The 71,499-nt window shown below is 38.9% G+C and overlaps 4 protein-coding genes across 7 annotated transcripts; all 4 read left to right on the top strand.

The window, feature by feature from the left end:
• Positions 1-3,873: 3,873 nt before the first annotated feature.
• On the top strand, positions 3,874-9,651 carry LOC143884134 (2-alkenal reductase (NADP(+)-dependent)-like). Its single transcript, XM_077387540.1, has 6 exons — positions 3,874-4,171; positions 4,853-5,033; positions 7,306-7,472; positions 8,164-8,246; positions 8,603-8,729; positions 9,231-9,651. Exons 1-6 carry the CDS (start codon positions 3,914-3,916, stop codon positions 9,495-9,497), a joined length of 1,083 nt encoding a protein of 360 aa, XP_077243655.1. The 5' UTR covers positions 3,874-3,913; the 3' UTR covers positions 9,498-9,651.
• A 1,791-nt stretch (positions 9,652-11,442) lies between these two features.
• On the top strand, positions 11,443-21,697 carry LOC143884133 (2-alkenal reductase (NADP(+)-dependent)-like). Its single transcript, XM_077387539.1, has 6 exons — positions 11,443-11,729; positions 12,100-12,307; positions 18,249-18,415; positions 18,994-19,076; positions 20,118-20,244; positions 21,226-21,697. The coding sequence occupies exons 1-6, from the start codon at positions 11,478-11,480 to the stop codon at positions 21,490-21,492; spliced, it is 1,104 nt and encodes a 367-aa protein (XP_077243654.1). The 5' UTR covers positions 11,443-11,477; the 3' UTR covers positions 21,493-21,697.
• Positions 21,698-26,409: 4,712 nt separating this feature from the next.
• On the top strand, positions 26,410-28,717 carry LOC143882622 (uncharacterized). 2 transcript variants are annotated; one of them, XM_077386087.1, is made up of 2 exons: positions 26,410-27,994; positions 28,164-28,717. In XM_077386087.1, exons 1-2 carry the CDS (start codon positions 26,528-26,530, stop codon positions 28,470-28,472), a joined length of 1,776 nt encoding a protein of 591 aa, XP_077242202.1. In that variant the 5' UTR covers positions 26,410-26,527; the 3' UTR covers positions 28,473-28,717. The 2 variants fall into 2 exon arrangements, with proteins under 2 accessions (XP_077242202.1, XP_077242200.1); XM_077386085.1 differs by having other exon boundaries at positions 26,413-28,000.
• Positions 28,718-52,985: 24,268 nt separating this feature from the next.
• LOC143884132 (NADH:ubiquinone oxidoreductase, 17.2kDa subunit) lies at positions 52,986-68,572 on the top strand. Of its 3 annotated transcripts, none has more exons than XM_077387536.1 (8): positions 52,986-53,212; positions 55,688-55,744; positions 56,123-56,175; positions 60,861-60,912; positions 62,493-62,555; positions 62,803-62,857; positions 66,016-66,075; positions 68,082-68,572. In XM_077387536.1, exons 1-8 carry the CDS (start codon positions 53,101-53,103, stop codon positions 68,143-68,145), a joined length of 516 nt encoding a protein of 171 aa, XP_077243651.1. In that variant the 5' UTR covers positions 52,986-53,100; the 3' UTR covers positions 68,146-68,572. The 3 variants fall into 3 exon arrangements, with proteins under 3 accessions (XP_077243651.1, XP_077243652.1, XP_077243653.1); XM_077387537.1 differs by having other exon boundaries at positions 53,081-53,212; positions 55,633-55,744; XM_077387538.1 differs by having other exon boundaries at positions 53,085-53,216.
• The last annotated feature ends 2,927 nt before the right edge of the window (positions 68,573-71,499 follow it).

Raw genomic sequence — 71,499 nt, 5'->3', positions numbered from 1 at the left:
TCAAAACCCTTCCATTGAGTTTTCCACGTTAGAAAAGTCTTGAGGAAGAAGAATGTGGTAGGTGAGAAGGTAATAAGTGCATAGGGATAGGTGCAAAAAGGTGGAGAGAAAAAAGAGGTCGGAGGGGTTTATTTGTCCTAAAAGTCATCTTCTCTCACCTGACAACACATTTTTTATAAATTTCAAATCAATACCCTTTGTTCACAATTTCGCATAAACTTTGCATTTTTTCAATGATTTTCCCTTATTTTTATTAGTGCGCTTTCCTTTATTGCGTTATTGCTTGTGTCATAATTTTGTGCTGTCTTCCTGGCAGCACTCAAAATTGTGGGGTCCTGGTAGCACGAAAATAGGGAAAATGAAATGAAAAGGACATTTTACTGTTGGCCACAATTTTAATAATGACAGATACTCACTTTGTCTTTTATTATTTAACTTAATCAGCTGTCAAAAGCTATTGCAATTCCCAACAAACTTTCAACAACACAAGGTGAGTTTGTGTCATTACCAAAACATGATAGTGGGAATATCTGTAGCTTTTAAAATGGAAAAGACAATGTGAGTTTGTGTCATTATCAAAACATGATAGTGCAAGTATCAATAGCCTTTACTTATGGTGAGTGATACATCCGCCCCGTATGTTTTTTACTTTGGCCAGTTAGCTAGAGTGCATCAATGACTGCAGCCTGCAGGGAAGCTAATTCACTTTAGGTGGGAAGGATTCAAAGGGCCTGATTGCTACGTACACTGGAGATGAGTGTCCCATGTAAAAAAAGGAGCCAATTTATCATTTCCCGTTCTAAATTATTTGGTTGCCATTTAGTATTCACACAATTGTTTTCCAAATGTGACTCCTCTTATATTGTTTGACTTTCTTCTTAAATCGAGAGAAATAGGAAAGTAAAGGGGAGATGAGAAATTCGCACCTCCTGTGGGATAATTCGCACACCATATAACGTGAATTGTGGCAGACTTTAATGAGAGCTGCTAGCAAAACAGGATTTCGTTGGAAAATAAAAGAAGAAATCCTGTCTCAAGGGAAGGCAAGGAAGTGAGCCCTAATCCTCGAGAAAATATAAAAAAAAAAAAATACACCCTTTGGAAATGACCAATTCATTAGTCAATTCCACTTCTGTCTTTGTTTCCAAACGAAGTCCTGCTTTGGAAGTGTTTTCCTATAAAAATTTAACCATAAGGGTTGCTAGCAAAATTGGATCCCATCCTGAAAAAAGCACTCTATCTTCTACCGTGACACCTGCTCATAAATATCGATCCCTTTTGATTACTTGGGACACCCAGCAGTGGCAATCAACCCCATTGAATCCTTCTGACGTGAAGTACATCAGCCTCTCTGCAGCTGTTGATGCACTGCTGCTGGGTATCCCAAGTAATCAAAAGGGGCGGATATATCACTTCCTAGCATAAAAAGTGGGGTGCATATCTCATTATCACGGCTTCACATTAAGATTGCCAAATCAATCAACAATACTTATCTTGTCTTTTTTTTTGAAGGGGTACCCAGGCTTGCTTTTTCGCTTGAAAAACGAGCTTAAAATTTGTTGAAAATGCAGTCTAAGCAGAAAGGCAAACCCATGAAATAATTGTGTGGTATGAAAGAGCTATTTTCAAAATTGTTAGGTGGCATGTCAAATCAGAGGTACTGGTGACTGGTGAATGGGTTGGCTTTAGTTTCCTTCATCCTCTCTACTATGTTTACTTTTTTGTATCTTTCACTTCTAACCACGTGAAGGGTTGGAAAAATATCCAGCCATGCTACCTGGGCCGGGGCTCAACCTGAACCCGACCTCTTCGACCCGATTTTGGCTCGGGTTCAACCCGATTTGGGCTTCGGTTGGGTCGGCATTTCCTCCGCTTGAGTTGGTCTAGGGCTCGAAAAAATCAATACAAATTAATTTTAGGTTTGGTTAGGGCTGAGGACTTGGCAGACATGAACCGACCCCCCACCCACGCCAATTTTTTGTGATTTTATCCCAATTTCAAAGACTTTGAAGAAAGATTGTCTATTTTATGATAGAAACTCTAAAGCAACCACCAAGGCCATGTCTAGCAACCATGATTTTTTTTTTTACACGACAAATTAGTTTCTCAAGTGGTGAGAGAGGGTTTGAGTGGGTGGGAGAAGGAGACACTTAGAGGGTGCGACTGAGCAAAGTGTGGAAACCAAGGAAACATCAATCATATTTTGGATGGAGTTTTTTGTTTCCCGGTTTTTCTTGCTTTTCTTACCCTCTCCTCACCCGCCCCTCTCATGCCTGTCCATCTCCCACCCTCCCTCACCACTGGGTAAGCTAATATTCTAGTAAAAAAAATAAAAAAATTTTCATGGGAACCAAAGGTGTCCTAACTGTGTAATTAAAGTAGATAAATAAATCAACTTGATTGCTTGTGTTGCCGCATTCTCAGGAGCTTTGCCACATGGGAGGTAAATTAAACTTTGTATTTAAGGATGTTTACCTATAATTCAATCGAAAAACTATATATACTAATTATCCATAAAGAGTCACGTGTTCGCCAAAAGATTTAGGGTAATTAATTTTATCCATATGATGGCGTCGGAATCCGGGTCTGCGATCGCGCGGTAGGTAGAGAGCCTCCGCGGGGTCTGCAATCACAAACACAGGGGGTCTGGAGTGGGTCTCGGACGACCACTTCGACACCCAAGTCAGATTCTTCGATCAGTCAATATAAAGAACAGCGAGAAGAGGAGAGGGTTCGATCAGGTTTACCAAGGCCAAAACGCGGGTTCTTTTCTTGGTGTGTGGGTGGATGGGTCGGAGGGGACTAACAGGGAGAGTGGGATTAAGTTCCCGGCCTCTTCTGTTGTTGCCTTGCCTCTTTCTTTTCCGGTTGTCTTGTGGGAGCTGAAAAAAGGATTACCTTCTTCTTCCCTTCTCCCCCCTTTTAAGGGGTGGCGTGCGGACCTTTTCATTATTGTGGAGAGAAAACTTTCCTTTGCAGGATTGGGCCGTTCTCCTGTTTCGACGGCGCGCGTGGCTTTGCTGGATAATCCCTTCCATAATTTGTGATGATGAGGTTTGGACGGCGAGAAAGTGAGACGTGTCGTAATCGTACGGTCTTGCCGTTTCCCAACGCCTTTCTTCATGATGGTTAGGTTCTATTGGTGCATGGACGACACGTGGCGAGATTTGGGAGCAGCGCCGTATTTATGTCTCATCAATCCATACTACCATATTTTCCATAAAGGCACTTCTCACTTTGTTTTACACTTTTCTAATCGGATGTTGATAGCATCTTGTATTAGAGTGCAAGAGATCTTACCATCGGATTGGGTTAAGATCTTACCATTTGATCATCTTGGAGGTAGATTAGGCAAGTTGGTTACTTTGGGTAATCTAGATAGACTAGGCAAGTAGACTGAATTACAATAATTTCTTTCCATTGTTATCTAAATATGATTATATGTTTATCAACTAAGTGCTTTAAATAAGCACAGTTTCAATCTACTTGCCTAATCTATCTAGATTACCCAAACTAACCAACTTGCCCAATCTATCTCCAAGATGTTCCAATTGTAAGATCTTAAACCAAGCCGATAGTACGATCTCTCACACTCCACACTCTAGTATCTTGAGTATTGTAACAGGTGTCGAAAGCTAACTAAGATAGTTAAAACAAAGTGATATCAGCACTAACGTGTTTGATAATTGCACAAACTCCGCTTGTCTTGTATTATTTAAAAAGAAGTCAAAGGTTCCTACAAAAGCTCTAGGCCCGTTAGAAAATCAAAGACCATCTGATTTTGTATGATTATCAAAACTTGGTGTGCCAATATCAGTTGCCTAAAACTTTTGGTCCACGAATCTCCTGTATATATAGTGGGTTACTGGAGAGAGATAGAGAGAGAGAGAGAGAGAGAGAGAGAGAGAGAGAGATGGGGAGCAAGGTGGAGAGTCCGGTGGAGAGTCCGGTGGAGATTAGGCAATGGAAATTATGCTCATACTCGGCTCAAGGTCTCCCAACATCAGATCATCTCAAGATTTTTAAGAGTTATCTAATGATTTCGGACGACATTATCCCAGATCACCATGTGCTCGTAAAGGTTCTTAAGTTGTCTGTCGATCCTTACTTCCGGCAGACGATTACCGGCCTGCAAGACGGACTTTACCTCCCACAAGTCGAGCTTAACCAGGTAATTACTTGTTAATTTCCCTGAGAAATTAGATAGTGTGCAGCCGAAAAATACAGTGAGGCCCACATTATTTGAATAATCCAAACCATTCATTTGTTGGGCCTTGACGTAGATAGGGTGTGCCCAGAAAATCTTCTTCATAGGATGATCCTACCTCTCCTATTTGTGGAGGTTTAAAATAGATGGCACAATATAGAAACCTCCACGGATCCAAGGGTTACTATATGGAGAAATTTTTTTTAGCTCACCCTATCCATGACAGGTACAAACAAATGAATGGTAATGATCACCCTAAATTTGTGGGCCCCAGTTTTTCTTTTTTTGGAGCTGCACGAGCGTGGACGGCCGTTTTACCCTTCACTAAGATTCTCATGTTCTAAGGCAAGCCTCCTCTTTGGATTGCAAGAAAAACATTTCTGATGGAAAAAAAAATTCTTGAGAAATTTAGCGGAAATGATATAATTATGGTTTATTTGGAGGGATATTATCATATAAATTGTAAGTTGAATAGGATTGGTTCCAAACTTCCAATTATATTTTTTTCATGCCTATATAAAAATGTAAGAAATTTTGAGAAATATTTTTCCTTTCTAAACTTTTCCACATAATTCTTGCCATCCAAACAGGTCCTAGTATTATCATTTCCTCTTGTTATGTTGTGACCGGACCTTTGTACGACAGGTTGTAAAGGCGTTTGGTGTGGGCAGAGTTGTGACGTCTAAGGATCCGGGTTACCGGAAAGGGGACATAGTTGTGCATCCATTGTTAGACGTGGCAGATTATTGCGTAATTCCCACAAATTTTCTCCGGAGAGTTGATCCAATGGCCGGAATTTCATTGTCCGACCATCTCAGCGCACTCGGTAACAAAGTTTTTTCTTAGAAAGCTGGTATAGACACCCTTAATATTAGGCTCGATACCGAGTAATAAGACAAAAATATCAAATCAAAGGTGTATGTCTAAATTTATGGGTGTCAATACCAATTATTTTTTCTTAAAGCAAAAATTTAACTTTGGTCCAATTAATGTTGGGCCTCACAATTAGGGCTGCAACTCGGGTCGGGCGGGTCGGGTTTTGGAGAACCCAACCCTACCCGAGAAATATCTCGGGTCGGGTTTTGGAGAACCCAACCCTACCCGAGAAATATCTCGGGTCGGGTTTTTTTTTCGAAAAACCCACGATTCTCAAACCCGGCCCTACCCATGATAAATCTCGGGTCGGGTCGGGTTGGGTCGGGTTTTTTCACGTTGACTCAATTTTTTAAGGAAAATTCTTGTTTGACAAGGAAACTCAACTCATAGAAGTAGAAATTACACTCATAGTACACTTGAATCAAACAATGATGTAATTACACTCACATTACACTTGAATCAAACAATGCTGTAATCAAACAATGTTGTAATTACAATCAAACAATGCTGAATCAAACACTTGAATCAACTCAACTCATAGAAGCAGAAATTACACTCACATACAATAAGAGTGAGTGCGTGGGTTTTCACTTTTAACTTTTAACTAACAATAGAAAAAATGTGCATACTATAACTTATGTAACTTGGGTCGGGTCGGGCCCCTTCAAACCCGGGTCAACCCGAGATTCATGCGGGCTTTTGAATGCTCAACCCGGCTCGACCTGAAACCCATGAAACCTGAACCCAACCCAGGCTATTTTCAGGTCGGGTCGATGCGGGTCAGGTAAAACCCGGCTCGAGTTGCAGCCCTACTCACAATGCTTATCATTTAGTTGGAGGATTTTGAGGAAAAATTGGAAGGGAAATGTTATCAGCACTACTGTATTCTGATGAGGGCACTCCTCACTATTTTAAAAGTATGGGATAGCCCGCACCATAGGATGATCCAAACCGTCCATTAGATGGGCCACAACCTAAATAGGTTGTGCCCCAAAAATCATTTCCATAGGTTGATCCTAACCCTTCGATCTAAAGAGGGTTAGGATCAACCTCTAAAATGCAGATCGGAGGGTTAGGATCAACCTATGGACATGATTTTTGGGGCACAACCTAGTTAGGTTCTGGCCCATCTAATGGACGGTTTGGATCATCCTATTGTGCGGGCCATACGGTACTTTTAATAAAGTGAGGAGTGCCCTCATCAAAATACAGCAGTGCTGATAACATTTCCCAATTGGAAACGGTCTCTTCAAAATGGAAAAATTGACCAATGATCCAGATTCAATAACGGACTAGAGATCTTCGAATTGGACGATTAAGATCATTTCACATATTGGGCAGTCTCCATCAAGTAAACTCACGAGAAGTGAAAAAATGTGCACCACCAACTTAATCGGCTGAGTGGGTTTTCAATGATTTAGTTGATACATTGTCAACAAAACGTCCTCATAAACGACTTTTTTTTTGAAGTGATATTCCAACCCCCACTCTCTTAACAGTATTCGTTTAGTTTTAATGCGAAGAAGAACGTTAAAGGGGTTGAGTTTATCATGAAGCAGTGGACCATTCTCACAGAAACCGACGAGGGGATTTTATCCGTTTAGGGGGGGGGGGGGGGGGGATTTCTCAGATTTTTTCTTTTTTACATTTTTTACACCTATGCAGGACCATCATTTTACAACACATGTTTTCATTTGGGGCAGGCAGTACCGCAGTACATCATTTTCAACCCATGCATAGTATGAGTGGGCCCTACCATTTTGCGCCTCATGTTTTGATATGATAGGGCCCATCATATATACCCATACCCTTGCATTATGGTGGTGCCCACCATATTTAGACTCATGAGCTGGCCCACCAGCTCAGCCCAAATCCAAGCGTACAGTGGGCCCGAAATTTTATACCCTGTTTTGAGAGAGTGGGTCCCACCAACTCCACCCAAATCCATGATTAGGGTCGGGCACCCCATTTTACACCATGTTTTGTGATAGGGTGTATCCCTCCAACTCCACTCAAACCCATGCATTGTGTAGGGCACAATATTTTACCTCATGTTTTGATGGGGTGGGTCCCATCGATATCAACTCAAGACCACGCATAGGGTGCGACCCACCATTTTACACCTCATCTTTTGATGGGTGGAGCCACTTATTTTACAGCCATGCATAGCATGGGCTAAGAATGCTAGTGATTATCTGATTGATATGTTTGCTTGATGACAGGACTTCCAGGGTTTACAGCTTGGGTTGGAATGGAACATATTGGGAACCCAAAGGCAGGAGAGAACGTATTCATTTCGGCAGCTGCTGGAGCAGTAGGAATGTATGCTGGGCAATTGGCCAAACTCAAAGGCTGCAGAGTTGTAGGAAGCACAGGAACAGATGACAAAGTATTTCTTTCGAATTAGGAGATGTTTCTTTTGTCGTCATAAAATGGGCGTAAAACAAAATTTATGCCCCCTATCTAAGGCTAAAAGAAACTGTCCTTAGAACATGTGAATAATCTAAAATAAACAATCCTAATTGAATGCCTAAGTCTGTTCAACTTCAGTGTATTTCATGAGACCTCCATGGTAGTCCCGGTGACAATGGATCCGAATCATTCAAATATCATGTGGGCCGGGCCGACTCCGGCTCCGGCTCCTGATGCACTTCCCATTATATCCTTCTCCAGAATTAACTGAAACACATCAGAAGAATGATGGCAATTTGATACTTGCCTGTTCAAAAGTAGGGACGTAACTTGGGCCAAGTTTGGTTGAGCTTTTGATAAAAAACTGAATTGAATCAGCTCGAACCCGAACCAATTTTATGGTAAAAGGTCAGCCTGAATTCATAAAAATTGGCCCCAAGTTGCACCCCTATAATAAAAGAAAAAGGTAGGCCAAATAGGCTGCCTTCTCTCTTAAAGGGAATTGCTGATGATTTTCTGAAAGTGGGTTCAAATGACTTAATTGCAATTGGTTTGGTAAATGCCGTAATACATGTCGTAATAAATATGCTTCTATCCAAAAATGGGATGTAATATCACCTCCTCTATGTTTAAGGTTGAAAAATGAAGTTGAAATGTTTGTTTTGAAGGTGAAATTTCTGAAAGAGGATCTTGGATTTGATGATGCCTTCAATTACAAGAAGGAAACGGATTTTGACGTTGCCCTAAGCAAGTAAGTTGTCCTACTTTATGCCTTTTCTTAATTATTTTCAGTAGTAGAAGGCCATTTCAAGAGTGCCCAATTATTCTCAGGTCACATTGTCCATTACTCCATTCCCATTGGTGCAACTTGTGGGACCCATATCAAAACATGAGACCCATCTGCTTCAAACCTTTTTCTCACTGTTATTGCCTAAGTTAGCAAATGAAGTAAACATAAACTACCAAATTACCAATTTGTAATGACCATAGCACCCTTAGGAAGTGTCTGAATCTACATATTCATTGGGAATAAGATAGGAAGGATTCCAACCATTGATTTATGAATAATTTACCAATACAGTGTTTCTAAATATTTGGATTTTTCAGGTATTTTCCTAATGGTATTGATATTTACTTCGACAACGTGGGAGGGAGGATGCTCGAAGCTGTCCTTAACCATGTCAACCAACACGCTCGAATTCCGCTCTGTGGAATGATCTCTCAATACAACCAGGTGCACTGTATTTTTTGTTTATTTTATTATAGAAATGTCATAATCTGGTTGCAAAATTGTGATCTAACTTTGTAGTTTGGGTGTCAATGGGCCGGACCCAGTTATTAAGTAGGCCAAAAATGGGGCCTGTTGTTTTGTGCCATCGGTGCCCCTAATGAAAATTATGGTATAAATAGGGTTGCATATTTTGTGAAATAGTGATGGGATGCTGTTCTTATGAACTATGGCCTGGTTTGGATTGCTGGAATTTTTTGGAAAGGAAAATATTTTCCAAAGTTCAATGCTTTTCCATCGTTTGATTACATATGAAAAAAGTGAATTGAGCCACCACAGTTCAAGTTCTATTTACAGGGACCCAAAAATTTATCATTTTCCTCAAAATTGTTGAAACAAAAAAAAAATCCAAGAAAAAAAAAAATTCCTGCAATCCAAACAGGGCCTTAATACATCATGCTTTTCATTGATCAGCACTTTCAATTACACCTTTTGCATTTTTACCAGGTCTGGACTGATAGAGGAGGAGTTAGAAATTTACTCAACGCAATAGGGAAAGAGGTGAGAATGGAAGGCTTTTTAGTAGGTTCTCATCGTCATCGTTCCCAGGACTTCAATGCAGAAATGGAGGGGTACATAAAGCAGGGGAAGGTGAAATCCAAGTATCAGATGTACAATGGCATTGAGAGCTTCTTGGAAAGCTTGACTTCCCTTTTCTCTAGCTCTAATGTTGGGAAAGTTATTATTCAAGTTAGCAATGACGAGGAGCCCTGATGATCCAACATCCTTATACGTGATTCATGATTAATAATAAACTTATCTATTTGGAATGTATTGAATCAAATACTTACTTTATTTTGCTGCTTTTAAGTTCACCTGAACCAATATTTTTCTTTTGAATATGGCAAAATCAAAATAGTTACCAATACACACAAATGTCTTTTTATAACACATGGTCCTAGATCTGCTAATATAAGAAAACTCAATAGTCTGAATCAAAGCTGCAATGCTATCTGTCTCTCTATCAAAGAAATTTCTTCTAAAGTTAATGTTCCAGACTATTCGGCCTTCAACCTTCTCAAAGCATTCTTGAACCATTATTTCCATATCTACTACCAGTGCAAATAAGTATGGAAAAAGATCCTTGATCGGTGAGTCTGAACACCACTTATCTAATGAAAGTCTGAGACTATCTCCTTTATGAACTGTGGATCTTGTGCCTTCCAAGAAATTTTGCTTTGTCTTCAAGGTATCCCTCCAAACAGTTAAAACTGGGTTCCTAAAAATATCATCTTAGTACGCATTCATAATTCATATTTAGTAAAGCTCAATATTAGAAATGTTCCTCTATAATTGCCTCAAGTTTCGACGCCAACAATTATAAGTTCAGATTCTTTATTTTACCTATAGTGTTTCAAGAAATGTTCCTCTATCAATTCCCATAGAAATGGATTTGAATTTGCAATAGATAATTTGAATAACATTTGCTTCTCTACTATGGAATTTACTTTTTTGATAAGAAGAAATTCCTTTGTTTCACAAGTTAATTTCTAAGGTATTGTTTGGATTGCAAGAATTTTCTGGGAAAGTTTGGAAAGGAAAAGTATTTTTAAAGTTTGTACTTTTCTTTACGCACAAAAGAGGTAACTTGGACCAATTTTTATTTAGAGGGAGCTTCAATTTATGATGATATCCCTCCAAACTAGCATCATTTGATTGCCATTTACAATTCAGATGGCAGTCCTTGTAGGCTGTAATTTTTCCAATAGCAAATCATTTTGCACTTTTTGCTGTTCCTCTTAGATCAAGAGAAAAAGGTAAAGTAAAGAAATGGAAATCCGTATTCCTTTCCTTCTTCTTCAATATTAGGTGCATCCAAACGGAACCTTAGATAATAGTATAATTTTCATTTTCCATGTAGTCATGCTTACGAAACCAAACCAAACCATGTCCGCTTTCAAAGATTTGAGGAAAGATTGTCTGTTTTATGATAGAAACTCTAAAGCTACCACTAAGGCCATGTCTTGCAACCACGAATGTTTTTTCATGACAAATTAGTTTCTCAAGTGGTTAGAGAGGCGTAGGGTGGGTGCGAGGAGAGATTTAATTGAGAGGGCGCGAATGAGCAAAGTGTGAGAAGTGTCTAAAAACAAGGAAAATATCAATCATATTTTGGATGGAGTTTTTTGTTTCCTGGTTTTTCATGCTTTTCTCATCATCTCCTCACTCCGTCCCTCTCATGCCCTTCCTGGTTTTTCATGGAGTTACTCCTGTTGAGTTGGGCCAAATCCTTAATAGGCCCAACTCAATTGGGCCCAGCCCCTTTTAAAATTTGAAGGCCTGTGTATAAGCTTGCCTCCCTCATGCATAAATCCTACTCCGCCACTGATTGCATGTATTGCTGCATTGTCAGGAGCATTGCCACATGGGAGGTAGCTTAATTAAATTTCAAATATAACTAAAAGAGATTAAAACAAAAGTGAGTTGTGCCATTATAAAAATATTGTTGTGCCGAAATCATTCCCAAGATTTAACTTCTTCAATAATAGTAAATTTTTTTTTTTAACAAAAGCAACATTCGACTCATTTGAAAAGGAATGTTTTTCCCAGTATTTAATTTTTGTTTCTCTATTCATATGAAATTATAAAAGTTTTTATGAGAAAGCGACTGAATAGCATTTCGAATATTAAAACTTTTGGGCCATACATCCTTTGTATGTTAGTGGGTGGTGGAGAGTGATCATATTGGGAGAGATGGGAAGCAAGGAGGAGGAGGAGGAGGTGGTGGAGAGTCGGGAATGGGTTTTATCCTCATACTCGCCACAAGGTCTCCCAACTTCAGATCATCTCAAGATTCGTAAGGTGAGCTTAATGATTGGGGACAACGTTATCCCAGATCACCACGTGGCCCTAAAGCTCCTTAAGTTGTCCGTCGACCCTTATCTCCGGCTGATAATTATCGGGAGGCAAGACGGACTTTACCTCCCACAAGTCGAGCTTAACAAGGTAAATGTTTCCTGAGAAATCATATGGTGCAAAATACAGTGGGGCACACATTATTTGGGTAATCCAGACTATTCATTTGTTGGGCCCTAATAGATAGGGTGTGCGTGCCCTGAAAACCTTCTTCATAAGATGACATTAACCCTTCGATTTGTGGATCGATGTTTAAAATGGACAGCACGGTATAGAAACCTCGGGATCATCCTATATAGGGAGAAGTGCACACCCTATCGAGAACAGGTCCCAACAAATGAATGGTATGGATCACCCAAAAAATGTGGCCTCCACTGCTCTTTTGGTCTGGATTTGCATGCATGGCTCTCGTGTTTCCCTTGACTAAGCATCTCATGCTCTAACATTATCATTTCCTCAGGTTGTAAAGACATTTGGTGTGGGCAGAGTTGTGAGGTCTAAGGATCCGGGTTACCGAAGGGGGGACATAGTTGTGCATCCATTCTTAGGGGTGGTAATATTGTTTCCATTCTTTGAAGTGGCAGATTATTGTGTAATTCCGGCAAATTCACTCCGGAAAGTCGATCCAACGGCTGGAATTTCATCGTCGGACTACCTCAGCTCACTTGGTAAGAAAGATTTTTCGTAGAAAGTTGGTATTATACACCCTTAAAATTAGGTCTTGCACCCATATTAGATTATCCTCTAGAGTGAGAAAAATATCAAATCAAATTACAAAACCAATGTGGTGGATATGTCTAAATTTGCGGGCGTCAATACCAATTATTTTTGGGCAGTGATAAATGGACTCTCAAATATCTTAAATCGACTCCCCATGCGTCTTTCTCACCCTATTATGGGTGAGAAAGACACATGGGAAGTCGATTTAAGATATTATGGGTGAGAAAGACACACGGGAGTCGATTTAAGATATTTTTTCATAAAAGCAAAATTTTAATTTTGGTCCAATAAATGTTGGGCCTCACAATGCTTGTCATTTAGTTGGAGGAAGTTGAGGATGTGAATAGTTCTACTTTTATGTCCACATCCAAGTGGAGATGGTCCTGCCTAAAAAAGCTTATCATTTGTTTGTCTTTTCCTCCTGACCAAATCCAAAGAGATTGGAAAATGGAAATGCAACAATTTATAAAGAGAAAACGGTTTCTACACACGAGTGTAGATAAGTTATCTACACACTAGCTTAAAATACAGTGGATGGCATATTGTTTGGGTGATCCAAACCATTCATTTGACTGGCCCTCACATAGATAGGGTGTCCACAAAAAATCAGCTCTATAGGATCATCCCAACTCTATGATTAGTGGAGGTAAAATGGACGTGTATAAACTTTCACAAATTGTCCATTTTTTGCCTCTATGGTTCGAAGGGTTAGGATGATCCTATGAAGCTGATTTTTTGGACACACCCATCAAATGAATGGTTTGGATCACCCAAACAATGTGGGCCCCCACTGTATTTTAAGCTAGTCTATAGATAACTTATCTACACTTGTGTGTATAAACCGTTTTCCCATTTATAAAATGACACCTAAACAAACTCAGAGGTTAGAAAATAGGAGATGATAAATTCGCACCCCCTGTAGGATAATTAGCACCCATGATAACGTGAATTGTGGCAGACTTTAATGCTTTTTGACTCAAATCACGTTGAAGGGTGCGATTTATCTAACAGGTGGAGCGAATTTACCATCACCGTAGAAAATTGGCACACCATATATATTCTCCCATGTTTCTGACAGGGGACGAAGTGACGAACTGTGGTGGTCTCTGATATTGCGAAAGATTGACAAATTGACAACATTAGCTAATGGTTTTCATGGGAAATTTTTAATATGTTTCTTTCCTTTTCATGGGAAATTTTTAATGGATTTTTTTTTTCATGGAACAGTTTTATCAGTTTTTTTTTTCCACTATCATTTTACTGCACATGTTTTGATATGGTGCGGCCATCATTTAAAACCCAAGCATAATATGAGTGGGGCCTGCCATTTTACACCCATGCATGGGCCACGATTTTGCACCTCATATTTTTATATGGTAGGGCCCATCATATCAACCCATACTAGACCCGGCAAACGGCGGGCCGGGTCAAACCCGGCCTGTACTTTAGCTTGGACCCCCACCCGGCCCGTATGGGCCGAGTCGACCCGCGGGTCACCCGGATTTCTAACATATTTTTTAAGATTTTTTTTTGTTTGTATAGGGATTTGCTAGCCACCTTCCCTAACCATTTATGTTCACTGTTTGAGAGATTTGTCTTATTGTCGACGTGGTGCAAACTGCAAAGATTGGCCGAAGTACGATTTGTGAAAAGGTGGCTAGCAATAAATAATAGCAATAAATAAGAATAGGGGCACTAAGTTTTAAATGAGAAATTATGGAAAAATGGTAGCAAAGTAGAAGAATTAAGAAAAACGTATGACGATTACAAAAAAAAAGTCAATAGGTTCCAAAATAAAACCTTTTGCACTTCTCTACGGGCACTTGCGGGTCCACCCGGCCCGGCCCAGTTTTGACAGGCCGGGTGGACCCGCAGGTCAGTTTCAAACAGCTCAATGATTGGTGACCCGGACCCTTAATTTACGGGCGAGCCGGGTGGACCCGCGGGTCCCAGTCACTTTTTGCCAGGTCTAACCTATACCCATGCATTATGGTGGGGCCCCACAATTAGGGCTGTAAACGGATCGAATTCGAAGCGGATATCCGAATCCGAATTCGATTCCATTATGCACTATCCGAATTCGAATTCGACGGATATTTAATTTTTTTCTTTCAAATTCGATTCCGACGGATATTGTTTTGAATTCGGATATTATCCGAATCCGTTTATCCGGTAAATTCGAATTCACATCCGAATGTCCGAATTCATATCCGAATCCGTTTATCGGATAAATTCGAAATTCGAATTCACATCCGAATGTCCGAATTCATATTCGAATCTGTATATCCGGAGAAGAGTCGCCAATGATCCTCAGATTTGTAGGGGTTGTAGTGAATGCCGAATTCCAACAAAGATCGCAATAAGGAGGTGATCGGAGAGTAGATCTCGGTGCCGAAGAGAACACTGATAAAGGAAATGACCCAGCTTCTGGTCTAAGGTGCTTAGATCTATGCTTAGGATAGACAGATCTAAGCCCAAATATCCTAGATCTGGAGGATTGGAGTCGATTTCAAGGGTTCAGAGATTAGAGAATAGGGCTTCAGAGGAACGAAAATGGAGGATTGGGGTTTAGATTTAGTGCTGGGGAGAAGGTAGAAGGAGATAAAGGTATAAGCTAAGGTAGCAATGGAGGTTGGGTTTGCAGGGGATCTTGGGTTTTAAATTGATAGAAATGGGGTTTAAGAAGAGGGTTTTGGTGATAGTAGTGGTTGTAAAGGAGGCAAGGCCAGAGGCGTGGTCGGATTCCGGCGGAGATTTTGCCGGAGAAGATGATCTTGCCGAAGCTTGGAGGCTCGATCCCTTCTCTCTCTCTCTCTCTCTCTCTCTCTCTCTCTCTCTCCCTCGCTCTCTTTTGTCTGCAAAAGAAAAATAATCCCTCCCACGATCTCTACTTAGAGTTTTATTCCCAGGGCTCTTTACCACAACTAATCTCAGCCCTTCATTTGTTACATTTCCTCTCTTTTTATTTATCTTGATTATCCTTTACCACTGATAGTCATAAAATTAATGAGAAAACCCTCTTTCATCCAAATTTTGTACAAGTCACATGGATAGTCATAAAATTAATGCGAAATGATAGGTTGGACGAAATTTGGGCGAAAATTTCACCCAAATTTCTTACAAGTCACATGGGTTGTAATTATTTAGTTGGAGAATGTGAAAACCAGCCCATGTGGTTTTAGTCAAAACAAAGTTGTCAAAATCTGCCTAACGGAGTGCGTATGTGTACTGCAGGGGTGCGAATTTATCATTGCCCTTCTTAAATTGACTAAAAAACAATTGAGCATGGAGCATGGGCCATAGGGAATAGATACATACAAACAAAAGAACCTATGGAATCTAGCAAAAGCCCTATATTGAGCATGGGCCTGGCTATTTTCACATGCAAAAGTCAGCTACGAAATGGCTTTCCATGAAATTGGTTAGCAAATCCCTTTAATTAAGGATTTGCTAGGCAATTTCCCCAAACACAATTTCATGGCCGACTTTTGCATGTGAGTACAGCCACAGAGGCTCAATTTTTTTTACAAATTTTGTCTTATTCATTTAATTAAGCTGACTTGGGTGTTTTCTCATACAGAAATCAGACACAAATTTTTTTTTCTATAGGATGATCCTAGCCCTCCGATCTATAGGATCATCCTATGGAAATGATTTTTGGGGAACAACCTATTTAGTATTTACGCTGTGTCCCATCACACGGACGGTTTGGATCATCCTATGTTGTGGTCCGTACAGTACTTATAGAAAAGTATGGGACTATAAAGGCTTACACCATACAACACTAGCTGGAGAAACACGATCTTCCACTATTTTACCGGAAGGGCTCACTCTATTATGGAAACCTCCATAGATCAAAGGGCTAACTTAGGGGTGGCAAAATTAGCTGAACTGAACCGGAACCGAACCGAAAATTCGGTTTCGGTTTGGTTAAACCCAAGGTTTAAAATTTGGGTTTCGGTACCGGTTTCGGACCGTGAAATTTCGAAATTTCAAAATTTCGGTCGAAATCTGGTACTTGACCCGAAACTAATATTTTAATCAATATTAAATTTCGGTTGAAATTTCGGTGAAATATTAAATTAATATTAAAAAAACATATTTTTGGGTCAAATTTCGGAAAAACCGAAATTTCGATCGAAATAAATGACCGTTTCGGTTTTGATGCATTTCGGTGTCGATCTCCACCGAAATCCGAAATTTTGGATTTCGATCGAAATTTAAAACCACGGTTAAACCAAACCGATTCAAATTTCGGTTCGGTTCGGTTTGGTAAAACCAAACTGATTCAAATTTCGGTTTGGTTCGGTTTGGGGGTCGAACCGAACCGAAACCGAACCATTGCCACCCCTAGGCTCACTCTATTACGTGATTCTTAAGGACTATTTACCAATTATTTTGCAAACTAGAGAGTTATATTAAATAAATATTAAAATGTAGAGGAAAATGATTGTACGCTCGACCGTACCTAAAGTTAGGTACGGTAGAGTGCCAAATCACATGGGTCCCACATTTTTGGTGAGCATCTAAACTATTCATTTGCAAGGCCCCATCATAGATAGGGTGCATACCAAAAATCAGCTCCATAGGATGATCCTAACCCATCCATTTGTGGAGGCCAAAATGGACAGACAGTGTTTGTCCACAAATCTGCCCATTTTGGCCTCCAGTTTTGGAGGGGTTAGGATGATTCAATGGTGCTGATTTTTGGTATGCACCCTATCTATGATGGGGCCTTGCAAATGAATGGTTTAGATGCCCACCAAAAATGGGGGACCCATGTGATTTGGCACTTTAGGTACGGTCGAGCGTACAATCTTATTCCTCTAAAATATATATATATATATATATATATATATATCGATGGCAAAAATGTAAATAATTATATTTGAGGTGTTCCTCCCTAAAAAATGTAAATCTTATTTGATGATATTATTAATAAAAATAAAATGATTCCGGATATGGATTCGGATATACGGATCTAAATCCGGAGATTCGGGATAAAAGGATGTACTTCTCGGATTCGGATGTTAAACGGATCGGATGTACCATTTACCAGATTCGTATCCGCTAAGAGCCGGATATCTCATAAACGGATTCGGATAATATCCGCTTTAAACGGATTCGGATAATATTCGCTTTAAACGGATTCGGATGTGGATGGTAATCAGATTTTCGAATGTCCATTTACAGGCTTACCCACAATTTACACTCAAGAGCTGGCCCACCACCTCCGCCCAAATCCAAATGTACAGTGGGCCTGAAATTTTATACCATGATTTGAGAGATTAGGTCCCACCAAATCCATGGTTGGGGTAGGGCCCACCATTTTACACCATGTTTTTTTGGTAGGGCGGGTCCCTCCAACTCCACTCAAATCCACATGCATTGTGTAGGGTACAATATTTTACCTCATGTTTTGATAATGGTTTTAAATTTCGGTCGAGACCTTAACCGAATCGAGCACACCTGAAACCATACATTTTTTTGGCCGAAATTTCAAATTTTTAATTTTTTCCGAAATTTTGTCCAAAATTCAAGGAAATTCTGCCCAAAAATCTCGAATTTTATTAATTAAATAATATTTCCTGAAATTTAGGTAATTTTGGGCAAAAATTTGGATGGCATAAAATACTGTTTTAATTGATTCCGGATTTCGGCAGAAATTTCAGTTCGGTGAGGACCGGAACGCATTCCGAAACTGAAATTTGAAACCATGGTTTTGATGGGGTGGGTCCCATCAATCTCAACTCAAAGACCTCGCATATGGTGAGGCCCACCATTTTACACCTCATGTTTTGATGGGCGGAGCCACTTATTTTACATCCATGCATAGCATGGGCTAAGAATGCTAGTGATTATCTATTTGCTATGTTTGGTTGATGACAGGACTTCCAGGGTTTACAGCATGGGTTGGGATGCAACATATTGGGAACCCAAAAGCAGGAGAGAACGTATTCGTTTCGGCAGCTGCTGGAGCAGTAGGAATGTATGCTGGGCAATTGGCCAAACTCAAAGGCTGCAGGGTTGTAGGAAGCACAGGAACAGATGACAAGGTATTTATTTCAAAGGTGTTTCTTTTGAAATAAAATGGGAGTAAGACAAAATTTACGCCCCCCATCTAGGCCAAAGGAAACTGTCCTTGGAAAATGTGAATAATCCAGAGTTCCAGACTAAACAATCCTAATTGGATGGCTAAGCCTGTTCAACTTGAGCGTATTTTTAAGCTCATGAGACCTCCATGGTAGAGTAGTCCTCTGGTTACAATGTAACCGGATCTTGCAAACATCATGTGGGCCGGGCCGACTCGGGCTCCTGATGCACTTCCCATTATATCCTTCTCCAGAATTAATTGAAACACATCAGAAGAATGATGGCAATTTGGTACTTGCCTGCTCAACAGTAGGGACGTAACTTGGGCCAAGTTTGGTTGAGATTTTGATAAAAAACTGAATTGAATCAGCTCGAACCCGACCCAATTTTATGGTAAAAGGTCAGCCTGAATTCATAAAAATTGGCCCCAAGTTGCACCCCTATAAAAAAAAGAAGGTATGCGTCTATCCAAAAATGGGATGTAATATCACCTCCTCTATGTTTAAGGTTGAAAAATGAAGTTGAAATGTTTGTTTTGAAGGTGAAATTTCTGAAAGAGGATCTTGGATTTGATGATGCCTTCAATTACAAGAAGGAAACGGATTTTGACGTTGCCCTAAGCAAGTAAGTTGTCCTACTTATGCCTTTTCTTAATTATTTTCAGCAGTAGAAGGCCATTTCAAGAGTGCCCAATTATTCCCAGGTCACATTGTCCATTACTCCATTCCCATTGGTGCAAGTAGTAACGGAAAATTTTCAAAATATTTCTGTTTTTGATTTATTAAAGGAGACACTTCTTTTTGTGAACTGGTATTTCTCTTCAAAAGACTTCTTTGTTGTGAAAGGGTGCCTTTATGTATTTTTATTTTCTGTAGAAGTTGGCTTAGGCCCCATCCGTTTATACTGTTGCAACCAATTATGGGCCCTAAACCGATTATTGGACTCCAAATTAACGAATTTTGAGTCCAATAATTGGTTTGGGGTCACAAGTTCCAACCATGGTTTTAAATTTCGGACCGAAATTTTGAATTTCGGCCTTTTCGGAATTTCGAGAATTTCGGTCTGAAATTTCAAGAAAATGTATTTAAAAAAAAAAAATGTTACAAAATTTCGGAATTCGAAATGAATTAAATAAGCTTTTTTAATTATTACCAAATTTCGACCGAAATTTAAATTTTGGAATTTTGTAAAACCGGTACCGAAACCGAAATTTTAAACCATGGTTGCAACAATCTAAATCGAAGAGAGCCTTGGGTTTATTTCAAAATATTTTTACTCTCATTTTTTATATATATATTGACACTTCTCTTCTTTCTGCTTTCTCAAAATGCGGTCATACCGGTTGCTTTTGAACTTGGGGTGCATCCCTTGATCATAGCATTGGCATTGTATCTTCAAAAACTTATTTCCTGGTAACCAACTGCATAATGGGGAAATAAGAATTTTTTAAGAGAGAGCCTTAATTTGCTTACCTTGCCTATCTCCCTTTTTTAATATCTCTTTCTATATTCTCTTTGCCTTTCTTCAATTATTTGAGTCTCCATCGTTGAAGTTGGCAAATCGAGTAAGGTAAATTGCATCCATTGGGAATATGATTGGAGGGACTCCGACCATTGATTTATGGAAAATTTACACATACTGTTTCTAAATATTTGAATCTCTCAGGTATTTTCCTAATGGTATTGATATTTACTTCGACAATGTTGGTGGGAAGATGCTGGAAGCTGTCCTCAACCATGTCAACCGACACGCTCGAATACCTCTCTGTGGAATGATCTCTCAATACAACCAGGTGCGCTGTAATTTTTGTTTCTTCTTATTATAGATATGTTATAATTCGGATTGCAAATTTGCAGTCTAGTTTTTTAGATCGGGTCTCAATGGGCTGGACCCAGTCATTCATTTTTTCGAAATGGCTTAAATCCGACACCAAAGTTGGATTTTGAATGTACGAAACCTGTTGTTTTGTGCCATATCGATTCCCCTGAGGCCGTGTTTAGATAGCAAGAAAAACATTTCTGATTGAAAAAAATTTCTTAATTTTTTTTCTTTCCACAATGTAGAAGAAAATGATATGATCGTTGCTAATTTGGAGGGATATTATAATAAATTAAAGTTCGCTCTAAGTAAAAATCGAATAGAGTTGGTTCAACTTATCTTTTTCCTTGCGTAAAAAAGGTAGAAAGATTTAGAAATACTTTTCCTTTAAAAAAAATAATGGCAATTCAAAGTCCAAACAGCCCCAAATGGTAATTATGGGATACATAATGTATTAATGTTAGGATGTTGTTCTTGTTAACTAAGGCCCTGTTTGGATTAGAGGAATTTTTTGAAAATGTTCTGAGAGGAAAAAAAAATCCAAAATTTCATGCTTTTCCATTTTTTGATTTCATATGAAAAAGTGACTTGAACCAGCACAATTCAAGTTCAATTTACACGGGCCTTAAATTTATAATGGGTTACTGATATTGGCACTACCATGTTTTAATATTTGCACAAATTCAGCTTATCTTATTCTTTTTAATTGACTTCTGAGATCATTTTGGGAACTGTAATCAACCTTGACAGCAATTTCAATAATAATAGAAGACACGATGAGTTAATGCAATTATCAAAACATTGTAGTGCCAATATCATTAGCATTTTTAAAGTATCCCCAAAATTTATCATTTTCCTCAAAATTTTCGAAACAAAAAAAAAAATTCTAAAACAATAATACTTCAAGATCTTCACCAATGAAAACTTTCAATTGTACCCTTTGCATTTTTTCCAGGTTTGGAATGATAGAGAAGGAGTTAGAAATTTACTCAACGCGATAGGGAAAGAGGTGAGACTGGAAGGCTTTTTAGCAGGTTCTCATCTTCATCGTTTCCAGGACTTCACCACAGAGATGGAGGGGTACATAAAGCAGGGGAAGATCAAATCCAAGTACCAGATATACAATGGCATTGAGAGCTTCTTGGAGAGCTTGACTTCCCTTTTCTCCAGCTCTAATGTTGGGAAAGTTATCATTCAAGTTAGCAAAGACGAGGAACCCTGATGCTCCAAAATCCTTAGACTTGATAAATGATTCATAATAAATGTATCTGTTTGGATTGTATTGAATCAAATACTTAGTTTGTTTTGCCTTCCATTTTCTCCAGCTCTAATGTTTTGCTCCAAAATCCTTAGACTTGATAAATGATTAGTAAGAAATGTATCTATTTGGATTGTATTGAATCAAATACTTAGGTTGTTTTGCCTTCCATTTTCTCCAGCTCTATTGTTTTGAAAGTTATTATTCAAGTTAGCTAAGACGAGGAGCCCTGATGCTCCAAAAGCCTTACACTCGATAGTTTTGATTAATGATTCATAATAAATGTATCTCTTTGGATTGTATTGAATCAAATACTTATGAAATCACTTGGATCAATGACTCTACAAGTTCCCTTTCAGGGGCGAAACGTAAGCATACAATTGAAACTCTGACCTCAAGGTTGAAGGCCGAAACCTTGTCCATTATCCTAGAGGCTCAATCCCACCATCTTGGTTGATTTCACCGTGAACTCAATCTTTACAATTGCTGAATAAGCACAACAAAGGATATAAAGAGTGAGTTTCGATCATATTGGCCGGAAAATAAAAACCAGAAAATTTGCTGCCAGATCAGCTGTCTGGGAGGAAACAAGGGAAATATCTTTCTTAGAAAAAGTGTTTTCCCTGTCACCCATGCCTAATGAGTTTTCCGATGGAAAAATCTTCCCATATTCCCTCTACTTTCTTTTTAGGACATCCAAACGGATTTTAAGAAAATATCCAGAACACGTCAGCATCTAATCTCGACAAAATAGGTCACCCTTCATCCTTAGAGACATAAAAAAAAAATCTTCATCCAATTCCTTTTATGCTCTGTTTGGTTGCCGGGTTTTTTTTGTTCCTGGGAGTTATGTGGGAGAGTAAGTTAAATTTTGGTCCCATCCCATGTTTGGTTGCCTTTTAGCACTAGGTTTTTTTTAATCCCACTCTTGTAATGATTACTTGTGGGGTGAATTTTTTAATCCCACTTTTGTAATGATTGCCTTTTCATCCCATCCCAAGATAACCCCAGGAACAAAAAATAAACTCAGGAACCAAAAATAAGCTTGAGAAGAATTTTTTTTCTACCCAACAGTTCAAGCAACCAAACAAAGGTTTTTTTTTTTCCCACCATATCTCCCAGGGTATTTTTTTCTCCCACATAACCAAACATGGGATTTTTATTTTACTAGGATACTTCTAGGACTTTTTTTTCCCCACCTATCTCCCCGGGTATTTTTTTCTCCCACATAACTCCCAGGAACAAAAAAAACCCGGCAACCAAATAGAGCATTAGGGGTGCAACTCAGGTTGGGTTCAACCCGAAAATTTGTCAGGTCGGGTAGAGTTCAAGTCAGGTCGAGGTCGGGTTCAAGTTGAGTTTTCCTAACCCGGGTAGAGTTCGGGTTGAGGACTTGGGCAACCCGATCCGAGTTCAACCTGACATTTATATCATTTTTTGTTTTAGTAAGCTTAAAAAGTCAGGTTGTGTCGGGTTGGATTTGGGTTGGAAAAAAAGGTTCCTCAAGTCGAGTCGAACCTCATCGGGCTGGAAATCGGGTCGGGTCGGGTTCAGGTTGAGTAAATGGCTCCTCTTGTCGGGTTTGAGTTGGCCTCAACCCGACCGAACCCTACCGGAGTTGCACCCCCATTTCACGTCCGGTTTGGGTTGACAAGTCAGACAAAGGCACCCCAATTATGGGTTGCAAGGAAAACGGAAATCCGTGTTGGAGAAAAAGAGGTATCTGCTTATGTGACACGTGCCAAGACAACAAAAAAGAGAGTTTGGATCCCTAGAAAAGTCAAAAAGCAGTTTGAAAAGGACTAAACATGGGTTAAATTCACTGCTGTCTTTCTTTTCTAAACATAATCCCGTTATAGAAGTGTTTTCCTAAATTAAAAATAATCTCACTTCCATAAAAGATTAAGGGACCTGTTTGCACGAATCGGTTCCTAATACTGCTCATTATAATTCACCAAAATTAGGAAATTATAAACCAGCAGAAAATGTAATTGGTTAAATCCTTAGTTTCAACTTAAGACCAAATTCTTTTTGCTCTTCTATACATTCTTGACTTGCCCTTTTTGGGTCCCAACTTCTCACATCTCTTGGAACCAAGGATTTGAATGGTTTTCTAAATAGGGTTTTGCTGACTTGTGCCCTAAGGGCGTTAAGGTGCATTGGAAAAGAAATTTTCCAATCATCTTACATAATCAGCCAACCCCAACTAGTTTGGGACAAAGGCTTTGTTGAGTTGAGAATCAGGAAATTTGTACCATCAAAGATGTAATTTAGTATGGATAAATCAATACTCAAATGTAGGGCCTTCCTATTTTCCCAGGGTCTACTGGATTGATGGAAGGCTGGTGGGCCTGACCGGGGTGGTTATAGTTTCTGATTTTAGATCCATTCAATTAATGGGTTGTAAAATGCAGCTCATTGCCTAGCCCAGGCCCAGAATGGATAGACCTGTCCTGTAGTAGTCATTTGTCGCCTCATTAAATAGCCCAACCTATAGTACACTTGGCCCACCCAACCCTCTTTGTAGCCCAATTTATTCAGGCATCTCCCCGTGTTTATTATTTATGTAGCTATGAAAAATGATTCCAATTACAGTCGATGCCCTAATTATTAGTATTAATTGTGGCAATATTTTTATATAAGGTATTAGACAGTATTAACTATCAGATTAGTGTTGGCCATCACCATCACCATCACCATCACCACCACCACCACCCTTAGCCCTTGCCAAATGGCACATTCTTCGTCCAACTCTTTGTCCTTGCTTTAATTGTATTTTAGTGTATCAAGTTTTATAACTGTCTATCTGGTAAGACAAAAAAACCCAATGGACTCCTACCCTTTGCCAAACGGGAGTTTGGTGCTGTTGCACTGTCTGTGTCTGCATCTGCCATTGGTGCCGTTATCACTAACTCGACAGAGTTCAAGGCTATTGCAATCTCCACATGGAATTCCACTGAAGAGACTGAAGAACATTTCCAAGGTACCTACATACAGTGTGTATTTACGTACATTTTGTTGAGGAAAATGTGAGTAGGGGACGATGAGAGAGAGAGAGAGAGAGAGAGAGTCTTCAGCATCCCAAGAACCTTTGTTGATCCGAGAGGATTCTCAAGCTGCAGAAGCGAAGAGGACTGTTGATATCTCTTCTTTCTTTATATTATTAGGGTCATCACATAAAAGCCATGTTATTTTCTTCTCTGGATAGCTTGGTTTTGAATTTTAGAAGGAAATATTTGATTTTGGTAGAATTGGTAAGTCATAACAAGAAGTTCAGCATGAAATTCGTCCAAAGAGGAAGGAAATTCAGGACTTGGATCAAGCTCGTTTTCCCTTTGTCATTGTTCTTCACCTTGTTTTAGCAAGGGATCAGCTGTTTGGAAGACTTTGGCATCTCCTTGCCTAAGCAATTCGTTTTCCTTAGCAATTTCAGCGCCATTGTGAGGTTCAGTTCTCATTTACCCTACTAGTGGAATGGTTGGCTTTCTTTGGTGTGTTGATTTGGAATTTACCTTGCACAATTATCTATTAGGCCCCGTTTGGATGCACAAAAGCTCGGCAGCCCGTTTGGATGCTGAGAAGATTTTGATTTGGATTTCTCACATTTGCAGCCCATTTTGTGTTGTGATTTGGATCCGGATCAAATCCTTGGATTTCAAAATCAGCGACTGACAGCGACAAAAATCAAATTTCCAAATATGCTTTGGAAATAAGTAATTGGAAATCCACAGATCTGGCAGTTTCCTTCACCCTCTCTCCTGCTCAATCTCTCTCCTCCACTAGGAAGTACCCCTTCCCTCTCTGCCTCCCTCAACATAAGCTGGCGGATCTATTCATTTTGTATTCAAAACTCAATTCCAAATCCAAATACAAAATATGAGATATCCAAACGGGCCCTCAGTGTGTTCCCTTGCCTCGCCATTCTTTAATTAGTTAACTTTCTCGTATTAATTATCACTACAATTACTTATTAAGGGACACCCTTTTATGACATCGTGGGCCACACCTTTGCTTGATTCACCCTCAATCTCATAGGCAGAAGTAATATAGATGGACAGCTGTTAATATATACCTGATTTGGCCCATCTTCACTCAACGACCAAAAGTACATTGACAGAGGGCGTGTGAAATGAATGGTCCAGATCTACCAAAGTTAGGCCCACCAATCTTATTTCATTTTACTAAAATACCCAACAAATGAGGTAAGTCCAAAATAAAAAACAAATAGCTGTCTCATGGATGTCCCTAACAACCCCCTCTGCTCACATAATAATACAACTGCAGCCTGCAGGGCAGTTATTTGGACATGGCCCAGAGAATAGACTCAAATTAATTTGGTCCCTCCCGTCTAGACACTCCTTCCCCACGCTTCTTAGTAAATTCCGATACGGTCGGGACATACTAAGGACAAAACACACATCTCTCTCAATCCAGACCCCACCTCATTTCTCTCTAAATTCTCATTTTCCTTATTTAATATATAAACACACTCTAAATTTTAATTTCCTACTCACCTGATCATTACTTCAAACATTTCGTAGGAATATTTCTTTTTGGTCAATTTTCGGGCCCACCGCGGGTTTGGACGGTCAACCTCACTTGATTTGGTGGGCCACACTTATTGCTTTTTGTCCGGATCACTGGACCCCAGAAGAGTCTCATTCTCGCAAGTATAATTAGCAAGTGAGAGACTCTCTCTCTCTCTCTCTAAAAAATCCAAATAAATACCAAATAAAAAAGCGCCACGAGTATCGCGGCTGAGCAGCGCAATCCCGAAAAGTCGTGCCCATTACTTGTCTTTCCGAAACCCAAGAAAAGAAAAGAAGACTCGTTACAGAGCGAAATCCGAGAAAAGTAAAAGTGACCTGACGAAGCCAAAAAATAGACCCCATTCTTCTATAAATCCACCCCTCCCAACATTTTACCCCATTCTCCAATAAAATACCAAAAAACAGACTCCAAATCCCCCTTCTTCTCTCTCTCCTCCTCTCTTCTTCCAATGGCGACGAGTCTTCGATTAGAAGACTACGCCCACAGCCCAGTCCACTACGCCATAGCAATAAGCGATCACACTCGACTCGCCCGACTCATCTCCACTCTCCCTCGACTCACCGATCCAACCCAAATCAAAACCGAGTCCGACTCGCTCGCTCAAGAAAAACTCGCCGACAAGATCTCCACCCTCCTCGACTCCCGTGAAGTCCCTCACCGTGAAACCCCACTCCATCTCGCCGTCCGTCTCTCCGACCTAGCCGCCGTCCGATCTCTCGCCTCCGCCGGAGCCGACGTCTCCCTCCATAACGCCGCCGGCTGGAACCCTCTCCAAGAAGCAATTTGCTCCCGGAAAAATGACATCGCCCTAACCCTACTCCGGCACCACCACCGCTCCGCCTGGTCAAAATGGCGACGGAGACTCCCTCGCCTTGTCGCCGTCCTTCGCCGGATGCGCGATTTCTACATGGAGATCTCATTCCACTTCGAGAGCTCACTCCTCCCTTTTGTCGGCCGTATCGCTCCTTCAGATACGTATCGGATCTGGAAACGTGACGGAAATCTCAGAGCCGATACGTCTCTTGCTGGATTTGATGGTCTCAAGATACAACGAGCTGAACAGAGCTTTCTCTTCCTCGGTGACGGTGATCGAAGCGCTGATCTCCCTTCTGGATCTCTACTCGTTCTAAATCGGAACGATAAAGAGATCTTTGATGCGTTTGAGAATGCAGGAGCGCCTTTATCGTCTTCGGATGAGTCTGGATTCTATGCTCAGACGAGCGTATATCGTCCTGGCATGGATGTGACCAGAGCAGAGCTTGTTGGAAGAACGAATTGGAGGAGACAAGAGAGAACAGAGAGTGTTGGAGAATGGAAAGCTAGGGTTTATGAGATCCATAACGTAGTTTTCAGTTTCCGAACGAGAAAAATCGCTGCTTATAGTCCATCTGATGAGGATTATGATGATGATGATTTTGATGCTCGTAGAAATCAAGCTGTTCCTTTAGTGTTTAAGGAGAAATCAGAAGACGGATTCCTTGTAGCTGAAAACCCTAATTTTGAGTTTGATATGCGTAGGAATAGCAGTTTTGAGAAAGGGGATTACTGTTATAACAGTAATAGGAAGATGAAAGGGAACAATAAGGAGTGGATTGAATTCGGAAGACAGAGTGTTGATCTTCCACCTCCATCTTCCATTGAATTTGGAAGAAAAAGCGTCGATCTTCCAAGAAAAAGCGTAGATCTGTCGCGGAGTTCAGATGCTAAACAATGGGGGAAGAAGAAAACAACAGCATCACAGACTAAAGAGAGTGAGTATGTGAAGAGTCTAAGGCCTTCTGTTTGGCTAACAGAGCAATTCCCTCTCAAAACAGAAGAGCTTCTTCCTCTACTCGACATTCTCGCAAACAAAGTGAAAGCCGTTCGTCGTCTCAGAGAACTTCTCACCACCAAATTCCCTCCGGGAACTTTTCCGGTAAAGGTACGCAATCTGTTAAGAGTAGATCAGATCTTGACCGTTCGATTGATTAGCTCAGGTTCTAAACACTCAATCCAACGGTAAGATCTGATCTACTCTAACACAATCCATTCAAATCGAGTTTCAGAATCACAAAAATCACAATTTTGTGTTTTTTCTTTCGCAGGTTGCGATTCCGGTGGTACCGACGGTGAGAGTTGTGGTTACGTTTACGAAATTCGTAGATCTGCAACCACAGTTCTTCACTCCGATGTCGAGCCCTAGACATTTTACGGATGAACAACAGGCTAGTGAGAAGGAGCACGTGATTAACGGTTCTTCTTTCTCGTCTTCTGCTCGATCGAAGTCTGTAAATTCGTTGTTATATGAAGAGGCAGATCCTTTCGTAATACCGAGCGATTATACGTGGACAAGCATTGAGTCCAAGAATCAAAAGATGAAGAAATCCAAATCGAAGAAGGGTGGGAAATTCTAAACGTGTATAGTATTCTCTGTCTGTTCTTCTTGTTTTCCGTTGTTACTTTGTTTAGTTTAGTGGTGCTTTTAAGGGTAATTGAGATTCTTTACTGGTAGTAGTCAGAAAAGAATGCAAACGTAGGCATTAGCTTTGATATATGGAAGAATGAAAGTGTGGCATGTGGTACTGGAAATAGGATACAAGGAAAAAGTTATTTTGCCAGGAGGGCGTTGCTGTGAATATAATATGTTAATATTGGGGAATTTGGCTTAAGAGAACTTTATTTATTTGGAATAGATGGTTTTAAATGTGGTGGAGAGCATATCTGAACGCCGATGTGGGTCAAAATGCGGGTAAGAAAAATCCTTGTCAGCTCGGTGTGGACGCGGACAAGAATGTCGTCCTAGTCATAGTTGTCAAACTCTTACCACTCGTACGAGTCAACTCTCGAGTAGAGTTGAGGTAAGTCGCTGGACTTTCGAGTCGAGTCGAATGGGTGACTTGCCTCTGTTGAAAGACTCGTTTGAGTCGTCTAGTAACTCGAATGAGTCAGTGGGACTCGACTCGAAAAAATAAGACTTACGAGCTGAGTTGAGTCACTCGGCCTGGGTTTTCTTGTTTTGATGGTTGAAAACTTGAAAGTTATAACTTAGAACTTAATTATATTTGCGCATGCAAGTTACAAACATATAGTTGTTTATATTTTTGGCTTAGTGTTTATCTATATACTATTGGGTTATATTTATTTCATGCTTCATCTTTTGATATATAATTATAATTTTATTCAACTAAATTTCTGTTCTTGGAAAAAACTCTTGCAAGTCACGAGAGTCGAGTCACTGGTTGACAACTGTGGGCTTAGTACTTGGTTGACGTGGTCATAGCTCGAGAGAGTCAAAGTGCGAGATCCCACATCAGAAAGGGAGGGAAAGAAACTGGGCTATATATGTGTCTCCCTCTCTTCCTTTGTAGATGTGTTTTTACGTAGGAAAAACAAAACCAGGGGGGTTTACGACCTAGAACCGGACAATATATGCACGGTGTGGGGTTGGGGCCATAATGGTATCAAAGCCATATCTCCCGTAGTACGGCGTGCCAACGAGGACGCTGGGCCTAAGAGGGGTGGATTGTAGAATTTCACATCGGAAAGGGAGTGAAAGTTACAGGGCTATATATGTAGACCTCTCTCTCCATGTGTAGACGCGTTTTAAAACCGGGGAGGGTTTAGACCTAGAGCCGGACAATATCTAAACAGAGGGGTCAGGGTGTGATAGATTGGGGTTTAGTCCTAGAACCAGACAATATCTGCATGGTGTGGGGCCGGGCGTGATAGAATGATATCAGAGTCATACCTTCCATACGGTACGGTGTGCTAGCGGGTGTGCTGGGGCCTTGGGAGGCGTGTCCCTGCGAGGGCGTTGTGCCCTGGGGGTGGATTGCGAGATCCCACATTGGAAAGGGTGGGAAAGAAATTGGGCTATATATGTGGCTCCCTCCCTTCCTCTACAGACATGTTTTTCTGTGGGAAAAACAAAACCGGGGCGGTTGCGACCCAGAAGTGGACAATATTTGCGGGGCGTCGGGCCAAGACGTTACACAATGGTGTTTTTATTGACTCTATAGGGCAAAAACAAGAATGCAATTGCTAAATGCAGAACGCGGCCATGGGAAAAGGAATTCGACTCGGGGAATCCTGACAACACAATGGAGCTTTAAATCTATGATGAAGACATGATCATGTTAGGGTTGTCCCAAACGCATCCTATAAAAAAATCATGGGTATAATTTTGGATACGTAGGAATGGATGTTAGGAAGCTGTATGACACTTGTGTGTCTTGAAAATGGTTGCAATGAGTCACGACTCTGACCATCTTCTGTTTGTCATGGGACTGAGATGCACCCATAATATCTCAGAATAAGCCGCAAGATCAACGGGCTTAATCATCAAATGTTTTGGTGGCCCGAAAGAAATATGGGATAATATATTAAGGGAATTGATTTCAACACACCTATGTTTTTATATATGCGCTCATGTATCTTGTCTTTTAGTGGGAGACAGTAAAACATGTTTGTGTTTTACTGTCCCCACAATCCCCTTTACAGCTCTTTAATTATAAAAGACAAGAAACATGAGCGTCTTGTATCAAAACATGTTTGTGTTGAAATCATTTCCCTATATAGATTAGGGTGCAATTTGAGCCGTTTCGGGATGAGCTTTTGCCGATAAATGAATTAGAATTATAGATAAAGTAGGGTAGGTGTCTGTGTTGTTTGGGTTAGTTAGATATTGATTCTATTGGACATAAACTAGATATGGTGTTCGTAACAAATCATCTCCGTAGGATTATGCTAAGTTGCTAACCCTTGATTTGTGGAGTTTTAAAATGGACGGCTATAAAATGGGTCCATTTTGTGCTTGCATAGATTGAATGGTTAGGATGATCCTACGGAGATGATTTCTTAGGAATACCCTGTCTATGTTAGGTTTTATGTTAGGTTTTATGGAATGAATGGGTTGGATGACTCAAACAACATTGCTTGATGTGCTATTTGTAGTGGCTAGCTCAGTAACTTATCTGAGGTCTCCCTCATATGCCTTGCCCCCTTAGAATAAACCTGAACGTAAAAGCTCAACCAAAATTCCTAAAAATCGACCCAAAGTGGCATCCCTAATATAGATGGTCGTTTTTAGGATCTTTACAGAATGATAGTGGTGGCCGTTCGTGATAACAAAATGCGAGTCCAGCCCATTGCCATGACCCTCACTTGATCCAATGACCTGAGTGCAGCCCATTGCCATGACCCCACCTTAGAATTTGTAGTAGTGTCTATCAAGATTTTTAAAAAAAAAACTCAATAATCAAACCCCTATAGATGAGATGAGTAGGATCATCCTATGGAAATGATTTTTGGGGCACAACCTATTTACATTGTGGCCCATCAAATGGACGGTTTGGATCATCTTCTAGTGTGGGCTGTTCCGTCCATTTTTAAAAATAGGGGGTGCATATTGTAATAGAAGGGGGTGAATTTATCACTGCCCTAAAGAAAATTTTTTTTTGAAAGCAAACCACTTGGGTTAATGTATTTGCTATTACACATGCAAGGGTTTTGATAACGGGTGCCCTAAGGTGCATTGGAAAAGAAATTTTCCAATCATTTTACACGTACTTTCATACTTTTACACATGTTTTGAGATTAATTTATAAAAGGACACCTTGCTCTGTTTGGTTGCCGGGTTTTTTTGTTCCTGGGAGTTATGTGGGAGAAAAAAATACCCTGGGAGATAGGTGGGAAAAAAAAAGTCCTAGAAGTATCCTGGTAAAATAAAAATCCCATATGTTTGGTTGACCGGATTATGGTAGGAAAAAAAAAACCTTTGTTTGGTTGCTTGAACTGTTGGGTAGAAAAAAATTTCTTCTCAAGCTTATTTTTGGTTCCTGAGTTTATTTTTGTTCCTGGGGTTATTTTGGGATGGGATGAAAAGGCAATCATTACAAAAGTGGGATTAAAAAATTCACCACACAAGCAATCATTACAAGAGTGGTATTAAAAAAAACCTAGTGCTAAAAGGCAACCAAAAATGGGATGGGACAAAATTTAACTAACTCTTCCTGGGACAAAAATTTAACTGGCAACCAAAAGGAGCGGGCACTCGTTAGCAAAACCCTACGTGCAAAACTAATACTTGGGTTTATGTGACGTGGCATTTAAAATGCTTGGGCTTATGGGAGGGATACAATGTATTACTACTCCAAACGAGGGCTACGAAAGCATTTATTACCTGACTTTTTGTTTTGTCTCTTCAGCCCCGTTTGGTTGCCAGTAAAATTTTTGTCCCAGGAAGTTTTAGTAAAATTTTGGTCCCATCCCATGTTTGGTTCCCTTTTAGCAATAGAATTTATTTTAATCCCACTCTTGTAATGATTGCTTGCGGTGAATTTTTTTAATTCCACTCTTGTAATGAATGCCTTTTCATCCCATCCCAGGAACCAAAAATAAGCTTTAGAAGAATTTTTTTCTTCCCAACAGTTCAAGCAACCAAACAAATTTTTTTTTTTTTTTCCCTACCATAGTCCGGTCAACCAAACATGGGATTTTTATTTTACCATAGTCCTTGGTTTATATGTATTGCTCAAGACTCTCTAGCATGTCACCTTTTCCCTGTTGGGCTAATTTTTTACGGTAAGTTGTAATAATGCCATGAAAGTTTTTTCTTGGCTTCCAAACATGCCCGAAAAGACTAGTTTTCTATGAGAAAAATAACTTTGTTTCTTTGATAAAATGACAAATATACACTTATTTTTGTCCACGTGGTAATAGGGCAGTGATAAATTCACTCCAATCTATTTCAATATTCACCCCCCCCAAACTGTACAGCCCACACCATAGGATGATCCGAACCGTCCCTTTGATGGGCCACAATGTAAATAGATCGTGCCCCAAAAATAATCTCCTTAGGATGATCCTAGCCGTTTGATCTATAGAGGTTTGATTATGTTCAGTTTCTCTATAGATTAAAAAAAAACCCAGGTGATAATGGACTTAGCAATGACCCAATTGACAAGACAATAGCAACTGTTGAGAAGATTGGTCGGTTTAGCAAGGATAATGGGCTGTAGAATTTCACATATCAGGGAAGAAGATGAAGATACCCAACTGAATTGATTCCGATTCTTAATGCTTACCTAAACATTAGTATCGAAATCTCAATTCTGTTTACCAAGAGAATGGGAATGGAATTCCGATTCCTAATTCCTGCATCCCAAACGTACCCAAGTGTTGGATGCCGGGAATTACGTTGGTAATACTTCCCATTTCAGCATACCTGAGATGAGCAGGAAGAGCTCTTTTGGACTTACTCCTTGAACTTGTAGATCATACTATCTACTTTGGGTTTAAATGCTTCCAAAGGGGATACTTGCTAGAATTTTGCTCTTAGGAAATATAAAATCCTAGGATCAAGCCAAGTAGTTATGTGAATGGTACGCCTGGATAGATGATTTTGAATAGTATTATCTGAATGAATAACATGTTTATGATTTCAATGGAGTACCCAAATTTGATGAATTGACAACTTCAAGTAAAAGCTGGATTTCAGAAAGATATTATACGCTATTAAGGATGAGTATTCACTGCTAACATGAAGTGGTCCTCTTGGGACAGTTTTTTAATTTTTTAAGTTTTTTCCTGGCATTCTACCTTGTGATCATTTATTTTCTTCATGGAAGATCTTCCATCAGAAAGTAATCAAATAGGGGTTCTAGTCTATCCTTTTTATTGTTTGATTCCCCTTTTTTGCCCCTTTAACACTTTTCCTTTTTGTTTGCCAAACTTATGTTATTAATTTTCTTAAACATTCCTAGATGTCACATCTATTTTTTTTTTCTTTTTTCTTTTTCGTAATTCCTCTATTCACTCCATCTCATAATAATGAGATTATTTTACCATTATCTCTCATGTACCTCTAGTTAATATCAATTTAGATGATCCAGAGTGTACTCTGTAAAGAGGCCAGTTAATCTCACATGCATCCGGCTATTATTTTCTGTCACTAGGTTTATGGAACCTTTGACCTCAAGGGTTCTGATGATTTGGGCATATCCAGCAAGGCCTTTGGATGCTCCAGTGAGAAGAAGCGACTTGTGCCAAGTTAATGGAGTAAAAAGAGGTAAGGGCAGACCTAAAACAACTTGAGTAGAAACAGTGAGGAAAGACTCGTGGCTAGGAACATAACAAAGAACATGACCTCTTTTTTTTTTTTTTTTTTTGGCTATTTGGCGTAAAGTCATGGGTTTGCTCCCCAGTGACGAGTGTTCGAATCCCTCCTTGTTTACCCGATGCGCGTGTTCTCCGGGTACCTGCGCGCATCCCTAGGGACTAGTCCCGCCCTACAAAGTGGGGTGGGGATACCCTATGTTACCAAGAAGAACATGACCTTAGATAGGAGAGAATGGAAGAAAATGATCCATGCAGACGAACCCAACTAGTGTCAGGATTAGACTTAGTCAATTTGAACTGGGCATATTCTTTCACCTTCTTCATGAAAATTTTCTAAAGGATTCAGAAGCCGACCAAACTAGTTCGGGACAAAGGCTTAGTTGAGTTGGGTTGGGATGTTCCTAAGGAGCTGATATTTTGGGCACACCCTATCTATGTGAGGGCCTATCAAACGAATACTTTGGATCATGCAAACAATGTTGGCCCACTATGTTTCTGGCCCACGAGCAGAGAGAACGTTATAAAGGCTTGCTAGGGTGGAAAAGTTTCTCAATATGACGTAATAGTTTTATTATGGGAAAATTTCTAGACTTAATTGGAATGATGGGGATAATTGGGTACTGTGGAAACTCTATATAGAGAGATTTAGGAGGTTCAAAAGAGTTGATGAGATTTAGGGTTGAGATCAGCCGGATTTATTTCCGATTAAGCCTAACACTTAAATTCTGAAATACGAGAATACTAGTGAGAAGTCAGTGCGATATTAAAGAAAAATTAAATGAAAAACCATTCGAACTTTAGTAATTGGACTTTTGCATAGTGGGGATGCCACATGGCACAACCACATCGTCCCACATTCAGCTTTACTTAGATTAGATTAGATGTTTCAATAATTGGACCCACTCCGGACCTTAAGTTAGTAAATCAATGGTTCGGATTAATGATTTAAGGTTGATGATGAAAATTTGCGCAGACGAATCGGTAATTCAATAAAAATCGAAGAAATTATGTTATTTTTGAGAATCGACGGTTCTCACTAAAGATGGCATATTATTTTGGGTGTTTATTTGAATTAAATAAACGGTATAGGGAAAAGAATAAAAAAAAAAAGATTTTAAAAGATTTCCGAAGATTGGATCTCCTACTTTCTCTCTCCAAAAGATTGAAAATTCTTCCACCACTCTTTAGAAAATTCAAATTCTCATTAGTCGAATAATCAGTGGCGGGATCTCTCTTATCCAAAATTGGTCAAGTTCTCAAACTATAGGTTGGTTCCCTTATTATTTTTTTCTAAGTTATACTTTCCATAGTAGAAATCATGTTTCTAGATTAATTTTTAATTCCAAGTTGCATATTCAAGCATGCATGATTCACATTCTGTTTTTTTAGTGAATAAAATTACTAAGGTTCGACTAAGATTCAATTGAAATTTAGAAAGGCATTCGGTTTTTAAGAATATGCAGATCACACACGAATTTTCTGAAAACAAAGCACTCTGTTTTTTTAATATGAAAAACATACACAACTTTGTAGGATCCACATAGAGTTAAACTCTTGAAACACACACTTGAAATTTCATAAACTCGTACAATTTACACTAGACTTTGTAGGGATCCATAACGTACACAATTTTGTCAGCAACACATCAGCACTATAAATTTTAGGAGCCACAAGAATCACACTCGGCTTTTAGAAACAAATCCAGACCACACCATTTCTTTTTAAGCCACTATTCGATATCTTTCAAGACCAAACACATGGGGGTGTCAACGGATCCGATGTCATCGGATCGGATCCATCTATGTCACAGTCACAATCCATTCAAATTCCTTATTGGTCGGATCGGATTCGGATTGTTCTTCGGATCCTACTTTCCACGTCACGATCACGGTCCATTTTAATTCGGACCGTCCATCGGAGTGTCCTATTTTGTCCCACTAAGCTAGGTACACAGTTAATATTTTTTCAAAGATGAAGGTAGGTGGAGTAAGTTGATGGTGATGCGGCGATTTTGAGGTGATTATGGAGCGGCGGCCGGGACTTAGAGGAGGTGGTGGAAGTGGCATATGGGGGGGAGATGGCGGAGGTGATCAGTGGCCGGAGGATTTCAAAATTTCTTCCCCTCTTCTTGAAATCTCACAACAAAAGAAAAAAATCCTAAAACACAAGAGGTGAGAACCGAGAAGTCGCTTTTCAGTAGTAAAATCGCACACCCCTTCATTAATTAGGGGTTTTGACGAAAATACCCTTCGGAGAATTATAAACATTATGAAAAGTTGGAGGGTATTTTGGTAAAACAGTTCTGATCGTAACTACCCAATGGATACTGTTGCATGCCCATATCCAATCCGAAAATTTTCGGATCTCACATTTGATGATCCGAAATAGGCCCATGGATCCTATTGATATGTTCAGATCCTGTTCCTTAAAGTTCGGATTCGGATGATCCATTGGACCGTCTAGATCCACTGACACCCGTACAAACACAGTACATGCTTTTTCCTTCATAAAACAGAATACATTCGATTTTATTAGATCTAAATAACCAACAGATTTAAAAGTTCAAAACAACAATTTGAATTTATTAAAATCAAGATAACGCTCAAAATTTTTAATCCTAGCCGGCTGATGGAAATGGACCGAGTACCAGAGATATTCGTATGACTTCGTCTGCAAGAGAATGCATTAGATTTTTTTTTAAACAACATAGGAAGCTAGAATTAATTGGACTTTTTTTTTATGGGTAAGCTGGGATTAGCGGGGACCCCTACTGGTTTATTTGATAAAGAGAAAGATGATACAATATAAGACATGAAAGCCACCCTAACTCGGAACATGTGAGAGTAGGGGAAACAAGCTCAGCACATATGAGCGATGAACACTAAGACTAAGAAATCTAAATGCTCAATTCTTGTGAGTTACATAATCAGCTAATTTGGTAGGGAAATATTGGGCTCTTTGTGAGCGTCTTGGCCAATTCTTCTTGTGAACTTCCTGCCATGATTCATTTGATTCCTCAAGTTCTGGTTTATCTTCTTCACTATCCTCTTGATCGACTGGGAACACGTGGGCATCTTTGGGACCTTTCGTGTTTGAAGGATCATCTTCCTTTTCTGAGGATGAGAATGAGGAGGGAACCTCTCCAGGGTCAGAATAATCTTCTGATTCAGCGTCCTCCTCACTCTCTATTGGACTTGCATTAGTTGAACTCAACAAAACTTCCACAAATTCTAAAATTAAACTCACATGTGGATATAAGAATTCAAAACAGTATATGCAAATAGAAGGAAAAGAATTCAAATAGGTCACTTGAATTATTTGGACCAAACAGTTCATTTGAATAATTTGGATTAAATAACATTTGAATTCAAAAATTGATATTCACAGCCCACCCTCTCAATTGATATCCATAGTCCCTCCTAGCATATTTATGACTACCTTTTACACTACAAAGGGGCGGCTCGGGTACAAACATGGTGCAAGTATATCATTTTCAAGAAAACAAGGTTATTCACACTCCCTTTTACCCACATCTAACATTAATGGTAGAAAACAAGGATCAAAGCACAAAGGCTTTGATGCCACTTGTTCACCCAAATCACAGCAAGAAGCAAACCCACAAGTCAAACACAAGAGATGGAGAGAGAGAGAGAGAGAGAGAGAGAGAGAGAGAGAGAGAGAGAGGGGATTTTCTCTTAATATTCTATTCAAGGAAGCAAAAAAAATACACAACTAACCCTCACGTTATTCTTCTCTGTTCTCACGTTGTACCTCTCGGCTCTATTTCAGTGACTCTGTTTAATACTAAATCAAAGTTTTACATCAAACATCACTACTACTCGTTCGTTTCTCAACTCTCTATTCTGTACTTCTCACTTCACACAGACACACAATGTATCTTGGGGACCCCTTAACACAAATTTCTTAGAGCTTGTGGATTCGGGATTGCTTTAGGAAGCCTTAGCATTAGGAACCCCTTAAACCTCTGGTCGGGTTAGTTGTACCTAAATTCAACTAAATCCTAGTTTAGGTTCACTAGATAGCCTATTTACTCATTTAGGTCAAGCCTAGTTGAACTTAGGGATAGGGCCCACTTGCATTAGTTTAGGATCATATAGGCACTGGCATCCTAGATGGAATCCTAAAAAATACACTCGACGCAAACATAACTCATTTATTTCATATGCTTTAATCTCAAAATAGGTCAATAGTCTAGTCTAGTTAGTTGTCCTAGGCACATAAGCATGTAGCTTAGTATAGGATAACCGAACTACGTTGATCTTGATCCCAAGTGGCTTGGGTACGTAGGCAACTTGGGGCACAACCTATTTACTTTGTGGCCCGACAAATGGACGGTTTGGATCATCCTATGGGGTGGGCCGTACCCTTTTTTTTTTTTGAAAAAATGCGGTTTTATATGTGATCCAGGGTTACTAAATCAATATGGCCACACATCCAATATTTCTTATGATACATTTTCCTCTCCATCCTCCCCAAAGTACCCACAAAAAAACTTATTTTCCAAATACACTTCTTTTTTCTAAATATTTCAGATATATCCTAGGTATATGTAATGCACTTGGGAAGTCCTACATATGCCAGCAATCAGCATTTATTTCAAAGATTTGTGCTAAAAAACATCAATACCTCACAGGGGCAAATGTAGGAAAAACAATTATGCTAAATAATTTTTTTTCCCTGACCTTGTGAGGGGTGTTTCTGAAATCATGGGAAGATTTTTATAGCTGGTCTTCCCTTTCTTCATTTATCAACTTATTTTTTTGTTTTCTCCTTTTTATAAAAAGAAGGGGATACTCATCTGGAATTGGAGTTGAGGTGCATTTCCATTTTCCAGCCCGTATGCAGAGGGGTCCCCATAGTCGATTGGGCAGAATCTTCTTCATAAGCCCCATGTCAGCCCCCCTCAAATACCTACCCCTCTCATTCCTAAGCCACGTTTGGCTACCATGAATATTTTTCCATGATAAATTAGTGTCTCGAAGTGGTGAGAGAGGGTTAGGCGTGTGAGAGGAGAGAGATCTGATAGGGCACACTTTGGGCACGTTTGGCTGCCAGGATTTGCTTTTCATGATAAAATGCGCCAAGGGAAGATGAGGTGAAGTGGGCTTAAAATCAGGAAACAGAGGAGAAGTTGCTAAAAATTTGGGAAACGAAAAAGTTTACTCCAAACCCAGTCAAACTTTCTTGGGTTTTTAGCAACTTCTCTTGAACCGGGATTTTGATTCCAGATTTAAATCATTTCCTCCATCTTCTGTTTTGCTCTATATTTCGTAGGAATCACTCTTTCGTTTTCAAAATCCCTACACCATAATCAACCGAATAGAAATTCCTTGTTTAACTAGGAAACTCCAAGTAGGAAATTCCAACTTTTGCATTCGGATTTCTCAAAGGGCCCGTTTGGATACCCCTTGGATTTGGATTTGGAGGTGAATTTGGATTTCCAAAATCCATGGATTCAAAATCCTGAATTTTAAAATTCACAAATTCATAAATAATGCCGTTTGGATGACCACGTATAGATTTGGATTTCAAATCTAAATTAATTTATTTTTTGTTTGGATGCTCTTTGGATCTGAATTTGAAATCTAACAAAACCAAAAAGCCATAAAATACTTGATATAGGGGCATTTCAGCCAATTCCCAAGATCCAGTGGTATTCTAGTCATTTTATCCTACATGGGGCTGTTTTGATCATTTTTTATGTCATAAGGGTGTTTTGGTAATTTTTCATGACTCAGGGTATTTGGACATTTTCACCCGGTATAGGTGTATTCCGGTCATTTTGCATGACCTGGGGGTATTCTAGTCATTTTACCTAATATGACGTATTGTTATCATTTTTATCTCATAAGGGTATTTTTAGTCATTTTAGTCATTTTTCATGAGCCATGTGTCATTTGTACTTGATATAAGGGTATTTCAGTAATTTTTCATGATCTTGGGGTATTCTAGTCATTTTACCCTATATGAGGTTATTTTGATCATTTTTATGTCATAAGGGTATTTTAGTCATTTTGCGTGTTTCAGTCATTTTGCTTGACCCGGGGGTATTCTAGTCATTTTAGTCATTTTTTATGAGCCATGAGTCATTTTTACTTGATATAGGGGTATTTCAGTAATTTTTCATAATCTTGGGGTATTCTAGTCATTTCACCTTATATGAGGTTATTTTAATTGTTTTTATGTCATAAGGGTATTTTAGTCATTTTGCACGACTGGGTATTATTTGTATTTTTACTTGGAATAGGGGTATTTCGGTCATTTTGCCTGATCCAGGGGTTTTCTAGTCATTTTACCTAATACGACGTATTTTGATCATTTTTTAATTTCATGTGGGTGCTTTAGTCATTTAACACTTCTTATTTTTGTCATTTTAACCTCTTACGGGTCACATTTAGATTTATAAATAACCTCTCGCAGAAAGGATTTATAAATTCAAAAAATTACACTAACATGAGGAATTTGTAAATCTTGTAGATTTCACTCAAATCCAAATCCAAATCCAGATGTCATAGAGGCTTGCCAAACGCCGAATTTGGATTTAAAAATCCAAATTCACCTCCAAATCCAAATCCAAATCCAAGGGGTATCCAAACGGGCCCCAAGAGTATAAATAATTGTTTCAGAAATTTTTATCCAAGTATTCATTTCCACAAAACTACATTTCAGGGGTGCGATGGTGAGTTAAAGAACTACCTTTTGTTGAGATTTGTCTTATTTCAGTATTTGGTTGGGATTCTGGTTTATTGTTTACACTCTTTATTTTGCATTCTTGAATGCAAATTGACACATTCGATAAAGGCTGAAGAGGTAAATAATCTTATCCTACGCAATTAAGGGCCTGTTTGTTTGAGATTATGACAACCAAATGTGAGTCCCCAACCTTTTGACTCAAATTCAGTGCAATTTTCAGCCCAATAATTGGTTGGGAACTCCACATTCGGCTGTCATAATCTAAAACAAACAAGGAAACTTTCACATGATATTGGTGGCTCGAGAATCTATTATATTTTTCACATTCTAGTTCATTCTAAAAACTCACATATGAAATGCTTGGTTATCTCACAAAAATGTGAGAATTCTATGCTTTGTACTGTGTATCCACATTCTAAAAACTCACATGCACAGATGGTTATCTCACATGATATTGGTGGCTCGATCAATGAACTTTTGTCCACCAACTTAAAAATCTAATCAAATTGAAGCTTAAAGTGTCGACTTCCATTTGAAGTGCTTCAAGGATTGATACTTCCATAAGTTCCATTAAGCTGCCTATTCCACTTAGTCCAACTTGGACATCTAAGGTATTCTCATGGTGGGTCATTACACACACCATGGCCAATTTATTTTCAAAATAAGGAGATTCAAGAAATCGTAGTGGACCCAACATGAGTCCACGCCACCCTCCTAATTAAGCACTAGATATGCACGATATATGACCTATAAAGGGATGCATCGAGTTTGGAACCTTGAAGGTATGGGTGCAAGTTTGGCCTTGTCAGCCCTGACCCACCCTGAGCCTGAGGGTTTGGGCTGGATTTTCCAACCCTGAGGACGAGGCAGGGTTCATTTTTTAGGCCTCGACTCAGGGTCAGGTTGGGTTCTAGGTTAATGCCTCGGGTCACCCTGATCCTGCCCGACCCTAAGTTTTCTATTATAGAATTGAACCATCTGTGCATGTTTCTTTTGCTAATGTTTTCTATTATCTTGGATTGATGTTTCTTTAGATTATTATTATTAATTGTCTCTGCTGCCCGTCATGTTGTTGAGTTCATATTGTCTTATTTTGTCCCCTTTCTCTGTTTATTGATCATTTTGTTCTATATGATATGTGGTTGCTTTATTTTTGGCACTCTTAACAGGTATTTGCACTAGGGTCAATCAGGGCCCAGTCCGGCCCGGCCCTGCCCAATCAGGGTGGGCCAAGGCCGGGCTGAGCCCTGTAGGGCGGGCAATGGGTTGAGGTTTTTCGAGTCAGGGCGGGTCAGGGCCGAGATAATGGGATCCAGGGTTGGGTTAGGGTTTTGAAAAACCCGACCTTGTTGCAGCCCTACTTGAAGGTACCAAAATTAGGGTTTTGGGATCAGATGCCAAAAATAAACCCAAAACTCTCATCATCCAATTTCTTTCAGCTACTAGTTTGCAAGCCCAACAATCGTACGGCTACATCATGTTCAATTATAGAAAACCTTTTTGAAAGTGTCTATTTTCTTTATCTCTATTTTTATTATTAAAATAAACCTAATTAATTTGGCACTAAATGGGGCTTATTCTCATGTGGGTCGTCAATTTTGACCAATAGCAGTTGCCGAAACTACAGGAATTAAGAGTAGCTAATTGAAGCCTTTACGGTTGAATATTGATTAATCAATTTTTAATTAAATTTTTACATGTTCGTTAAGTTGTAATATTACTAAGAGAAAAATGTTTCTACACACAAGTGTAGATAAGTTATCTACACACACTAGCTTAAAATACAGTGGGGGCCCACATTGTTTGGGTGATCCAAAACATTCATTTGATGTGTTCTCACATAGATAGGGTATGCCCAAAAATCAGCTTCATAGGATCATCAACCGTGGAGGAAAAAATTGGACAGATTTGTGAAGGTTTATACACGTCCATTTTACCTCCACAAATCGTAGGGTTGGGATGATCCTATGGAGCTGATTTTTTGTGGATGCCCTATCTATGTGAGGGCCAATCAAATGAATGGTTTGGATCACCCAAACAATATGCCTTCTACTGTATTTTAAGCTAGTGTGTAGATAACTTATCTACGTTTGTGTGCAGCAACTGCTCTCTCTATTACTAAACCAATCAAATATCCATTAACACAGCAATAGTGAAAATACACAATTGGTGGCTTATTTCGTAATTTGTACGCAAGGCGGTGGATATTTGCGTAAAGAGGAAAGATTACGAGAATAAAAAACAGACCATACGCGCATTGCAGCTGGCAGTGTAATGATGCCAGTAGCGTTTTTTATGATTGCGTGGTGTGCTTCTAAAAAAGGCCCAAACCTTTGCCAGACGCTCACTCTAAATTTAGAGGAATGATAGAATGAAAAGCGCCGTTGGAAAAATTAGATTCAAGGGCGCCCTTAAAAAGTGGAAACCGTGTTGATTTTTTGCAGAACTCAACCAGTAGGGGAGCCCTTAAACCAGATTTTTACAAGGGCGCTCTTCACTCTATCATTCCTCATAATATTTTATTTAATTTACCTTACCACTTCCTAGTGACATAAATAACTTTTAACTGACTATTGCCAGCAAAACCGCTATTTGAGAGGATGAAAACCGCCATTGAAGAAAACCGTTTATTTTATTCACCTACAATTTATATGATGGGTGGCGGTATTTTTTTTTTTTTTTTTTTTAAAGTATGGCCCACCCGTAGGATCATCCAAACTGTCCATTTATCTGGCTACAACGTAAATAGGTTGTGCCCCAAAAGTCCTTTTTTTATAAAATGAAATGATCCTAACCCTCTTCTGTTGAAGTTTCCATAATGCAGTACCTCTATAGACCGAGGGTTAGGACTTAGGAGCATCCTATGGAAATGATTTTTTTGGCCCAACCTATTTATATTTACGTTGTGGCCCAACAAATGGACGGTCTGGATCATCCAATGGAAAACTTACATGGAGACATAGACTCTACTCTGTTCAAGGTTAGAGTGTTGTTCCTGATCAAAGAAAATGAGATAAAAGAACTGATAGAAGAAAATACGAATCTGAAAAATGAGGTCAAAAATCTAAAGAGCAAGTTGGATGTATTGGGAGACTATAAGACTAAGAACACTGATGATCCAATTAGGTCATCAACCACTGGTTTTACTGTGGATGCTAATCCCATTCATTCGATTGATTTTTGGGATGGTGCCAGTTCTAGCAATCCTCCTCCTCCTCTTAGGTCTTATAATGGTATGGGTCCGATTGCGCCGGTGCAGCCTGTTACTCATGATATGGTTGTTATTTTTTCGATTGCGGAGCCAGCTCCTATGGGTCAGGATTGCTCCCCCCATTGGTCAGACCAGGGGCGATGGCACTTGAAAGGGAAGGGGGACAATTGCCCCCCTTAATTTTTTGGGAAAAAAAAATATACCTTTATTTTTATTTTTATTTTTTTTGTACTTACCCCCATTTTAAAACAATATGCCCCTTTTCCAATCATTCCTAAGATAAAAAATAAGTTAAAATTTTAATTTTACCTTTTTTATACTTACCCCCTTTTTAGAAACTATAATATTGCTTTTATTTGTTTGGAGAAAAAAAATTACTATAATTTTTGCCCTTCTTGTGCAAAATTTCTGCCATCGCCCCTGGGTCAGACCATTGTTAATCCGATTGATTTTTTGAATGGAATGGGTCCGATTGCGCCCCTCCTACGGTGCAGTCTGTTACTCATGATATAACTGCTATCTCTTCGATTGTGACGCAGGCTCCTATGGGTCAGATTGCTCCCCGATTGCGGTGCCCGCTCCTATTATCTGTTATGCATTTTTGTTTTTGTGGATTACTGTAGTCACTCTTAGTAATTGAGTTGCATACTATTGGTGGGGCTAAGATTGCCTGTAAGACGTCGGATCAGGAAGAGGATCACCATCATCTGCTCGATACTTAACATGTTGCTCTAATGGGCTTCTGGATCCGTATCTGTATCTGGAACCGGATGTGCTGCTAAGCCTATTGGAACAATGAATGCAATGTGTAACATAAAAACATGAAAGGAACTCATAGATTCGAGATCTAACTGGTAACTCGTTCTCGGAACATGAACTCATAGATTCGAGATCTAAAAAACATGAAAGGAACTCATAGATTCGAGATCTAACTGGTAACTCGTTCTCGGAACATGAACTCTAATTTGTGTAAAAAAAGGGAACAATGAATGCAAAACAGATTATATTTCAGTATGAACACATAAATTCTAGAGTTGAACTATGAATAAAATCAAATTTCAACAGAAAAAACATCAATGAGAACTCATAAATTCTACAGTGTGCATAATTTCTAGATCTAACTCATCGTTCTCAGAACATGAACTCAATTATGTGGAAAAAAATCAAGAGCATTAATCATACAACAATAAGAAAAATCAGTCTCTAGAATTCATTTACCAGAAAAATCAGATCTCTTTTTCGTTCTCTAGCAAATCTGTAAAATAATAGAAAATTATGTTAATTTTAGATGATTTACATTAATCACAAGGAGTGTTTTTATAGAACACTCAAATGATAAACATAGCAAGAGAATAAGATTATTATGGAAAGACACTATCCTAATCTAATTCACTTGCCTAATCTAACCCAACCAACCAATATAGCCTAATCAATCAAATCTTCTGATCTCAGAATATTTGATCTTGACTTGATTTAAAATCCTTTTTCTGAGCTGAGAGCGGGAAAGAAGAGGTGAATGAAATAAAATGAAGTTGGGGGAAGGTTTTTATAGTGAGCTAGAGCTAATTTTTGAAATTATTATTTGCTAACGGCACTCCTAGACTAGTTATAACGAATGAGTGTTTTATAACATGTACTAGATGATCCAAACTGTCTATTTAGACGGGCCAGAACTTGGTTCCGCGGTGCACTGATAGCAAAGAGTGTGTAAATATCAATTCCATACCCCTTGATATTTTCACGCCCCCAATTGATATTTCTACACCCTTTATTCCCCCCTTGATATTAGTGTAGGCAAGTTCTGTTAGGTTGTGCGACAAAACTCATTTCCATACAATGATCCTAACCATGGTTTTAAATTTCGACCGAGATTTCGGTGGAGACCAACACAAAAATCACTAATACCCGAAATGGTATTTTATATCATCCAAAATTCTGAAATTTCAGTCGAAATTTCGTTTTCCCCTAAAATTTCACCCAAAAACCTGTTTTTTATTAATTAATTTAATATTTTACCAAAATTTCAGCCTATATTTGGTATCAAATAAAATAATGTTTTTATTGTTTCTCCGGATTTCGCTCGAAATTTTGAAATTTCAATTTCGGTGGGGCCTGAAACCAGTACCAAAACTGAAATTTAAAACCATGGTTGTTATTGGCACTACCATGTTTTTGTTAAGAGTAATGCTAGAGAAACTGAGGATAGGACTTAAGTAAGAAAACCAGGTTTTAGAAATCTCTCCTGCATCCTGAGATTTCTAAAACCTGGAAACATGGGATGATCTGCTACGCTCTTGCTGACGGAAAGAAGGGCGAGAAATCATAAAACGATGGCTGGTCTGCTTCTTCTCTTGTCTCTCATTACAATTTTGAAGAAATCTCGGATTTTAAAATCCGCATATCCGAACGGCCCCTGAGGTTCATGATCAAGCTCCTGCATGCTGTCTTGGCAGCGTTTCTTGGATTTTGAATAAGAAAACAAGGTTTTAGAAACCTCTCCCACATCATGGGATTTCTAAAGCTTGGTTTTCTTACTTAAAATCCAAGAAACACTGCTAGGACAACATACAGCAGCCAGATCATGAACCCTCTTTTACGCTGTTTTCAAACTAAGATGAAATAGGAAAATTTATCAATAGGAAAATGATGAAACACTTGAAAAACCACTGAGACACTTTCACCTCGACTAATCAAAGATCAAAACTATTCAAATTTATAAAAATAGCTCCATAAATAAATGGCCGACCAAGCGGATGGAATGCTTGTTTGCGCAATCGTAATCGGGGGAGTTCAAAAGGTTTGTGGTTTGTGGGTGAAGGGAGAGACAGACGGGGCTGGAAATTGGGGAAAATAAGTATTTAGGGTAGGATTTTTTTAAACACCCCCTCCCATCAATCTCTCTCTCTCTCTCTCTACACATAAGGGTAAAGCAACATCTTGTTGGGCAAGTTGCCTTATTTCCCACCCACGGTGGTTGCTTGGGTGGGAAGGCAAAGGCAAAAAATAGAAATTTCTATTTTTAGCTTTTGGGGAAAACTAACTATAAAAAGAGAAGTGTTGGTCTATTGGGTTGCGGAAAAGCAAGAGTAGAAGGTTTTGGGGTGCGTCGGTTGCCTCAAAGGGGAGAGAGAGAGAGGGGAGAGAAAGAGAAAAGAAAGAAAGCATTCTTTCTTGGGATCTTCTTTTGGTGTTTTCTCTAGGTTTCCTCTTGGGGTTTTCTCTTGGGTTACTCTTGTACGGTCTTGGATTTGAGAAGCAAGGAAAGGGTTGCGAGTTTGTGGGTTTGGGTTTAATCCATGTAATCCTTGTATTTTATTTTTCTTATAGTGGAAGATCGTGTTTCTCGCCCGTGGAGTAGGCTTGGCCGAACCACGTAAAATCTCGGTGTTCATCTTGTGGCATGTTTGTTTATTTATTTTTTCTTTTCCGTTTAATTTGTGCACAATCGGATCAGATTGCTTGGCGGATTTTCTCAACAAGTGGTATCAGAGCTCAGGGGGAGCGATCGTCGAGGCCGGGTGGAGTGATCGTGGGTGTTGTGGTTGGATCGCGGTTAGAGCGATTTTTTTGGGTAGAAAGATTCTTGTTCGAGGTGGAGCGCTACACCGAGAAGTACAAAGTAATCTGAGATGGCGGTAAAATCAAGTCCTACTGAGTTCAACATCGACAGATTGGACGGAAATGACAGTTTCACCCTATGGCAGATGAGGGTGAAGGACATCCTAGTTCAACATGGCTTGGCTAAGGCGTTGAAGGTAGGGGTGCAACTCGGGTCGGGTTGGGTCGAGTTGAGGCCAACCCAACCCAACCCAAGGAGCTCAACCTCCAACCCTAACCCAACCCAACCCGACTTTCAACCCGGGATGGCTAACCCAACCCAACCCAAATTGGTTTTTCCCTAACCCGAACCCAACCCAACCCAACCCGAATTCCCAAGTTGGGTCGGGTTTAGACATTTCAGATGAGATATTTAGTAAGGAAAATGGCACCCAAGTTCAAAACCAAAGGAAAAAAACAGTAAAACACTACTAGAACACATGCACATATTAAATAACTGCAAATAATGCGAGGAAAACATGACAATCACAATCACAAGGATATGCGAGTGTTTAGTCCCAAAAAAGAAGGTTGAGATCATCCAATCAATCGATTTTTGCATGCTTCAATCTTGCAGTTGAGATCTCTTCCAGGTTAGGGTTTTTACTTTAGTGACTTTAGCCCTTTACTTTTTGTTTTTGATAAGTATCTATTATTATATTTGCAAATGATAGAAAGAAACAACAAAACGTCAGAAACTACAAAGTACAAAAAGTAAAAAACGTGTATTACTCTTTGTCGGGTTACGGGTCGGGTCTGGTTGCCTGATACCATACCCAACCCAACCCAACCCGAATTTTGGTCGGGTTGTTAAATCCCAACCCGGACCCAAACCCAACCCGAATTTGGTCAACCCAACCCGCCCAAAAATCGGGTTCAACGCGTCCCAAGTTGCACCCCTAGTTGAAGGGAAAGGATGGCAAGCGTGAGAGGATGACGGCACCTACGTTGGGGAGGATGGATCGAGATCCCTCTCCAAGGTGGACTAGGTGAGTCAACGGGTTGGCAGCTACACATGTGCATTGGCCGTGTTGATCGAATCGGGATAACTCAGAACCAAGGGGATTCGAGGGTGTGTAGCTGGTACTTCGGAAGGCCAATGGTGGTTTGCTGTGATAACTGACCGATGGTGACATCAACGGAAAATCTTCAGGTGGATGGGAAATAAGTCAAGGTGGAGATTGTTTGGAAAGTTGTCTTATTTCCCACCCACGGTGGTTGTTTGGGTGGGAAGGCAAAGGGAAAAGATAGAAATTTCTATTTTTAGATTTTGGGGAAAACTAAACTATAAAAAGAGAAGTGTTGTTCTCTTGGGTTGCGAAAAAGCAAGAGTGGAAGGTTTTGGGGTGTGTCGGCTGCCTCAAAGGAGAGAGAGAGAGAGAGAGAGAGAGAGAGAGAGAGAGAGAGAGAGAGAGAGAGAGAAGAAAGAGCGTTCTTTCTTGGGATCTTCTTTTGGTGTTTTCTCTAGGTTTCCTCTTGGGGTTTTCTCTTGGGTTACTCTTGTACGGTCTTGGATTTGAGAAGCAAGGAAAGGGTTGAGGGTTTGTGGGTTTGGGTTTAATCCATCGTAATCCTTGTATTTTGTTTTTCTCATAGTGGAAGATTGTGTTTCTCGTCCGTGGAGTAGGCTTGACTGAACCACGTAAAATCTTGGTGTTCATCTTGTGGCATGTTTGTTTATTTATTTTTCTTTTCCGTTTAATTTGTGCACGATCGGATCGGATTGCCCGGCGAATTTTCTCAACTCATCTCTAGAATTTTTTCAATGGTTGCCAACTGTTAACCCTGAATTCCGGTTCTAAGATCGAACGATTGGTAGAGATTTACCGTACAAATCCTGCTCGCTTATATGAAGAAACAAAAGATCACGAAGATTAAACTTGCTAAAATGTTTATACTATTTAAACCAGAAATCAATGTTTACATTCCAGAATTAAGACAAAAAGAGATAACAAGAAGTAAACTAGCTAGAAAACATAACTTTCATTGAAGGGAGACTAGATCGAAGGTTGGCCGGAGAAGATGAAGAAGATAGATATCCTTTACCAAAAAAAATTCCTCCGTGTATTTACTTTCTCTTCCCCTCATATGAGCGGGAGAGTCCTCTTTTAAAGGGGGATAATACATATTACATTGGTGTAAGACCTAAATAAAAAGAGAGTTTTTATTAACTATTTTCTTCTTCTATTTTCTCTTTTCTATATTTTTAAAAAATTTCTTTTGCCATTTATTTATAACCAATGGCATGTCAAATAATGAAATGAATTATTAAATCATATGTGATATTATTAAATTGTATTGCAGATAAACCATAATAGAAATATACTTACATATGCGAATGCAAGTTTTTTAGTTTCCTCCAATATCTCAAGCCTTTAAGAAACTCTTAGCATATAAAATTCCTTCAAACAGAAGTAAAATAGAAGATTAGAACGGAGTACTGAAAAAAAGTGCTCATTGAATGATAATTTACTCTTTTTAAAGACGTTGAAGATGATACCTCTTCCTCTTGCACTTGAAAATTTTAAGAAGATAAAATAAGTTGGAGTTTCTCCTCTTTGAGGTAGAAAATAGGACGTTTCAATAGCATTCTTATATCTCCTCAACTCTATTTGGGCTCCCAATGGCATGAATGGACAATAAAGATAATTTATTTTCATGTTTGCTCCATCACACTATCAAAGTTTATTCCATCATGCAGAATTAAAGTGCATGCAATTGTTGTCCCATCCCCTAAATAGTTGAATACATCATGCAATGTGCCATTATATACACAACCAATAGAAGAGTGGCTCGCACATTGAATATGACATAACCTAAAATCAGTAGCTCTGTACAGTATGCCCATTTGATAATTGTAGCTTTATACAATATGCCTATCTGATAATTGAACTTGAACGTTGAAAGCCATCACTTTATAAATCATTGAGCGGACAATGGTATCATTGAGTTGAAACAAGAGGAGGTGGAAGAAGACAAAGAAATAGCAAGGCTTGTATGTACGGTTTTTTTTTCTTTATTTTTCATTTTTCTTGTTTTTGTTCTTCTTTTGTTCTCATTTATTGCTCTCTTTTATCATATTTTCTCCTTGGCTTGCAAGAACAAGTGTCTTAGCCCCTAACCACTGCTTATATAATCCCCAAAACCCTTTGATGCTTTATGTAGATGATAGAAGATTTGGGGCAGCCCATTGCCACATATATATACCTTCTCCTGTTACAAATCATGTCGGAGATCACTGGTAAATTATAACAACGGAGATATCCTGGAGAGGTCATCAGAGTTAGGCCTAAGAAATAGGATTAGGCCACATGGATGCAATGGATGCTTTCAAATTCTTCTGCCATGAGCGGTCGTGACAGCAAGGACACAAAAAACCGATTATGAGACCCATATTTCTACACCTCATGGGGTGAGGCCCACTATCTCCACCAAACCCATTAATAGGACACGCCCACCACTATTTTATGCCTTTGTTGATCGAGTGGGGCTCAATATTTTACACCCATGCATAGCATGGGCCAATAATGCTAGTATATTCATATGTAGCACAAGCAAAATAAAAATAACAATGTCTTAAACTTATATTCCATAAGAATGCAAAATAGCTAGCTTATGTAATATTGCTGTAGTTCGGTAGGAATAATATAATATTCAATGGAAAGAGCAATAGTTTGCTATGGGACGATATGTTGCATGTTGATGGCAAACTTAGGCATGAAAGAGAACATGCACACATACAGTAAGACTACAATTCCCCTTTATAAAAGTGTTTTTATCAACTTAGTTGAATGTGTATTTACATTCACTAAGACCAAAGTCCCCATCTTCTACTTGCTATAGATCAGGATGTGTAGTGCTAAATCTAATGTTAACATGCATACATACATGTCGACAGTTGAAAATCTAATGTTAACATGCATACATACACTAAGACCAAAGTCCCCATCTTCTCCTTGCTATAGATCAGGATGTGTAGTGCTACTAGTGAACTTCTTTGGTTATCTTAGAAGAAGAAACTATTAGAATTACCAAGGGAGAGAGAAGAATTGCTTTGTAAAATATGTAATACACAAAACAAATATTTGCAAAGCTATGGATGCACACTGTAAATTAAACGTGAATACACTTTCACTTCTCGGAAAAACCGTTGTAGACTCACAATTGCAGAAACGTAGTAATAGTGTGTGAGAGTTAGAGAAGAGAAAACGCCAGTGTGTAATGTGAAGAAAAGCAGAGAGGGTGCAAAACCGTGAGTTTTATTTTGTACAGGTTATATGCCTTCGAATCTTATGTTCAAATAAAGTGAATTCTCTCTCTCTCTCCATCTCCTTTAGTGTGTTGTGTTTTTGCTTCTGCTGTGATTATTATTTTAGTTCCTTCTTCTAACAACACCAAAGAAAGGTGCACAGGTGGTATTAGAGCAAGGTGTTCGATCGGAATAACGATTTGTTCTTGGATTTGCTTCGAGGGGATATCGAAGTGGGAATACCAGTTTGTTCTTTGGTTACTTTGAGGTGATATCGAGGTCGGAAGAAGAGATGGCGGAAAGTGTTGGTATGTTAGCAAGAATTGAAAAGCTCAACAATACCAATTATATCTATTGGAAGCCGTGTTCGGAGTCGTATCTTTAAGGCCAGGATCTATGGCAGATAGTGAATGGCAACGACACTGAGGCACCAGCAGAGGGAGGAGTGGATACGCTACGGAAGTGGAAGATCCGTGCCAGAAAAGCTTTGTATGTATTGAAGGCGTCAATGCAGAAGGAGTTGATTAAGCATATTAGAGATGTGAATACGCCGAAAGAAGCGTGTGAGGCATTTTCGTCTCTCTTTTCACGGGCTAACGATGCACGGTTGCAATTCTTGGAGAACGAGATCGGCTCATTAACCCAAGGTAATTTATCAAGTTCTGATTATTTTATGAAAACTAAAAACTTGTGTAATGAGATATCTCACTTAGACGAGAAGTCTATGATTAGTGAAAGCCGGATGTGGAGAATGATTATCCGTAGCTTGAGGCCTGAGCAAATGATCCATGTAGAAGAACCCAACTAGAACTAGGATTAGAACCGGGTAGATTCCTTTTACCTTCTTCATGATTTTTTTTTTTCTAATGGATTCATTTAGCCGACCCCAACTAGTTTTGGACAAAGGCTTTGTTGAGTTGAGTTGAATTGTTGGGTTAGGTTGACCATCCTCAACTTGAGGGTCGAGGGAATGCTATCATAAGCCGTCCATTGTAGGACCCTTTTCATGGACCCACTAGATTTCATTTTTAGACAAGTGAAAGACAGGAGGCATTGTAATTCTCTATTCTGTTCTTATGCTTTGCTTTCTCTCTTCGAAAATCCTTTCCAACGATCTGTTGCCATTCCAAAAATATCGATCTGTTGAAGAAAAATGTCGAAACTGCTGTCGAGGTTTGTGGGTTTCTTTAGCTCTCGAACTTCGGTGGGGATGGATAAGCATGGGAATCGATATTTCACCAAAAAAGAAGAGGTTGATGGAATCAGTATGTGGGTTTCTCTCATTTCTCTTTCGATTACTTCATTTCTACCTGTCTTTATCTCTAGGTGAATTTTTAGGGTTTGGGCATCCTTGTTACTGATCTATTTTGAGTTTTTGCTATCTGGGTTGTCAACGAATTTCATTGTGTAGTTCTGAATATGCGGGTTGTCTTGTAATTCAATTGGGTCTTGATGTGGGTTTTGAATCCTTGGTTGTTTATGCAGCTATGTTGTTAAAAATCTTTACCTATGGAGGTAGAAAGAAAAGTATTCCCTCGGCGTACAATCTTAATTTGTGAGAAATAAAAAAATGGTATATGCAAATTCAACAATAAGAAAAACCTATGATCCATGAGGGCATGGAAGGATGTCTCGGCATAATTCTTGTTTCAAGGAATTTGATTAATGGTGAATAGAATGTGCATCACTTGTAAACTTCTCATTAATACAATATAATGACAAAATTTGCTGACCAATACTTTTTTTGTGCTCTAAGTTCTAACTTCCTGCAATTTAGCTGTACTGTGTCTCCTTCTTGTGTAAACTATTCCTTGGCTATCTTTTTTTCATGGGCTCTTAGTAACCTATATTTTGCAAGAACTAACATTAGCCTCTCTTTTCACAATTTTGATCAACCTTGTTGTGCCCAATATCTGCTGTCACTGTGTAACTCAATGCTTGTGGGACCTAGATTGTCAACTACAATCAAAATTTACCTTTAAACAATTCAGAGTCGGAGAAGGCCATCTTGCTTCGGTCCTTTCCCCACTAGAAGAGCTCCAAAAAAATCCTTGATGGGAGGAGAAGGCCATCTTTTAGTTGTTCAAAGAAAGATATAATCGTGGGTAGATGCACCCACCCCCCTTCCTAAATTAGATCTTGATGGAAGTTGTCAATGCAACCTACGTTCTGCAATTGGTATTGTATTTATGAATGACTCGAGAGAGACCGTTAAAGTGTCCCATTTCCCTATCCACGTTAAAGATTCAAATAAAGCTGAGGTTTGTGCTCTCCCTAGTGGTCTTTCTATCTTCAAGGAAGATTTGCCAGCTACCTTATAGGTGCAGGCAATTTGCCTAATATGATTGGTTCGCCAATGCAATTGTGTCCCAGTCCTTGGAGATTAATGAGCATCTTTGTGAATATTGACTTGCGGGAACTACCTACTTTATTCAAACACACTTTTTGCAGTTCAAATGCATTCACTTGTGCATTAGGCAAGTCTAGCTCTTCCTCTCCACTTTTGTTTTAACTTACATATTTCTTTATTAAATTTTATTGTTGCTGTACTTTACAAATAGAAGGCAATTTGGGTTGAATTCTTCATTCAACTTGAGAAAATAAGATCTCCAATCATACTATGCATGCTGGCTTATCAATAGGATTGGTTTTAACTAATTTTGACTTGCTCAACCCATATCAATCAGCTGAAACATTGATGGTTTTAATGAATCAGGCCAATTTAACCTTGGCTATGTCGACATCTTTTGTTTGGATGAGTGAACTTGAGAGTTAATTAAAGTGATTATCCATATGAGCTTGAAAATGAAAACATTGAGATAGGATGATTATCCACATGAGGTTGAAAATGAAAACATTGAGATAGGGTGAATGGTTATTTTTTGCCCACTTAACTTTATCGATTCAACTTTATTCCTAGGTTTCGCTAAAGTTTCCGGTGGAGCAACTTTGTAAAACAATCTGCTTGATGGTGAATTTAACGGTTACACACATTATTAAGTCTTGCATGAATATTTCTTATTTTCCATTAAAAAAATAGTTTTGTTTGAATCTCTCACCATTACTTGTCCAAAAAGCCTTATGGACACTTCGTTTCTGAGATTTTTATCATTCTCTTGCTCATCATGTCAGTTCCCCTATAAATAACTTCAAGATCAGAGTTCAGTTGAAGAACAGACTTAATTTTGCATGACATACTTCTGTAGTATCGCCTTTTCTTGTTTATCCATTTTTATGTATTTGTTTCGGTGCTAAAATTGAGTGATATCTGCAAAATATTACTCTATGAAACCAAGGCGTAAACCTGACATCTTGTAGGGATTGTTGCATAGGGCCGGATGTAGAGACCCTTTGGTCTTGGTTTGGCTTGGTCTTTAGGCCTGTTTTGAGCTCAGGCTTGGGTCTCAATTGCAAGTTTAAGGTCTATTGAACCAGCCCAATTAGGATCAACCCAATCTAGCCCAAGTTGGGGGTAGGCATACATGCTTGACTGTGCTGATCTGTGGCAGTTTTTTTAAGTTTGATTCGTAACCTAACCGCGTTCGGGCAAACCCCATTCTTGGATGGACCCATTCTTCATGCTTCTCTGTGCTGATATCATAGGACAGTAGAAATTGTTGTGTATGTAAATCACTTCTATTATAGCATTTCAGATTGATGTATTAGCTTTCTCCATTGTTCTCAGGCTGACCATCAACTAGTCTACCTGAACTCTTTTTCCATTTTCCCTTGGCACACAGTGAAGGAGAAAAGATGGGTGATATTTAAAGGCGAAGACGATCCCACATCGCTTCCAGGTTAGTTATGAGGCGGTTATAAGTTATCTTATTCCTTTTGTTTTCAGAAGCATCCTTGCTTGTGTTGGAGTACAAATGCGATGCATCATCAACTTGGTTGAATTCGTTTTGTTCATTGTAGTTTTTCAAAAACTACTTATTCTGCTCCTGAAATGAAATCTGTTTTCTCATTTTGATGTATAACTTAATCTTCTGATGTTTTCTTATGTTTTGGAAATATACTTGTGGTTCATAGTTTTTTCGGTGCTTGAGCATGTTAAAGAACATTTTAGCCTAGATCATTGAGTAATAGAGAGAACCAGTAAATCTTTCTATGGCAAAGCGTTCTCATAAAGTGGATCCCAGCATTGATTAGTTGCTTGTGTTTGATCATTGTAGTTGAATGGATATGCTGGTTAAGTGGTCAGCGAAAGAAAGCTCCAACTCCTCAGGTGAGAGGAAAGATGTTTCTCTCCCTCTCTCTCACACACACATATGGATAGTAGCTTCTCAAGTTGTTTCCAAAATCTTATCATGTTATGGTATTTTTTGAAATATATTATATTTGTTGATTGCCCAAATCATGTCTCATAAGAATTGATTTATCTTGAACTGTTTTCTTTAAATATATTTGGTCTGATGTTATCATACACATTACCTTCATCAATCTTCACCTGTTGTAGATTCAAATGAATCAAAGCTATATCCTTATTACTCAACATCTGTTTTCCTGTGTATTTGTTTAACTAGGGGATTGATACCTGTTCGAGGATAGCTGGGTCATTACTATACATTCTAGACTTAATTGAGGGTTTTGTTGAAATTCTGCTTGTACCCCACTCATAGAGAAGAAGACTCCCTGGTTGATAATTTTGCTATCCTGAGACTTACGCTGTCCAATTTCTGTATTGTGCGTGAACTTACCTGGGATGAGTGACCTGGGGTGAGTGCCCTTTAGCCTTATATTTTGGTTTTCTTGCAATAATCTTTTGACTCTTAAGAAAACTGTACTCTTGGAGTAGCCCACGGATGTAAATTTTGCCAAGAAATAAAACCAAAAGTCGATGGATATCTTTTGGTAACAGTTTGCTATCAGAGCCAATGTTGGTTCAAGAGCTTAACAAGGAGCTCTGATATAGTTTGGCATCAGAGCAGGCTCGATGACTGGTGGAAATGCGATAGGAAGGCCTAGGATCAACAAAGGGGGACTCTCAAGAAGAAACTGTAGCATGTAGGAGCAATTTCTTCCGAGCAATGCGGAGTGGGTTGTGCGAGACGCGTTGAGGAGACTCAATCACTGTGGAACTGTGTTGGGAGTATGTGAATCCATTTTCGTCATTGTAGTTTGTTTCTGGAAAAGAAGTCCTGTGGCTGGACTTCCCTGACTGGCGATCAGACTTGCGGGGAATTTTTGTTATGGATGTACAAAATCTCTGTTTTGTGCTGTGATGTGATCAAGGTTTTAAATTTCAACCGAAATCCGAAATTTCGGATTTCAGTCACCAACAAAACCGAAACGTTCCGAAACCGAAATTATCGAAACGTACCAAATTTCAGTCGAAATTTCGGAAATTTTGGTCGAAATTTAGTAAATTCCAGTCGAAATTTGAATATAATATTAATATTTTATTTCTTTACTGAATTTCAGGCGAAATTACCGAAAATTTCGGGAGAAAAATCAGCTGTTTCAATAACCTTTACCCAATTTCGACCGAAATTTAGGGATTTCGGCTGAAATTTCAGTTTCGGTGAATCCCGAAATTATAGCCAAAACTGAAATTTAAAACCTTGGATGTGATCCAGGGAGGGGAAATAGAAGATAGGGGGGGAAGAGAAGAAGAATGGGAAGAGAATAATAGTAGAATAAGGAAAGTAGAAGAGATTAGAAGAAAGAAGAGGCAAGACAAGATTAGAGGGGAGAAATAGGAGAAGAAGAATAAGAGAAGAAGAGGGATAGGGGAGAATCTATGTTCTCAATTCATTCATTCATTCATCATCCAAAATCTAAAAAACCTTAATACATGAGGCCTATACAAGATGTCCGTGATGAGTTCACGAAGGTCTATGCTCGAAAGGCTTATTATCACTAACCTCAGAGGCAAAGACAGGTCCAACCCCAAGGAGCGTGGGAACAACGCACTCAAGCTACTTTGGATCAGCACTCAGACATGATAGCTGATATGAAAGCAACCTTGAATCACATTAACAAGCATCTTAGGCACAGATATGCCACTTCTTGGGCCTACAATACGCATCATGCTGGTTCTCAAAGTCAAGGAGCTGGTCGAAAGGTGGATGGACTTCGAAGGAAGGAAACCACTTTAATCGCATTGATAGAGACGAGGGGGCACGAGGAAGTGGAAGTGTCGGGAGAGGCGTTGTGGGAAAAAGATACAATGTTGGGGCAGGTAGAGAACCTCAATCACAGGAACCTAACATTGGATCCAACGAGGACATTGGGTATTTCATGTGGGGAGGTTTGTCACCCTCATAACTGGATCATGTGGGCATTGGCTTGTGGTGGGACCTTGCACCCTTGCTAATAGACAAGAGGGTATATGGAGATATGACAAGAAGCAAGCAAGGTGGGAGAAGACTAAGAGGGCTGGTTACAGGCAAGACACAAGGATGGGTGCACTTGCAAGCATTGGCTGGGAAAACAGTAGCATTGCCGGGAGGCAGCGACTATGCACAAAGGTCGTTCTACGGACCTTGGCAATAGACCAGGCGCCCAGGAAGCAACGGGCCAGCACAGATGCTGGGCAAGGTCTGTAGACGTGGCACACGGCAACTGTTTTGGCATGCGCTGTGGCAATTGAAGGCACATGGCACACAGCAGCATGGCGCATTGGCCAGGGTGTGTGGCGCACTTCAGAGACGGTTGGTACAGTTAGGCACTTGGCGTTCAGGCAATGGGACAAGTAGGCGTGCATAAAGGATAGATGGGGCGCCCAGGATTCAGTTATTGTTCAAGCACGTGGCATGCATACAATGGGCCAAGGGGGCGTGTATGGATGCCTGGATAGGGTCTTTACTGCACATGCTGTATTTGGAGGCTGTTATAAGGCAGTTATGCCACATGTATGTAAGGTTCTGGTGTGTATCTGCACAAGGAATGTGCATAGTGGCGGCTGTAAACTGTAAATTGGCCTATATGTAGGCATACACGCATGCAATACAGGCCAAGGAGGGTCTGGGCGAGTTTTCTGTCACTTGTTTTATTGTAAAAGGCTTTGGGGATGAGTGACTCCAAGTGTATGCAATAATATTAGCCCGTGGATGCAGGCAAGGGTTGGCCAAACCACGTTAAAAAAAAAAACTCTTGTGCTTGTGTGTGTTGCCTTCTTGTCCCTTTCGTGTGTGCATTGCGTGGATTGGCTGAGACTAAGTCACAAGCAAGGTTTAAAATTTCGGTTTCGGTACCGGTTTCGGACCCTGAAATTTCGGTGAAATATTAAATTAATATTAAAAAAAACAGATTTTTTGGTTCAAATTTCAGAAAAACCAAAATTTCGACCGAAATAAAATACCATTTCGGTTTTTATCGATTTCGGTGTCGGTCTCCACCGAAATCCGAAATTTCAGATTTCGGGCGAAATTTAAAACCATGGTCACAAGGACTTAGTGTCATCACTGGGTGCATTTTTTGAGTGAGCAAAACTACGCCGTGTCTTGATTCAATTCAGAAACAATTCTCAGCATAAATAAATTACAGCACTAACCTTTTGTTGCTAACATTACAAAGAGATGAAGAACTGCTGGAAAACAGGTCAGGAACTATGTTGAATGCAACTGTAATTGGATCTGTTGAAAATCCTGAAAAATACAGCAGCTCACACGATTAGCTAGAAACAGTAAAAAAAAGAAACCTGTGTCAAGCCTCTCCATCCATTTCTTTTTTCAATCAGCAGAATCTGACTCCAAAGCAAAAGAGTACAAGCATATATAACCTCCCTTGGTGCCTCCCCATTAGAGTTCTAATAAAATTATAACTTCTTACAAAAAAAAAAGAACCAATCCCTACGACCTTTAGAACTGAATCAACTGATGTACCCCACTATAATAAAACATAAACACTTAGCAATAGAAAATAAAAAACAGAACTAAAATAAGGGATTTTCTAGGCAATTTCCTGGAAAGCCATTTCGTAGCTCACTTTTGCAGGAGAGAACAGCCACAAGGCTCACTTTTCAGTAGATTTTGTCTTATTCATTTAATTCATCTGAGCTAGTTGTTCTCTCCTGCAAAAGTAAGCCACCAAATGGATTTCCTTGAAATTGCCTAGCAAATCCCATAAAATAAATAACTGAAGCTGCAACACAGATGTGGGCCATGCTTGTGTCTAACATACTCTACAATGGAGTAGGCCCCATTTATGACAGGACTGAATTTCAATTCTGAACCACGTTCAAGGATTTTTCTACCTTTCTTTGTGTCATGCTGTGGCTCCAATCTTGGGTCACGAACAGCCCCAATTCTTCCACTGCTTGCGTATGTTTTTATAACGTTTGGATGTTCTAACTGTTGCACATGCTGCTTCACTTCCTTAACCTCAATATGAGGTTGTACTTCATCCTGAACATGACTCTAGTAGAGTTGGACTTGGACCCACCAAGTCCTGGCCTTCTTTACTTGCCATCTTTTTTTTCATTTCCTATTGGTGAACAGATATTGAGGGACTCTTCTACTTTGGATGGGCTTAGCAGACACATACGAGGATAGATGAGGACCATGAGGTTTTTTAATGAAATCTTAGATAATATTGCGATTCTCAGGTATGGTCAGGTTCTTATCTTTACAGGGAAGCCAACATGTTTACACTTTGCTGGCTAAATGGAATGGAAGTGAGTTTTCTAGTCTTTGATTTTGGAGTAATTTATACTGCGAAGATTCTTGACATCCTCATTTTGCATATCAGTTTCTGATCTGATTTTTTTTTTGTTTGTTTGCCAAATCGATTGCTATTCTCATTGTTTGGTCTTCGGTTTGCACCGCAACATATTTACCTTAATTTAGTTCACATTTTGTTGATAAATTTTTTGGAAGCTTATTTCTGTTGCTATGAACTCTTGTTTGAAGGGTTAATTTTGCTTCTGTAGTAGTTTTCTTGTTATCTGATATTTGCTGATTTCTTCAGGAAATGATTGAATTGGATGTGAGGCGTGAACGTGTTAAACTTAATGTTGCACGTATGTATCTATCTTGTTGTCTATAGTTCCCAGTTGTGATTAATGTCTGTTGACTGCTATTGTATGGGTCATTTCTATTTAGTTTTCCTTTGTCAAAGGTTATTGAAAATAACTTGTTTAATGCGACAATATATTAACAGCTACTGAAACATTGCTCACTAAAATAAATCTTGAAGCTAACTGAGATATAAATGTTACCATAGATTGAACATTGCATCTTTTTTTTTCTTTTTTTTTTTCATACAGAATTTGATTTCTGAAATCTGATTTATTTTATAGAAGGTCTCTGATGTTAGCATTTAGTCTTAATATGTTTCTCTGTATAGCAGTCTTATTCAATATAAGTTAAGCAGTCAAGAACAAGGAACCTAATGAAAACAATTTGAGCCTTTATGATCTACAGGTTCCATTAACAATATTCAAGGGCTTGCTATTTGGAAAAAAAAAAAAACAATCCATAAGGGCTTAATTTTGTTGCAGCTTTTGTTTGTCAATTGCGCATAGATAAGATGACACATAGGCCTTGGTTATTAAGTCCCAGGGATCATACGCTTCAGTTCTAGCTGTTTGCATGTTGGCTCACTGATATTATTGAGTAAAATTTTCCTTTCCTATCGAAGTATGTTTCATTGTATCAAAATCGTTCCTGGTATAAAAATTTGTTTGGTTCTCAGTATATTACAGCTTAATGACTGCCTGGGATGAGTGTTCCTCTTCCCAAATACTCATAAATTATATGGGGTGATGATCTTACCGACTGGGGCACCACCAATGAATTCGTTAATTGAAAAAAAGTTGTACAGGGTGGTGATCTTACCTACTGTGCCCTTTTTTGGTATCGAGAAACTTTAGTATTGTTTATTGTTTTCTTACTCACATTTGCATACAAAGGATTTGGTTGTTCTTCTGGCTTGCTCCACAATTTAGTCGATTTTACGACCTCCTAGTCTGCCATGTATAAAACAAGCTTGAGATATAAGCACTATGATAAACCATGGATCAAATTCAAATTCTCTTGTGTTGATTGGTGTCCTCCTATTTTCACTTTTTGTTTGTCTTGTTTTGATTATTTCAGTCACTGAGCTTTGCTCCTTTTTATTAACAAATCTTTACCATTCAAAAAAAGTCAATAAAATTCAACTTGAGCCCTTTTTTTGGTATAGAGAGTTGATGAAGTGCATTGTTAAAAAAAACAAGCTTGAAATATAAGCACTATGATAAACCATGAATCGAATTCAAGTTCTCTTGTGTTGATTGGTGGCCTTCGACGAATCTCTACGTTCCAAAATTGTAATTATGAAGTGCATTGTTCACAAAACAAGCATGTTGCTTTTGGAGTTACACTCAACTATACACTATTCACTGGATTTTTTTAATATTATCTTGCAGTAGTTTCTATTGGTCCAGAGCTTTCATAAAAGTTTCTCAATTTTACATGCACGAAAATGATGTCATTGGCATTTAAATTTCTTTTCTTTTTTGTTTCCTTTTGAACTACTTATTAGTTTGTTTAATTGCATATAAAAATATCAATTCTAGATTTAAACAGTCCATACTCTGTATTCCTTTTATTTTTCTAGTTTTGAAGGAAGAAGAGGAAAGAAAGTCCAAATATGGTAGTCTTCAGCAAAGTATGAACACTGGTCAGTCCCTTATCGCAGATGTCTTTACATTATAGCCATAGCTATGATCTCAAGTATCCTATGCAATATATATATATATATATATAGAGTTGGCATAGTGCTCTTCTTCTAGACCATTCAAAAAAAAAAAAAAATGCTCTTCTAATGGACACTTAGATTAGTCGTTCTCTTTTTCTGGATATCCAACTACTTAATTCTGCATACCTTTAGTTGACATTATTTTTGTTATGGTGTTTGTTCTCCAAAGGTAATGGACCTGAAGAAGATATGGATGCTACGAATGGCACCACCAGCAAATTCAAGTAGGTTTCATATGATTTCTTAGGTTTTTTGAATAAATGAAATCAGATGAGAACACCAGCAGAATTCTTAAACTTAAAAATTGTTTTCTGAGTTAGTTTCATTAACCCTTCCCTGTTGAATAGTCTGTGTGTTAAAGATATTGATGGATTGAAGGGTACATGCATTCATTGTCTAAGCCATCATTATATATTTGATTTTGCTAGACATAACAATAATTGTACGAATAAAATATGATGTTTCAGTTGCACTTTTTCTTGAAATATTTTAACATAAATTATTACTGGTTGTGAGATACCTCAGATTATATTGAAGATTATATTTTGGAAAATTTTGCTACATGACCTGAGTTTTCTTAATATAATAATCTTGCCCTAAAAACTTTGTGCGCAATAAGTTCAACCTCATCTGCAGAGATGATGTTTGTTCTCTCTTCTTGCTAAGAAGGTATTTTAATTAAATAAAAAGAAGGGGGACCAGGCCATATATAATAGAAGGGAATTGCTAGCGTCCATCGCAGAAGGCATTTCGCGGCTGGTCTGTCACACTTCAGACCAGCCTCCTCGTGAATGAAGACAACAGCTTTTGTCTCCATTCACGAGTTGGCTGGTCTGAAGTGAGACAGACCAGCCGCGAAAAGCCTTCTGTGAGGGACCCTAGCAAATCCCATAATAGAAAAGGCAAAGCAATGGTATCTGTTCTCTCTTAGTCTCATGAGTAGCTCATCCTGGATGTTCCAGTTCAGTACAAATAAAGTTTTATGGTGATCCTAAGATCATTCAACCTCACAAAGAGATGTCATCCTTGATTACCCTAGCCAGGGAGACTTTCCACCCATTGCAGGTCTTATCTTACTTCTAGAATAGGTGATCTACCATTTTTATGGAATGACATCCATCTGAGTTCTTTACAGTGCACAAACCTGAGAGTGGTTAACCTGCGGGAAGCAGAGATATCCCACTGATGGAACAATTATTGGCTGCAGTACATAATGACTGCAATAAGAGAAAGGAAAACTACATTTATCTTGGAAGTTGGGCATAATAATCGTTATTCCTGATTTTAGATTTTCCTTTTGTGAGGTAGAATTTTTATTTTACAGAGGGCACATTATTGAAGGCAGAATGGTGCAACCGCTCAAACCCAAATTACACTCAGAAGTCATCCGAACCTATAGAGGGTATAAGGAAGAATGAAGAAAGGAACTCAAATCATTCAAAAAAAAAAAGGAACTCAAAGTTTGGAGTTGAATGTGTGATGATGCGACGACATCATCAGGTGGGTCCCATCATGTCAGGACAAGGTCAAAAAATGGGAGCCTTGTTGGTTTTTATGGTCATTTTTTTCAAAAATTTAGCCTTGTTTTAGGGTCATTTTTCCAAAAATTTTGGTTGAGTACAAGTTGGAGTTTTAGAAGCTCCTAGTCATGACTCGTGATGACTGTACATCCTGCAACTCAAAGAATTCTGGTTAGATCTGCATTTGGGAATAAAACAAATGAGTTCTAGGGTGGGATCAGAACACAAAGGGAGAAGTCCAAGTTAGGAGATTGAGGACTTAAAAGAGAAGTTATTAGAATATTTATGGATTTTTATTTGGAATGCTTATTGATCTTCTGGGCTCCAACTAGATGTTTTAGTGTTTTCTGTTACTTTCTTTCTTTCTTTTTTTGAGTTTTAAATCAGTAAATGTGGTCCTATGACCTATCAGGTGTAAAATAATAGTGAATCAGATAAATGTGCTTGTTAAACTCTTTTCTCATAATATTCTTGAAGGAATAAGTATATTTCGATATCTTGGTTCAATTCTACATAAGGAAGGAGAGATTGAAGAGGATGTTAACCATAGAATAAGAGCAGGTTGGTTAAAGTGGAAGCTTGCCTCAGGAGTTCTGTGCGACCGTACAATCCCTACAAAGTTGATGGGAAAGTTTTATAAGACAGCTGTGAGGCCAGCCATGCTGTACGGCTCAGAATGTTGGGCCACCAAAAAGCAGCATGTGCATAAGATGAGTGTAGCGGAGATGCGAATGCTTAGATGGATGTGCGGCCACACAAAGTTAGATAGAATTAAAAATGAAGACATTCGTAAAAAGGTGGGGGTGGCTCCAATCAAGGAGAAGATGAGAGAGCACCGCTTAAGATGGTTTGGACATATCCAACGTAGGCCTTTGGATGCTCCGGTGAGAAGAGGTGACTCGTGCCAAATTGAGGGAGTAAGAAGAGGTAGGGGTAGACCGAAATTAACATGGGTAGAAGCAGTGAGGAAAGACTTGTTAGCTAGGAACATAACAGAGAACATAACCTTGGATAAGATAGAATGGAAGAAAATGATCCAAGAACCAGGATTAGAGCCGGGTAGATCCCTTTTACCTTCTTCATGAATTTTTTTTCTAAAGGATTCATTTAACCGACCTCAACTAGCTTGGGACAAAGGCTTTGTTGAGTTGAGTTGAGTATACTTGAAGGAATAAGTGAAAATGTTACAGTTATAAACTTATAATAAACGTTCCCACCTTGTTATTATGCACATTTAGTTTTATTATTTAGTCAGTTGGATGTGAATGTAGTAACAGGACCAAACAAATCCAGTTTGTCACCGTCCTCAGTATGTGTTCATCCAATATTTACACTTCAGGGCCCGTTGGACTTCCAATGACTTTACAGGAAAGTCATCTATTGTTTTCTCTCTATAGACCAATATCTGAGTCCAATGTGTGGATATAAGAAATGATTCTCTATTTTTTTTCTTGTAGCCGCTTTCCCTTTTCTTATTTTTCCTTATTAGTTTGCCATGGCCTCCCTACAGGCTGCAAATCAAATGAAGAACATGGCAATAATAATGACACTTTTTTTTATGTTTTTGTGAAGTAGATTTAGTGATTTACTATTGCAACCCATATGTGAGTTTCAGTTCTGTTATCTTAATATCATGAGGCGATGCTACTAGTGGGACGAGATGATTCTTTTAAGCCCAGGGTGGGGTCTTTTATATGAATCTTGTTGCACATACATACGATTTGATTTGTTATCATTTCGCTTTCTTTTTGTAGTTTAATATGTGTTTCAAGCATGACCAAACAAAGCTATCTCCATTAAGAAGTTTGTGATTTATTAAACCATGCTCCATCTAAGTATCTAAAAGCATTTTGCATTTATAGAAACTCCGAAGCAACGATGGGGAGGAAATCAGTTTCGCCTGAAGCTGCTCAGGAGCCAGAGTAAGTCTATTGCCTTACTTATAAAAAAACTTTGGTGCTTAATTTGGTGCTTAATTTGAAAGCTGCTTTGACTTCTTGCTAATCTTTTTTTTTTTTTTTTTGAAAGGTAAAGTCTACAGCTTTACTTATAAAAAAACTCTGGTGCTTAATTTGGTGCTTAATTTGACAGCTTGAACTTTGAAAAGGTGCTTTGACTTCTTGCTAATCTTGATCAGCATAGACTAGCCAATGTCATGTTAGATGCAAATATGCACACAGAAGTAAATGTAGAAACTTGGTCTGAATGTTATGAATTTAGAGCTTAAGAAATACCAATTAGAAATTCTTACAGACTGTTTGCAATGAATTTTATGCATGAAATGACACGTAAAACACATTGAGATCGAAATTTCCTCTTCCAAGAAGAGGTTTTATTTAAATGGTGAGGATGTAGACTTCCAGCTCTAACGGCCATCAATTACATTTCTCAAACAAAGACATGGTGTAAGTGAAGTTAATTATATAACTTGTGAGATTTGTTAGAGTTTTTAGGTTTGGAAGTCCCAAATTTGTTGTACAAAGGAGACCGTAGAAGTTATCAAGTAGTTCCTCATTAGAGAGTTGGCTTGTTCTTACGAGCTGATAAGAAATAAAATCATAAATTGGTGTTTAGGTACTTAGTGACTTTTATTGCATGTGAAATGTGGTGAGCTTTGTGTCTCAAGCATAATAGTACTTTATAATAATATAATATTGCTTATGAAATTTGTTAGAGTTTAGGTTTGGAAGTCCCAAACTTGTTGTACAAAGTAGACCGTAGAAGTTATCAAGTAGTTCCTCATTAGAGAGTTGGCTTTTTCTTACAAGCTGATAAGAAATAGAATCTTAAATTGGTGTTTAGATACTTAGGGGCCGTTTGGATACGTGGGTTTTAGAATCTTGGATTTCCTCAAAATCGTACTTGGGAGAGAAGATAAGGAGACCATCCGTTTCGCTTCTCTTTAGAATCTTGGATTTTAAGTAAGAAATCTAAGTTCTAGAAATCTCTCCCCCATCCCGAGATTCCTAAAACCTGGAAATATGGCATGATCTCCTACTCTCCTGCTGTCGGGAAGAAGGGCAAGAAATCAGAAAATGACGGCTGGTCTCCTTCTCTCGTCAGAAATCCAAGATTCTAAAATCTGCCTATCCAAACGGCCCCTTAGTGTTTTTCGTTTCCATCTCCACTGAAAACAAAACCGAAACGCATAAACCAAAATCGTAACTGTAATAGTGGTATACTATAGTACCAGTATGTATTTGTGGCTTCATTTCTCGATCCCTGAGCTTGGATTTTCTACCAGTGGTCTGTTGTCTCGTCATTGCCACAATAAAGCTGCTATCCAAATTGTCATTAGCATTGTTCTTCATGAGAGAAACAAACACATTGACTTTGATGTGCAGTTTGTCAGGGAGAAATTCTATGATGGTGCTCTTATTCGTCCTTATGTTTCCTCATCACATCAATTTGCCGATATCTTTACTTAGTCAGTAGGGCCCGCACTTCTTTAGGATACATGTACCAAGCTGTGCTTGTTAGATTTATATGCTTCAGCTTGAGTGGGGGTCTGTATGTAAACTGTAATGAAAGTATGTATTTGTTCTTCTTATTGTTTGCCCCTTATTAAGAGTATTTTAGTTGTTGTAACTTGGCTTCTTATGTTTGTTAATATAAGGCAAATGGAAACTATTGTTCCTTTTGCAGCTTTCGCCACCTTCGCTCTCTCTCCCTCTGTCCTGTATCTCTTTGACTCTTCATCTCTTCTCTCTAACCCTAACTGGCCCAAACTGCAACTGTATATACTGTTATTGTTTATGAATTTGTTCGTAGAATGCTGCCATAGCCACTATTAGGTTGTACAATAACAAACTACTTGAAGCTCTTTTTGGATGACCAGTAACATGATATTAGAGCTACTTCTCATGTTTTCAAGAAACTTATCTTATACATTTGTAAAGTCACATTCTCAACTTGGACATTATTTCAGGTCTTCAGAACCCACAGGATCTGGTGCATCCTTCAAACCAGGAACATGGCAACCACCAACATGAGGGTCAAGTTCATGGTATTTCATTCAGCAAACATCCGTGTACTTGGAATTACTGCCCTTGTGCTCAAGATTGTTAGATTTTGGCGTACACCACTTCGCAATCATACCCCTAGGGGTTGAAATATGCAACCGTTTTCACAGCAGGGATAGAACCCATGACTTAATATCGGGAGCCTTCGCCTCCTGAAAACTTGGAGATTGATGTGTCTATCTTGTTTCACATTCATCTTGATTAGACATGCTTTGAAACTGATGCCATTACAATATAGAGTTGAATTTTCCATAGTTTTTTGTCCTAACTAGATTATTTATCACTGTTAGGATACTTTGTATCTTTAATGTAATTGATATAATTAACAGAATAGAAGTTGTGGTATCAATTGTAAAATGTACAAAACCTTTCAATATTTGATTTAGATTTCATTTTCCATGTGTCTTTTTACCTGTTTATGCTTTTGGACATCTTATGAACACATTGATGTTTTTGATTGGTGTGTGATTCAAAATTTTGCTACTGCCCATTAGACTGTATAATTGAGACCACCCTTATCTAGGGGTGCAAGTTTGGCCCTGACCCGCCCTGAGCCCGAACAGGTCAGGGCTGGATTTTCTAACCCTGAGGGCGGGTCAGGGTTCATTTTTTTAGACCCTGACTCAGGTCGGGCAGGTTTTGGGTTAATGCCTCGGGTACCCGGATCCGGCCCGACCCTGAGTTTTCTATTATAGAATTGAACCATCTGTGCATGTTTCTTTTGCTAATGTTTTCTATTATCTTGGATTGATGTTTCGTTAGATTATTATTATTAATTGTCTCTGTTGCCCGTCATGTTGTTGAATTCATATTGTCTTATTTTGTTCCCTTTCTCTGTTTATTGATCATTTTGTTCCATATGATAAGTGGTTGCTTTATTTTTGGCACTCTTAACAGGTATTTACACTAGGGTCAATTAGGGCCGGGCCGGGCCGGCCTTGCCCAATTAGGGCCAATCAGGGCGGGCCAGGGCCAGCACAATACCCTGTAGGGTGGGTAATGGGTTGAGGTTTTCCAGCCCTGACCCGCCCAGTCAGGGCTGAGATAATGGTATCCAGGGTTGGGCTAGGGTTTTGAAAAACCAGACCCAACCCGACCCTGTTGCAGCCCTACACTTATCCCTATTATCATCATTAAGAAAGAAAGAAAGAAAAGAAAAGAAAACCCTTATGCCTATTATTCCCAACATGCCCCGGTTCATGATATTGCAAATTTGCTGCCCTAAAATCTAATTAAAGGTTCTCACTTCAAAAAAAAGGGTTCCTACTAGGTTGAAAGTTTGCACTACGGATCATTGTTTAAAATCTCCTAATGTCAATCATCAACTCGCCCCACTTGAATTCCTTTCACCCCAATTGAGTTCCTGCTAACCATTAAAAAAAAAAAAAAATTGAGTTCTAGCTAAAGTTCGACTTTTTCCCCACCAATTTAATTAAAGCCATGTTAGGCAGCCATAAGTTTTTTCCATGGAATTTGGAGAGCGAGAGAATTTAGAGGGCATCATTGAGGAGATGGTGAGAATGGCTGAAAAACAGGGAAAAGAAACTCCTCTCAATTCTCTCCTCTCTCACTTTCCTTGCCCCTCTTAAGTCTTAACACTCCGTAAGATAATATTCCACGAAAAGAATTTCGTGGCTGCCAAACATGGTAAAGCTCCTTTGGTGTCTCCGTGTCGATTAGAAACCTTTTGGATTGCAAGAAAAACATTTCTGATGGAAATTTTTTTTCAATTTCCACGATATAGAGGATAATGATGTGAGTAGAGTCAATTTAGAGGGATATTATCATCTCTATCATAAAATTGAAGGTGCCTTTAAAAGGAAAAATTGAATAGGTTTGGTTCAAGTGTAAGAAAAGTAAGAAAGTTGAGTAGCAAATCCCCACAAAAGAGGCCTATTAGATGCTAGTATTTGTTTCTTGAATTTTGTGCGCATCATAGTTTCTGGTGCTCATCCCAAATTTCCTGATGAATTCTTCTTTGGTGCTTTGTTGTCATCAACTCCATTCTGAAAGTGAAAAATGCTTTGTATTACTAAAGGAAATTTTCCATGTCCTGTGGGTATTCTAATCATCCTTTTCTTTGTTCGTGAGACACATAAATTACCATACTCTATCAAGGTTCTTCTTGAATCGGCGATCCGTAATTGTGAGCTGTGACAACTTCCAAGTTACCAAGCTATGGTTGACCTTGCTTCCATGCGGGATGCATTGAACCAGCTTGGCAGTGATCCCAATAAGATCAACCCCTTGGTGGGTTTGTTTCCCTTTCTTCTTATGATAATTCCTCGAGAAACTTACGTGCCAATAATTTTTTGAAGCAAGAATGTTAAACCAGTTTCTTGCTCTTAGTGTTTGCCCCTGGATCCAACTTATTTCAACCAGTTATTCCTTATCACAGAGTCTGTGATGAGATGTTTAATAGAACAAATAACTAAAATTCCTCAATTGAATAAATCTTTGGTGTACCAAGATCCTCGATTAACTGATTATGTATATGCATTTGTAAAGATTCACACACAATTGCATACATCCTGTTCCTTAACAATTTTAAATGAGCATGTTTTCGAATACATTTAGGGGCCGTTTGGATACGCGGATTTTAGAAACCAGGTTTTTAGTTTGAAATTAGTATAAAAGAGGGTTCATGATCAGGCTGCTTTGTGCTCTCCTGTCAGCGTTTCTTGGATTTTAAGCAAGAAAATCAGGTTTTAAAAATCTCTCCTGCAACCTAAGATTTCTAAAACCTGGAAAATGGGAGGATCTTCTACTCTCTTGCTGATGGAAAGAAGGGAGATAAGTCAAAAATGAGTCAAAAACGACGGCTAGTCCGCTTCTTCTCTTATCTCTAACCCTCTTTTACACCCTCTTTTACACTGTTTTCAAACTAAAAACCTGGATTCTAAAATCCGCGTATCCAAACGGCCCATTCTCTTCCTCATCCAATATATTTTCCTAAAATATTGCAATCCTTATCATATATCTTATCTCTATCCAAATCTACTCTAAAATCAACGATTCTAATCTCTCTATTAAATAGCCTAAAACGAAATGAAAAAAATGCTTAAAATCAAGGATTACAATCTCTCTCGATTAAATAGCCTAAAATCATGGATTACAATCTCTCTATTAAATAAAGCTTTCTATATATATATATATATATATTTAGTTATAAATCTTTCTTTTTTGGGTCGCCCCGTGCATCGCACGGGATTGCAACTAGTTATATTGTATTAGTGAGAAGTTTACAAGTGATGCACATTCTATTCAACATTAATCAAATTCGTTGAATAAAAAATTATGCCGAGACATCCTTCCATGCCCTCA

Source organism: Tasmannia lanceolata, unplaced genomic scaffold (genome assembly GCF_043159265.1).
Source record: "Tasmannia lanceolata isolate RefF3 unplaced genomic scaffold, GAP_Taslan_0.1 ptg000008l, whole genome shotgun sequence".
Classification (NCBI taxonomy): Eukaryota; Viridiplantae; Streptophyta; class Magnoliopsida; order Canellales; family Winteraceae; genus Tasmannia; species Tasmannia lanceolata.
Note: the sequence above shows the minus strand (reverse complement) of the source record. Positions and strands in the feature narration are given on the sequence as shown.

Bases quoted from the DNA above. Each gene is read 5' to 3' on its own strand.
- LOC143884134 (XM_077387540.1), top strand. From the start codon at position 3,914: ATGGGGAGCAAGGTGGAGAGTCCGGTGGAGAGTCCGGTGGAGATTAGG. The intron at 7,473-8,163 runs GTATTTCTTTCG...TTTGTTTTGAAG, and splicing joins GCACAGGAACAGATGACAAA to GTGAAATTTCTGAAAGAGGA. The intron at 8,730-9,230 runs GTGCACTGTATT...CATTTTTACCAG, and splicing joins TGATCTCTCAATACAACCAG to GTCTGGACTGATAGAGGAGG.
- LOC143884133 (XM_077387539.1), top strand. From the start codon at position 11,478: ATGGGAAGCAAGGAGGAGGAGGAGGAGGTGGTGGAGAGTCGGGAATGG. The intron at 19,077-20,117 runs GTAAGTTGTCCT...TGAATCTCTCAG, and splicing joins TTTGACGTTGCCCTAAGCAA to GTATTTTCCTAATGGTATTG. The intron at 20,245-21,225 runs GTGCGCTGTAAT...CATTTTTTCCAG, and splicing joins TGATCTCTCAATACAACCAG to GTTTGGAATGATAGAGAAGG.
- LOC143882622 (XM_077386085.1), top strand. From the start codon at position 26,528: ATGGCGACGAGTCTTCGATTAGAAGACTACGCCCACAGCCCAGTCCAC. The intron at 28,001-28,163 runs GTACGCAATCTG...TTTCTTTCGCAG, and splicing joins CGGGAACTTTTCCGGTAAAG to GTTGCGATTCCGGTGGTACC.
- LOC143884132 (XM_077387536.1), top strand. From the start codon at position 53,101: ATGTCGAAACTGCTGTCGAGGTTTGTGGGTTTCTTTAGCTCTCGAACT. The intron at 53,213-55,687 runs GTATGTGGGTTT...CTTGGCACACAG, and splicing joins AGAAGAGGTTGATGGAATCA to TGAAGGAGAAAAGATGGGTG. The intron at 62,556-62,802 runs GTCAGTCCCTTA...TGTTCTCCAAAG, and splicing joins TCAGCAAAGTATGAACACTG to GTAATGGACCTGAAGAAGAT.